This window comes from Cryptomeria japonica, chromosome 5 (assembly GCF_030272615.1).
Source record: "Cryptomeria japonica chromosome 5, Sugi_1.0, whole genome shotgun sequence".
NCBI classification, from domain to species: Eukaryota; Viridiplantae; Streptophyta; class Pinopsida; order Cupressales; family Cupressaceae; genus Cryptomeria; species Cryptomeria japonica.
The window spans coordinates 639,612,533-639,684,621 of NC_081409.1; the positions used below are offsets into that span (position 1 = coordinate 639,612,533).

At 37.7% G+C, this 72,089-nt stretch overlaps 1 protein-coding gene across 2 annotated transcripts; it reads right to left on the reverse strand.

Annotated features, from left to right (window-relative positions):
* Positions 1-31,489: 31,489 nt before the first annotated feature.
* On the reverse strand, positions 31,490-60,357 carry LOC131039017 (nucleotide-sugar uncharacterized transporter 2). 2 transcript variants are annotated; one of them, XR_009104595.2, is made up of 8 exons: positions 59,907-60,357; positions 34,024-34,175; positions 33,633-33,841; positions 33,454-33,547; positions 33,163-33,329; positions 32,835-33,005; positions 32,381-32,741; positions 31,490-32,218 (listed from the first exon to the last, which is right to left on the reverse strand). XR_009104595.2 is itself a non-coding variant. In XM_057971649.2 (8 exons), the coding sequence occupies exons 2-8, from the start codon at positions 60,010-60,012 to the stop codon at positions 32,462-32,464; spliced, it is 1,179 nt and encodes a 392-aa protein (XP_057827632.1). In that variant the 5' UTR covers positions 60,013-60,058; positions 60,151-60,357; the 3' UTR covers positions 31,490-32,461. The 2 variants fall into 2 exon arrangements, 1 of the variants encoding a protein (XP_057827632.1); XM_057971649.2 differs by having other exon boundaries at positions 31,490-32,741; positions 59,907-60,058; positions 60,151-60,357.
* Between the last annotated feature and the right edge of the window lie 11,732 nt (positions 60,358-72,089).

Here is a 72,089-nt window from a genome sequence, read left to right on the forward strand (position 1 = left end):
ATTAGAAGATTCTAGAAGGGATTAGAAAGGGGTTTAGGAAGGCAAGTGGGAGATGCAGGATTTTGCAAGTGGATGGAGGGATAATAGGATTTAATTGAAATAAAGAATTTCATTCAATTTGGTTGCAATTAAATAAATTAGATTTATTCAATTTAGGATAACTATTTAATTAAATTTGAATTTAATTAAAAGTGGATAGGGGGGATTTAATTGAATAAAATGATTTATTCATTAAATGGTAAAAAGAAGTCTAGTGAATTTAATTTAAATAAATTGAGTAATTTACTTAATTAAATAGAGGAATGTGGATAATTTAATTAAACTGGATTTAATTAAATAGAGAAATGAACATAAAATATTCATTTAGGAATATGGTCATTTTTATACGTCTACAACAAGATCAAACAAATTGTCAGCAGTGAAAGGTTTACCTTTATGCACAAGATCAAGCAAATTGTCAGCAGTGAAAGGTTTACCTTTAAAGGTTGAGGAAGACATTTTCTCCAGTTGACACTCTTTGCACAAGGTATTTTCCAGTTTGCTCAGCACTGGCAACCCTCTAACTGCCTTGATCTTACTAGCCTTCACAATGTTATCAAAGTTTACATGCCAGAGTCTCCTATGCCATATCCAACTATCATCAAATTTAGCCATAAGACATGTACTTATATTTGCATTCAGCTGAAATAGGTTACCTTTGGTCTGCATACCGATGGCCACCAATTCACCATTCTTTCCTTTGATTCTACACACTCCATTCTTTAATTCCAAAGTGAGACCACTATCATTCAGTTGGGCAACATTCAAAAGGTTGTGTCTTAGACCATCAACCCAATACACATTGTCAACACTACTCTTTCCATTCAGAGAGATGGACCCTCTACCTTTGAACATACATGGTGCATCATTACCAAAGCGAACCACACCACCATCATACTCTTCCAAGGATAGAAACTTGCTCCGGTCACCAGTCATATGGTGAGAACAGCCACTATCAATAATCCACTCATTGGAATTATCAAAGCGGGAGATAAGAGCCTTCTTGTCTGACACATCTTCCTTGATAGCAACAAACACAATATCTTCATTTTCTTCATCTTCTGACTCCTCATCTGTGACACCTTCATCAACTACCACAAAATAGTTTCTCTGGTTTCCTCCTTTGAATTTCTTGAACCTTTCCGGTTTGTCCTTGTTGTCACCATTAGGACAGTTTATAGCAATATGTCCTATTCGGTTAAAAGAAAATCATTTCAAAGGGAGCTTACCTCTGTATTTACCGGTTCCTTTAGGGAGTTTTCTGGCAAGAAGAGCTTCAAATGCCATCAGAATCTCCTCATCATCCATTTCTCTGCTCTGTCTTGGTTCACCACTAGTGCTAGCTTCTTTTCCTTTTTTGGATGGTATAGCAGAAGCTTTAAAAGTTGATTCAGTCATCAAAACTATTTAGCTCATAGGCTGTCAACTTTGCAATGATGGAGTCTAGGGATACCTTAGTCTTGTCTATTGATCTCAACTCCTGAATAGCAGCAACCCTTATTGCATAGATCGGTAATAAGGATCTCAGGACTTTTCTTACCACGGTGGAATATTCCATTTTACCACCTGCACTCTTGATATCTCCGACAACAATTTTGATTCTAATTCCATACTGTTGAACGGTCTCCTTCAACCATCCGCATGTCTTCAAACTTCCCTCTAAGGCTTTCTTCCTTAGCTTGTTTTACATGCTCAACACCGCCATAGATATTTTCAAGAGTATCCCATACTTCTTTGGGATTTACTTTATCTTGGACATCAATAAACTCAATGTCAGATAAGCTGCTAATTAGGGCTTCCATGACTTGCCCATTCTCCTGCATCTCTCTCTTTTGGTCATCGGTGAGAGTACCGGTAGGGGAAAAATAAGCATTCTCAACATAACTCCAGTGTTGAGCACCCATGCTTCTGATGTATATCTTCATTCTGTCTTTCCATATACTGAAATTATCTCTGTTGAACTTTGGACCTTCCCTCTTCATCATTAGATTGGGATCTTTTCCTCAAGCGATTAAGCTTATAACACAGAGGACCTGGAGGACGCTCTGATACCAATTGATAACTCAATGATGAACGGATAGTACCAAACAAATACTGAGAGGGGGTGGTGAATCAGTACAGACAAAAACACAATCCTAAATCGGTTTGTCAGTAGACACTGTGCTTTGGCAGACAAACAGTAACACCGGTCTTAAACAGAGTACAACCGGCAAAACCCAAAATAACTGAGACAAGCGTAAACCGGTTGACACTTATCTTTTCATACAATCTTATACTTCATTTCCATTTCACTCTAGTGCATGAATAGGTAATCTATCATCAAAGATATATATAAATAGCTAGATCAACATGATTTACCTTCGGACACAAATCACTTAAACCATCACGTGGATAACACCACACATGACACACAAATTTTTCACAAGGAAACCCAACTGGGAAAAACAGCGGTGGGGATGAATACCCACAAGCTATTTTTGAACTCTTTAGAAGTCCACTATGTTAGGAGCCTTGTCCGGTTAAAGACTAATATAGTAGGTTCTGTTAGGAACCGATCCTGATAGGGATCACCCGGTTAAGGGATGGCTAGAATACCCAGTTAAGGGTTAAACCCTATTAAAGGTTACCTTGTTAGAGGATTTCAAGAACTCAATGGTTTTGAGTCACCCGTTTAAAGGATTTACAGTAAGTCGGTTAAAGCTACCCTATTAAGGGATTTCCCAACTGTTGAGGTGGTTAGAGATCAACAGGTATTACAATGATCTGGTAACAGCACTCAATGCCAATGCAGATCCGCTTTAGCTCCTCTTCACCTTCTTCACTTACACTCTACAGGTATCACTTCTCTCTTTTGGTCTGGCAAGAATCACGTATCTCTTCACTTGGATACTCACACACAACTTTTGCCAACAACCTCAGAAAGAAACACAACATCGATCTTATAGGAAACAGATAGGTCAGTAGCATAAACCCTAAACCCTAAACCTATTAGCTTAAGCAATTCAAACGGTTCAATCCTGACCATTGAGCACATTGCATTAAATGCAACAGTCTTGAACCAATCTCAAGACATTCTCCATCGTTCATTTTCCACCGATTTCATGGCGTCTGATAACCCATCATGCATTATCACCATTTACAGACCGCACAATTCCAAGGTAGATAGGGACAATCTCCTTCATGCAAGATCCTTTATGCGCACAAGGCTAACATGGCAACACGATCTATTCTACGTTACAATGCTAACTCATCACACAAAGTCACTGTTTGAGTCACACAGGCTTGAAGTACATCAACCGGAAACCCTGAAGTTGAGACTACCAACTAGTAGTCATACAAAGCTTCTATGTACCAGTTCCCATAACCACATGTCGGTTCACCTTGAACAAACACACCGCTTCACTTTGGCACATATACCAGTTCACAATGTTATACCGGTTCTCACATATACCGGTTCTCACATATATTGGTTCTCACATATACCGGTTCTCTCTTCTTTAGCATATTGACATCAATGACAACATACAATGTCATCATGTCCTCATACTGGTTCACATAATGCCAACATACTCCACAAACTTACCTACCGGTTACAGTTTCCTTTCACTAGCTCTTCCTACTGGTTACAAAACAACATTACAACAACATCATTACTGGTTAATTAACATCAATGACAACATAACATTTCATCAATGCAATCTTTATGCAAATGCCAACACTCCACAATAACACCACGAGTGACATTGAATCTAAACACAACACAGATGCCCAATGCATCTACAACAACAACTCCTACACAAAGTATGGCTCAAAACACACAAATCGCTCCAACTCAGTAAAACACAACACGAGCAGCTATAATTTTTGCACCAATGTCAAGGGTTACTTCAACAAGGTTCCAATCAATGCCCATTTTCAACTCACAAGCCAGTTGTACTCCACAAGTAACTACATCAGTATCAGCTAGATTTGCAACTAGTAGCCAAGGAATACAACATGGACATACCAATCCCTTTGGGTCTACTCGGGCTAACACAGTGCCTCAGTTTACTTACTTCATAGCACCTAGTAGTGGTTTCAGTACAGTGCAAAGTCAAGCATCTTCAACAATGCCGAAATATACCACCACTTCACCATATGTTACAAACATGTATGTATCAAGCATACCCTTGACACAAACAGAATATTTGACTCAAGAAGTCCAAAACTTACAAAAGAAAATGATGAGCATGCAAGCAAGCAAGGACAAGAAAATCTACACAATGGAAGATCTCATACCTTATCCATATGATAGGTCTCTATACATGCCACCCTTTCCTCTTCACTTTGAGACACATAAGTTTGATAAATACAAAGGAAAGGGTGATCCAAGAGATCATATAAGAGAATTTTTCACATCTTGCATAGAAGTGGCACACAAAGACACTTATCTACTAAGACTATTTCCCAAAAGGCTTGGAGAGCCCACATTGGAATGGTTCTCACATCTACCTCCTAGAATTACTTCATGGAGAGAGCTAGCAGAGTTATTTATCTCAAACTTCTCTCATAATATAGATAATACAATAAGCCTGATAGATTTGTGCACCACGAAGTAGAAAGAAACAAATACCTTTGCTACGTTCTTGCAAAAATGAAGGTCATTGTATAGAAGGTATCCAAGCAATATACCAAAGGTAGAACAAGTGGATATATTTAGTGAAAACCTCCTTCCACCAGTCAAATATCCTTTACAAATGCAATGTTTTGATACATTCAAGGATATCACAGAAAAATATCTTAAATGTGAGAAGGGATTGTTGGAGCAAGGTATCATTAAAAATGGTAAAGATTCAAGAGCACCCAATAACGCAAATGCAAATAAACCCAAATTTTGGTCAAGGAACAAGAATGTTACAAATGATGGTGTAGTTGATGAAAGAGTGGTCAATAGAGCTCAACCCTCAACCCTCAATTACAAAATTACAACACACGATACAAAGATCGACCACTAGACCAATATAATGATTTAAGTAGCATAAAATGGTCCTAAAAAAAATTTCCAAACTCTCAACTCCACCAGAAATCACGCCAAGATCAACTGCAACACGCTACACTGCCAGGAAAACCGCATAACATGAAAATTATCACAGGCTCATAGAAACCACCAATAAATCACACAACAATCAATGTGGATTATCAAAATAAATAGGACACAACTAGGAACCACCATCAAACATGTTAGAATCATCAGGAATAGTTGCACCAACACCACTTATCAAATCTTCATCGATCAATGTCTGAAAGCTCAAGAACATAACCAATCATCAACTATCATGAAGAAAGATATCTTGTGGAGCACCAAATCATGATCCATCTAAAATGAATATACACAAGACCATCCCAAGCAATATCCCAAAAACTCAACAGAAGATCTAATCACACTGGAATATACCGAAGGAAATACTAAGCTCTGCAAAACAGTGATTAGCAAACCAAAACAACAAACCGGATCATAAAATCTTCCCAATCTACAATCACCAGAGCAATACATAGGAATATGTTGACATCAATGACAACAACATATCCTAGCATCAACAATGACCAACAATATCCAACAATCTCCCCCTTCGGCATTGATCGCAACATACGAATGTGAAAAATAATCAATGCAAAGCAAGAAGATATCTCCAACAAACTTCCCCTAAGATCGCGACATATAAAGCAGTTCTTCACATGATCTCTCTCCCCCTTTGATGACATTGCCAAAGATCTCAAAATAAGAAACCAAACTTACTCTCCCTCAGAATATGAAACATGAATCTCTCTCCCAAAAACATAGACTACTCCAGCACAGGAGCAACACCAACTCACCAATCCCGATAAAAGGATAAGACTGTGAAGTCCACCGGATTGATGCAACTCAATGCATCTAGTTCTCATCATGAGGGGTGGATACCCCTAACTTATCTCTCAAATAGACAAATGTATCTGCAGGCAAAGGCTTAGTGAAAATATCAGCTATTTGTTCCTTTGTAGATACATACTCCAACTTCACCTTGTCTTCACTTATTTGCTCTCTCAAGTAATGATATTTGATTGACACATGTTTAGTCTTTGAATGTTGCATTAGATGCTTTGACATGTTAATAGCACTAGAATTATCATAGTATATAATAGTAGGCTCATCATAAATAACTCTAATATCCTTTGACATTTGCTTCATCCAGACTACCTGCATGCAATTACTAGCAACAACAATGTACTCAGCTTCAGTAATAGATAATGAGACTGAATCTTGTTTCTTACTAGCCCATGAAACCAACTTCTTACCCAAAAATAATGCTCCACCGGTAGTTCTCTTTTGGTCATCAACATCACCAATCCAATCTGCGTTAGTGTAGGCACATAGCATGAAATCATCATTCCTCGAATACCATAAACCATTATTCATAGTTCCTTTCAAGTATCTGAATATCCTCTTCACAACAGTGACATGACTATCTTTTGGATCATCTTGATATCTACCAGCCATGCACACAACATGCATAATGTCTGGCCTAGGCTGAGTAAAGTATAGCAATCCACCAATCATAGATCTGTAGAAACTCTTATTAGCTTTAGGAGATTCATTATTCTTAGACAATTTACAACCAATCACCGTAGGAGTTCTAATAGGTTTGGAGTCATCTAACCCAAACTTCTTCAACAACCCTTCTTCTAGTCATTACACCTTTATTCTTATCACCAATAATCTGATTTTCAAAATGATTCAGTCTTACATACCTCAGAGTCTTCTGATTGTTCTGATTATCAGGTTCATGCACTTCTTCACCGACAACAACAACATCTGGATTAACTGTCTCTACCAGATCATTTTTCTTAGGCTCTTCAGTCTGAATAGGAGTTAAAACAATATATTGTCCATCGTCATAACCACCTACTCTAATCTCTTTTCCAAGGTTCTCATCTACCTTCACATTTGAACTCTCCACTATCTTTCTCAATCTCTTGTTGTAGTACCGGTAGGTTTTTCTCTTTGTTGAATATCCCAAGAAAATTCCTTCATCACTTCTAGCATCAAATTTTCCTATATCCTCATCTCTCTTGATACAACATTTGCTACCAAATACTCTAAAATATCTCATAGTAGGAACATGACCAAATCAAATCTTATAAAGGGTCTTACCGGTATCACCTTTGATGTGAACTATGTTGAATGTGTAAACAACAGTACTAATGTCTTCTTTCCAATAGATCTTCAAAACATTTCCTTCAATCAGCATAGTCCTTGCAGCATCCAAGACAATTTTGTTCTTCCTCTCAACAACTCCATTCTGCTAAGGGGTTCTGGAAGCAGATAATTGTCTTTTAATCCCATGATTCTCACATAATGAATTGAACTCCCCAAAATAGAATTCTCCACCTCTATCAGATCTTAGACACTTCACCTGTTTATCACCTTCATACAGAATCTCAAGCTTCACCCAAATCTCATGTGCAGTCTGAAGTCCCCTTACATTTGTCATCTCTGAATCAGTCAAGGCACTAAGCAATGCTTCCTTCTCTCTAATATTATGTTCATCTTCCTTGATCTCATTAGGAGTAGATGATCCATTTGGAGGAACAGTATAGGCATTCTTTGTAATCTTCCAATAATCTTCACCAAGACATTTCAAGTGCACTTGTTCACCAATATTTTGACGTGGAAAACCTAGTTAAGGGAAAAACCATGGTGGGAACCTACCCACAGTAAGATGATACTCTGCACTAGTATGTGAAATATTACAATGGGGAATGCACATGCATTCAAGAATACTGCCTAGAGCTCACTTCTCAAAAGATAATGGACCGAAAGGCTACAACCCTTAGGAAAGTCTCACTGACTTACAATAAGATTCAAACTACAATCCGGAAGAAATGAACTAAAGGAATAGAATTTCCAAATACTTGATTATAGTTTTGGTTAAGCACAAATGTCTATTCTGCAGCACCAAAATCTCCTCAATCACAAAACCGAAGGATGAATCACTTGTTTGCACATAAACCTCTCTCTGATAATGCAGACATAACATCGATCACCAAATTGCATGAATATGTTGTTGGCAATATGCAAGAATTGATTATGTGGTGTCTTTGATGTCAAAATTGCTCTAGTTGGACATGATTTTGGCAGAGGTTATCAGAGATTCTGCTCCAATATATTCAGATTGTTGGATTCAATTTTGGAAGGATATTCATGATGATTATATGTATGTCATATTCAGTTGGTTAAGGATTTGGTGCTCCAGAAGCTATTGATTATGTTCTAGACTGTCGGTTGATGTTCTTGGTCTCGGTTGGTGATATTTGATGAAATGGTTAAGTGGTTTCGATGCAGCTTTCAAAAATAGTTCTTAACATGCCAAAGGTGTTCTTGATCATCTCCCAATTGTTTGGTGGCTTTGCATTGGCTAGCGTGAAGATTTGGTGATCCTATTTGGGTCCGATGGGATATTGTGTTATTGATATTGAGGGTTTTTCCTGGTTGGTGTAACATGTTGTGATTGATCCAGAATCCTCTATGGAACTATTTGATGATTTGAGGATGTTACTTGGGTCCTTAGCTGACATGGGTTGTGATCCAATTATTTTTTATGCATTGTAATGATAAATTTATATTAGGGTGGCCGACCTACTTGTTTAGGTCTATGTAACATATAAATATGATTGTAAGATCTCATTGTAGATCACATATGGATAAATGAATGATGGATGGATGGATTGGACACATAGATGAGTGATTAACAAATATATGTAGATGCAAAATAAGGTCTGCAAGGTTGATAGAGGTTGTTGTATGAAGATTTAGTCCTCAGGTTGTTTTGCAGACAATGTGCTTAACCAGAATTGTAACCAAGCATTAGGAGATGCTATTTCCATAGTTCATTTCCTCCAGATTACTGATACACGTATTTTCATTTGTCAAACTAAATATGTGAAAGAATTGCTAAAGAAATTTGGACTTGAAAACTCAAAACAAGTTGGAACCCCTATGATAACTAGTTACAAACTGTCAAAGAAAGATGAATCTCCTACAGTGAACTCAATTAGATAAAAATCAATTATTGGTGGACTAATGTACTTAAATCAGACCAAATCAGATATAATGAATGTTGTCTGCATTGCTTCTAGATTTCAGTCTGATCCAAGAGAAAAATATGAAATTGTTGTTAAAAGGATATTCAGATATTTGAAAGGTACAACAGATTATGGGTTATGGTATCCAAAGGATGATGATTTCAGATTATGTGCCTATACAAACTCAAATTGGGTAGGAGATGTTGATGACCGGAAGAGAACTACAGGTGGTACATTATTTCTTGGGAAGAAATTAGTCTCATGGCTTAGCAAAAAACAATCATGCACTTCATTATCTACTGCTGAAGCTAAATATGTAGTTGCTGCAACAAATTGTATTGAGATCTTATGGATGAAGCTAATGTTGAAGGATATAAGGGTAGTTTATGATTAGTCTATTCTTATTCACTATGATAATACAACTACTATTGATATGTCAAATAATTCGGTATTTCATTCCAAATCAAAACACATATCTATAAGATATAATTTCTTGAAAGAAAAGGAAGTCGGATTGGTATATGTGCCCACTTAGGAACCGATTGTAGATATTATAACAAAACCATTTCCTAAAGATACTTTTGAATATCTCATAAATCAATCTAGGGTCACCACCCCTCTGGAACAGAATTAGAGATGCAGAGATGCATCAATCCAGTGAGCTTATCAGAAATATCTTCTTATCTAAGTTGATGAGATGGTGCTACTACTCAGGACGAGTAGTTAGCTAATTGCTTAAATACCTTGGAATCATCCCTTCAGCTTTGATGTCAAAGGGGGGGAGATGTCCATGTGAAAAATAGAAAAACATATTCCAATATGGGGGAGATATATTAGAAAAATCAGATCAGTTAGAGATCAGTCAATTCTTTTGTTGTTATCTTGGGAGAGAGTTTCTTGGAGATTGTTGGCATTCCTTGGCACTTGGATGTTTTTTACATTCAGTGTTTCCATCAATGCCAAAGGGGGGTATTGTTGGTAATATGCATGAATTAATTATGTGTTGTCATTGATGTGAACACTACTCTGGTTGGTTGTTGACCTGCTCCGGTTGGACATGGTTTTGGCAGAGGTTATTAGAGATTTTGCTCTGGTATGTTCAGATTGTTGAAGGATATTCATGATTTGAATATGTATGTCATATTCAGTTGGTTCATGATCTGGTGCTCCGGAAGCTATTGATTATGTTCTAGACTATCGGTTGATGTTCTTGGTCCCAGTTGGTGATATTTTATGAAATGGTTAAGTGGTTTTGATGTGGCTTATAGAAATGGTTCTTAACATGCTAAAGGTGTTCTTTATCGTGTCCCAATTGTTTGGTGACTTAGCATTGGCTAGCATGAAGATTTGGTGATCTTATTTGGGTCTGGTAGGATATTTTGTGTTATTGACACTGAGGGTTTTTCCCGATTGGTGTAACATGTTGTGGTTGATCCAAAATCCTCTTCGGAAGTGTTTGGTGATTTGAGGATGTTATTTGGGTCCTTGGCCGATATGGGTTGTGATCCAATTGTTGTTTTATGCATTGTAATGATAAATTTATATTAGGATGGCCAACCTAGTTGTTTAGGTCTATGTAACGTATAAATATGATTGTAAGATCGCATTGTAGATCACGGATGGATGAATGAATGAATGAATGATGGATGGATGGATGGATGGATGGATTGGATGCATAGATGTGCAATTAACGAATATATGTAGATGCAAAATAAGGTCTGCAAGGTTGATAGAGGTTGTTGTATGAGGATTTAGTCATCCGATTGGGTTGTAGACAATGTGCTTAACTGGAACTGTAACCAAGCATTAGGAGATGTTATTTCCAGATTTCATTTCCTCTAGATTGTAGTCTGATGATTATGTAAGTCTGTGAGACTTGCCTTTTGTGTTGAGGAGTGTCCTCTCGGTGGTTGGCCTGATTGTAAGTGCAATCCCCATTGTAATATTTTCACATACTGTTGCAGAAGTATTATCTAATTGTGGGTAGGGTTTCCCACAATGGTTTTTCCCTTCACTGGGTTTTCCATGTCAAAATATTGGTGTTTTGTGTTGTGTATTCTTATGCTTTATCTTTCACAATGTTGTTCTTATTTTTCTCTAGTAGAAGGTTTATAATTTGCAATAATTATTTAACTTGTGGAAAACTGATTCACCCCCCCCCCTCTCATTTTTCCTCTCGTTCATTCTAACATATGTCACCTATATATACAAATCATCAACCTTGATAACAAGGTCAACTAAACCCTCAACCCTCAATTACAAAATTACAACACACGATACAAAGATTGACCGCCAGACCAATATAATGATTTACATAGCATAACATGGTCCTAAAACAAATTCCCAAATGCTCAACTCCACCAGAAATCATGCCAAGATCAACCGCAACACGCTACACCACTACGAAAACCGCATAACACGAAAATCATCACCGTTTCATAGAAACCACCAAGAACTCGCACAACAATCAATACAAATCATCAAAATAAATAGGACACAACTAGGAAACACCAACAACCATGTTAGAATCATCAGGAATAGTTGCACCAACACCACTTATCAAATCTTCATCGATCAACGTCTGAAAGCTCAAGACCACAACCAATCGGAAACTGTCACGAAGAAAGATAACTTGCGGAGCACCGAATCATGATCCATCTGAAATAAAGATACACAAGACCATCCCAATCAATATCCCAAAAAATCAGCAAAATATTTGATCACATCGGAATAAACCAGAGGAAATATCGAGCTCTACAAAACAGTGATCAACAAACCAAAACAACAAACTGGATCATAAGATCTTCCCAATCTGCAAGCACCAGAGCAATGCATAGGAATATGTTGATATCAATGACAACAACATATCCTAATAGCAGCAATGACCAATAATATCAAACAAATTCAATAGTATCCAAAGACATGGATGAAAGTGTATTACAAGCAATGGTTGGTACTATAACCGCTTCATCCAAGGTGGCCTTCACAGAAAAAGACATCCCCACAGATAGGATCAGGCACAATGATCCTTTACATCTAGAAGCTTATGTTCATAACAAGAGAATAAGAAAGAGTGCTTGTAGATAGAGGGGCAGCACTAAATATATGTACCCTTAAGTTGATCAAGGAATTAGGTTATTCCCAATTTCACGTAGACTTAACCAAAGAAATCAACATCAAAGCCTATGATGATGAGGAATGTCCTTCTGAAGGATTGGTCACATTACCAATACAAATTGGACTAGTTACCATAGACATCAAATTCCAAGTGTTGGACAAAGACCTAGGATACAACATGCTATTAGGATGCCCATGGATACATGCCATGCAGGTGGTGCCTTCTACATTTCATCAATGCATCAAATTCCCAGTCAATGGAGTAGAAATAAATGTGCATGGGTATCCTAACCCCTTTCAACACTGAAACACTTTAAGACCACCCACAGACAATCAAGTTCCAATAAATCAAGAAGCACCACTTATTACACAAATGGACTCATTAACATAGAGAAGCACAGAAAGATATACCTACAACATCTTCTTTACATATTAAGGATGTTGGTTGTGGGGAATACTCTATCTCCAATACATCAACTGTCAAACAATTATCTCTTTCTCCAAGATATTTTGGGAAACCTCAGAATACTGTGATGAGACAAGATAAAGGAAATGAGATAGTCAAATATTCAGATTCATGCTCATTCATTAGATGGGGAGACTTAGAGGAAGAATCCCTAGAAGAAGATGTCAATCACTGGTTATATAGAGAAGAAGATGACATGACAATAGCCCACTTACCCTTAGATCATTATGGCAATAGTTTTAAAATGCTACAGAAACATGGGTATGATGGTACCACGAGATTGGGACTACAACAACAAGGAAGATTAGAACCTGTATTACCTGAGGAGAACCTAAAGAATCAAGAGTTAGGGTATAAACATGTCACAAAGATAATAGAGGCAAGACAACGAACACTGGACATATTAAATTATCCAAGCCTAGCATTAGAGTATATACCTTAGAATCAGTTATCAACATGGAAACTCCCTCCTTCATCTCATAGAATCAAGCAAGTAGCAACATATCCTAGTACAAAATCAGATGGTCAAGATCTCAGATGTCTTTTGCAAGAAACTAATGAGACACCACCCAATAGTATGATACTTGAAACAACTTCACAAGAAAATATGGTAACAGAAACTGAATCACCACCTGCAAATGTGCCTAATCCTTGGATTATGTCAATACTTCTACCAAGGGAAACAAGCTTAGTTATACCAAATGAGTCATATGAGAAAAGACTACAACGTCTAATACCAGGTTTAAGAAGGGTTTCCACCATACAAAGAAGATCCTCATGTCAGGAACAAATTCTGTTACAAGAGTAAGATGAGATAAGTGACACAGCCTCAGACAGTGGGACATATATGAAAGTGTGACAAATTCTCATGACTATGAGTTTCTATCTATTCAAGACAATAGCCCACGAACAATAGAGACACCATATGACAATCAACCACTCATTGATAATGACACTCTCTATGAAGATGTTCATAATAACCAGATTTGCATGATATCATACACTTCTCTAGCAGATGAAAGAAAAGATTTACCCCTTGTACATTCACATCTAATTGATTGGGTGCAAGAGGGAGCAAGACACTTGACACCATTAGCTCAAACCAGACATGATCATCTATCATTTGTCTTATACAGGATGTATCCTTCCTAAAACCAGACGTTTTGATCATCTTTGTCTTATACAGGATGTGTCCTTCTTGAAATCAAACTTTATCTTTATCAGATCAATCCTATCAATCAAACCAATCTGAACAATTTCATCAATCCTATCAATATTATCATTCGGTCAATTTTCAAAGCATTCCAACTATTTCATCTATCCAATCAAACTCATTTGCATCATCAAGTTTATCATTCTTCTATCTTACATTCTTCTTCTTTCAAGAGATCATTCATGCCTTCAATGCACAAACAATCTCTCAAGGGGGCATTCTACCCTAATATTACCAGGGCATACTGGAGCAGATTTTTTTTGTTTTCTTTGAAACAACGTTGCTTCAACATTGTGTCAAAGAGGGGCAAATGTAGACACCTAAAAAATGTCTCATTAATCGCCCACTAATTATTCATCTTATTCATTAAGTAATTCTTTAATTCTTTAATTAATTTAATAGTATTTCTTCTCAATTGACTCAATCATCATTTTCATCATTTCTAATTATTCAATTTCCACTTCTTAATCAATTAATCATTTAACCCTCTTCCAAATATTAATTATTTTATTAATTGTGATCTATTTCTTTAATTAAATAATCTTTATTACTTAATTAATTCCATTTCTAATGATTAAATTATTTCATTTAAATTATTTAATTAGTTAACTTATTCCTCGAATTCTCCAAATTTGAATTTCAAATAATTCCATCTAATTTCATTTTCCCAAATTCACATTTCACCAAATCTGAATTTCAATGAATTTCAGTAAATCTCATGTGCATTTCAACATTCGAAAGTCCATCCAAATTCAAATCAAAATTAAATGAATTTCAATTCAATCTCCTACAGCACATGTGGAAAATCATGACTGATTGATCAAATCAGTTAACTCAGTTAACTCTTCAATCTACCCTTTTCACTTCAAATCACCTTTTCTGACTAATCAATCAAATCAGTCATCTCCCCAATCTATCCAATCAACTGACTAATCTATTCAGTTAACTATCCAATCAATCTAGTTGACTACTCAATCAATTTAGTTAACAAGTCAATCAATCTAAGTTAACAAATCAATCAACTTTGTTAACTAATCAATCTAAATCAGTTCACTCCCAATCATAATTTGAGTTTAAAATCCCTCCCCATCTCTCATGAAAATCTATATAAACAAGATCATTTTCTCAATTCAATCTAGAATCACAGTCTTCAAAATATTTGTGTTAATCATATTCAGGAATCCCAGTGCAATACTTGAGAGCCACCTACCACATGAATTGGAGAAGAGCAATGGAAGCATTTTCAAATCAATTGAAGGAGTTTTATGTTATTTCTTGTGTATTCAATCGATTTGATATCATTTCTATTGTCATTTAGGAGTAATTTAATTAGATTAGAGTTGGTGATTCGCTTTGATAATCTGATTATATTATTTATGCTTAATTTATCCCTAAATACAGTGAATATTGGGGAGAATAAAGACACTCTTTTAGAAAATGTCGGGTGAATTGGGTTCTCATGCAAATTTAACTATTGATAGCTATTGGCGAATTACGTCGGTGCATTGAGGCACACTTCCGAAAACTCGGGCAAAAATATTAAATAGACCATTGTGATAGCGTAGACTCTATTGGTGAAATCTTTAAATCGTCACAAAAAATTATTAAAAATGAAGGCGAATTGAAATACATTTGACTGAAATTTTATAAAGTTTGGGCGATTCGGCCACCTGAATCGGTCCAACTTATTCACCATTTTTGAAATGTCTGATACAAAATATATACCAATTAGTGATTATTCGCCACTAAAGTTTTCTCTGGATTCAAGTGTTTAGATGATTCAGATGTTGTTTGCAAACTGAGGTTGTATAGATTGAAGCAAGCACCTAGAGCTTGGTATGAAAGATTAGATAAGTATCTATTGAATCAAAGATATCCAAAAGGGTCTGCTGACAACAATCTCTACTTCAAAGTTTAATCAAGTAAGATCTTAATTGTTGTTGTTTATGTGGATGACATAAACTTTGGTGGTAATGATAATATGTGCAAGGAATTTGCTAGTGAAATGCAGAAAGAATTTGAAATTTATATGATTGGTGAGTTGAATTTCTTCATTGGATTGCAAATAAATCATAACAGTAAAGGCACTTTCATTTGAATCAAAATATGTTAGAGAACTATTGAAGAAGTTTGGATTGGAAAATTCCAAACTAGTATGTACTCCCATGACTATGAGATGCAAGTTGACCAATGATGAAAAACCACCTAAAGCGGATGCAAGCAAATACATGTCACTGATTGGAGGATTGTTATACTTGATTGCTACTAGACCAGATATCATGTATGAAAGGAACATAAGATTTTGGACTGTGGTACCCCAAAGGATCATATTTTACTTTGAAAGCTTATACTGATGCAGATTGGGTAGGAAGTGTTGATGACAAAAAAAGTATTGGTGGAGCATTTTTCCTTGGCTCCTAGTTAGTGGCATGGCTAAGTAAGAAGCAAGATTCTGTATCTTTGTCAACAACAGAAGCTAAGTATATTGCAGTTGCTTCATATTGTACTTAAGTGCTTTAGATGAAGCAAACTTTGAAGGACATTGACGTGTTGTTTAATGAACCCATCTCAATCATGTGTAATAATACAATTGTAATCAATATCTCTAAAAAACCGGTTTCACATTCCAAAACAAAGCATATTTCTATTTGGAATCATTTCTTGAGAGAGAATTTTTTGGACAATGAAATGAAACTCAAATATGTTCCTACCAAAGAGCAATTTGTGGATATTTTCATAAAGGTGTTATGCAAGGATACTTTTGAGTATCTTTGGTAGTTGTTAGGGGTTATTCCCCTTCCTAGTTTGAACTAAGTGCATTTGACAGTGCATTAATCTAGGATAATTCATACATATTTTTGTCTTGGCTAATGTTTGGGGCTTCCTCTCAAGGGGAGCAGAGTGGTTTCTAAGTAGTGTTTCTCTCTACCTTAGTCCTTGATATCAAAGGGGGAGAAGTTGGAGAAGTTTGAGGAGAAGTTTGTTCTTGAGAAGTTTGGAAGTACATAGTTTTTTCTTTCAAGGGGGAGAAGTGTTTGAGAAGTACTTTAAACATGTTGAAGAAATTGTTTGTCGTTAATGAATATTGCCACCAATGACAAAGGGGGAGATTGTTAGAATTGCTTGTCTATGTTGTAATTGATGTCAATCTGGTGGTTTGGATTGGTCCGGATTTATGTGGAAGCTAGGTATGTATGATGCAGATGATACAGATTGTTGTATTGGCAGTATGAGAGTTTTGGTGCTCTGGAAGTCTGTGCAATAACCAGAATATTCAAGATTTGCAAAGATTTGGATTTCTCCTCGTTTCATGTTTTCTTGTGTGTTTGGGATTATAATATTCATACATGTGTTTATGTTTTTCTATCTTGACATGTGTTGTTGTGCTCCGAAAATGTGTTTCTTATCATGATGTTTATCGGTTCAAATTGTTCCCAAATGTTTTATCCATTGGTCTAGTAATTGCGGTGTTTGGTAACATGTTGTTACATTGTGGTGTGATCTATTTTTCATTCCTTTCCACCACGCAAATGCTTAGTCGAGACCTATTTTTTGAATTATGTTTTATTATCTCCTTGCCTGACTTGAATGATATATTTTGAAGATCGATATGTATAAAGATCATTTGTAATGAAAAATTATGAAGAAGGTTTTAGAAAAAGGAAGTTGACTATAAAAGGAAGATCTATCTCTGGCAGTGAGAAGTGGTTGAATAGTGTGGTTGTTTGTTGATGTTGTTTGGTGTCAGTGGAAATGAGCCTAAGTTTTCTTCTAGTATTGCAACAAAATGGTAGTTGTGCCTGTTGTGGTGGATTCTTTCTTTCTTCCTTTGGGCAGTGAGCCCTCCTTTTTCAAGCAATTTTAGCCAAGAAATGAGCCTACTTGTAGTGAGCATTTATGGCAATGAACCATCTTGTAAAACTCACCTTAACCGATGTCACCCTAACAGTTGCTTTTATATTGTGAACTAACATTATTCGTGTTTTTTTCTTTCTTGGGTTTTCCACATCATATCCGGTGGTTCTTATGTGTGTTCTTTTCATGACATTATATGTTCATGGTTGTGAAATTTGAAATCTATATTTGTCAGATCTGTTGTTGTGAACTGATTCCCCCCCTCTCAGTTATCTGAAACATTCAACACTATTAACCACTAGATTCACCTTCATGAGACTCATATAAATCTACAACATTAAATGATAGAGAAATATCAATTCCATTTGGAAGCTCAATCTCATATGTATTTGATGAGAACTTTTGCAAAACCTTGCATGAACCAATCTTTTTCCACTTAAACTTGTTGTAGTTTCCTTATCCAAACCTTTCTTTCCACATATGTGTCATTACCAAGTGATTGACCAGGAATTCTCGCACTCTCTATGAATATCATGTTCCTTGTATTTGATGGCACTCTTGTCCAAGTTCTCCTTCACTTCCTTGTGCAAATCATGAATGTACTCTGCAAAATCTTCTTCTATAGCACTCCTACCCAAATCTACACTATCTCTCAACTTATCAACACCTCTTAGGTTGTACCTATACACCACTTGGAATGGACTTTTTCCCATACTTCGATTTGTGAAATTATTATATGCAAACTCGACTTGTGGCAATGTCAAATCCCACCCACTAATTTGGTATACCCAAACAAAAAAATCAACAAATTACCCAAACTTTGATTCATAAATTCAATTTGACCATCAGTTTGAGGATGGTAGGCTAAACTAAAATCCAATTGTGTTCCCATCATCTTCCACAAAGTATGCCAAAAATGACCAACAAATTTGGTGTCTTGGTCTAAAACAATATGTTTGCGAAAACCATATAATGTAGCTTCACTTGTGACGTCGTATAAAATGAGCCATTTTTGAAAAGCTATCCACTACAACAAAAATAAAATCATTGTGTGTGTGTTCAGGGAAACCCCAAAACCAAATCCATGCTAATGCATTGCCATGATCTCTCTGGTATTGGCAGTGATTAGTATAATTTGATGTTTTGCCTCACTCCCTTGCCATGCTAATATATTTGACAATCTTGCACTATTCTTTTTACATATGTACCCATCCTTGGCTAATACTAACTCTCATTCAATTGTGCTAATGTCTTGTCAACTCCAAAATGTCCACTCAAACCCCACTATGTTTCTCTTTCATCAAGTTTTCCCTCATTGATCCTTGAGGCATGCACAATCTCTTCCTTTTGAACAACAAATCCTCTTGAATGAAATACTCCAACCATGGAGTTCTATCAATCCCAATTGGACTCTTACACATGGACCAAGCTTCTTTAAAACATGCATTTTCTTCATACAACTCTCCCATAGAATCAAAACCAACAAAACTTACTCTCAATTCATTCAACAACAATTTCGTACTTAAATCATTAGCAACTCTATTCAATTTGTCACTTCTATGCTTCAAAACAAAAGAATAACTTTGAAGAAACTCTACCCATTTCACATGTTTTTGACTCAATTTACCCTAACTATTGATGAATTGCAATGCATGATGGTCGGTGTACAACACAAACTCCTTCGATAGCCAATAGTGTCTCCACTTCTTGAGTGCTTGCACAATTGCATACAAATCTTGATCATACATGGAGTATTTTATTTTTTTCTCATTTAATTTCTTGTTATAGTAAGCTATTAGTTTTCCCTCTTGACTTAGAACTCCCCCTATCATTGTCCTGACACTTCCATTACAATCAACTTAGAGCACTTTTCCAAAGTTAGGAATTGCTAACACAAACTACTCTATCACCTTTGCCTTCAAAATATTGAAACACCTCTCTATTGCAACTGTCCAAACAAATTCTTTTCTATTATCCTTCATTGTCTCCATATCCAACACACAAATCCCACTAAAATTTCTCTAAAATTTCTTTAGAAGCTTGCTAATCCATGGACCAAATACACCCTTAACTTATATCCTTTCATCCTTCGCAAGATTGCTCTAACATCCTGTAAGTACTCTTCTTTTATTCTATTGAATATTAAAATGACATCTAAATACACAATTACAAACTAACCAAAAATATGGTCTCAAAACTTCATTCATAAACCTCATGAAAGTGTTCGGTGCATTTTCCTATTAGAAGTATGTGCTTGTATGGTTGTCATTGATGTAAAATTTTCTTATTTGAATGGATATTGGTCCGGAGATGCTTTGTTAGACCTTGGTTATTTAGATAGAGTTTGGTTTGATTACTCTTTTGGTGTTGGTTGTGTCATCCTGTATTCAAGGTGGTCCGAAATGTTTTTGGTGCCCTCCATATATGATGCTAATTGTATTGTAGTTTAGTGGATCGTGTTCTTTTGGTCTAGATATGTGTTGGAAGATGTGTTGAGGTGATTACTTGGGTCTCAGTTTGGTTTGTCAAGATCCACATGGAGTATTTTGAATTAAAAGTGATTATATGGCCGACTGACTGATTATAACTACACCTTCCTTTGGAATATGTGCTAGCGTGTGCAGATTGTCGGATTGTTCATGGGGTGATGTATTATGATATGTTTTGATTCTCTTTCTTCTAGTGGACCAATCTAAGTATTTTTGGTCTGAGTCACTTATTTTATGTAATATTGTCTTCGTCGACACTTATTTAGAATTTCAATGTTGTATCTCATATATAAGATGTGTGGAAGGATGAATTGAGTATGGATGAGAAGTGAATTTTGTGAGAAGTGTATGTGAATGAATTGCAAGAAGATTTGAGTTTATGGTGATGTGAAAGTCAGTTTGGGAAGGAACTTTAAAAATGATATATTCTCCTAGATAGAGTGTTGTGATAGTGGAGATTGTCAGAGATGTTTGCCATGTTATTGGTCACTTGATTACTGCTCAAAGATAATTTCATGATTAGGAAAATCCTTCTCAATTTCAGTTCAACTTTTTCATTCGTTGTTGATTGACAGTGAGTCCTTTGGCAACAATTTGTATCTTGTCCTAAAGAAGTGTTCTTCAGCTACACAGTTCCTTTTGTATCTTGCCTAAGGTAGTTAATTTTGCAAGTCCTTCAAATGTTGATACTCCTTGGCTACAATCCTAGAATGTTGTAAACATTGTTATTCATAGTGTGTGTTAGATTATCACTGTAGTTTTTCCATGTTTGGATTTTCCATGTATATCTGGTGTTCATGTGTATCAGTTTAATGTGTTGATGGTTAAGTGCTTATATTGAATAATTTTATTAATAACTGCTTTTGAAGTTATGAATTGATTAAACACCCCCACCCCCTCTCAGTCATGTTGGATGTTCAACAATTGGTATAAGAGAAAGGTTCCTCTGTGAAAAGTTTAACCATTTGACGTAGATCTAAAATGGTGCAGGACCTTCATGTTAAAGCTCTGATGTTTGATGAAACAAAGTACAGCTATTGGAAGGAAATAATGAAATCTTATTTTGAAGCATTACATAATGAAATTTGAGAGATTATCCAGAGTGGTTATCAATGACTCCTAATGGACCATCAACTCCAGATGAGATTAAGACTGATGAGACAAATGTGAAGGCTAGAACAATTCTGATCAGTTGTCTCAATGATGAAGTTTTTGGCAAAGTCAAAGGAATGAAGGAAGCTAGGGGAATCTAGAACAAGTTGAGTTATGCATATGAAGGTGACCCAAAGACACAACAAAAAAAGACTTAAATCTGATGTAAAAGTTCAAAGGTTTCAGAATGGTTGATGATGAAAGTGTTGAAAATTACATACATAAATTAAATGATACAATGAAGGCTATCCGAGTTGTTGGTGGAATTCTTGAAGAAAGTGATTTTATCAGAAAGATCTTGTTTACATTGACAAAACCCTATAAACCAAAAAAGTGTACAATTGAAGAATGTAATGACTTAAACAACTACACAATTGATCAGCTTAATGGTATATTGTCTACCTATGAGATTGGTGAGATGGAAGATATAAAGTCCTATCGAAGAGAAGCTACATTTAATGTTTCAAAGATGTCAGGAGATGAACTGAAAACCAGTGAGAACCTGGATGAGATTGAAACAAACTTTGTAAGAAGACTAAAGTGAAGAACTAGGAAGTGCAAAGGTAAGTTACCCTTGAAATATTTTAATTATGAAAGAATAGGTCATTATGCTTCAAAATATACATATAAAGAATATTACAGAAAATATGAGGATGATGAAAAGAAAAGTAGGTATAGAAGAAATGACTTTGAGAGAAGAATGGATGATAGAGATAAAGGGAAAAAGGTTTTGTATTTAGGAAACACACTCATCTGAAGAAGATGTTAAATACTGGAATGAAAAATTCTTATTTCTAACAATAGAAGAGAAGTATAAAAAATGTATCGGAAGACCAGAAGAGAAGACTGCACTACGTGCTAAAGTTGAACCGAAATCATGGATCATTGATTCTGGATGCTCAAATCACATGAACAGAGACAAAGACAGGTTATTGCCCTAAAGAAGTACAATGGTGGATCTGTAAAATTTGCAAGAGAGGAAGTTGTACCGATCTGTGGAATAGGAAGAATCTATATTGATGGTAAGCATAAAATTGATGGTGTTTATTATGTAGAAGGATTGAGACATAGTCTGTTGAGTGCTAGTCAGATGTGCAATAGAGGTTATGAAGTTGTGTTCACGGAAACTGGATGTATGATTAGAAAAGGTAGAACTAGAAAGTTGGTAGCAAAAGAAATTAGGACAAGTGGGAATGTTTACAACATAAAGGACAGAAGTGGAAACACATGTTATCTGAGCCAGAGCAATGAATGTTGGTTATGGCACAAGATAATGGGACATGTCAACTTTGATAACATGATAAAGATCAATAACTACAAAGCAGTGAGAGATTTACCAAGGATTATCAAACCTATTGACATTATGTGAAGAGAATGTCAGTTAGAAAAGAAAACAAGGAGAAGTTTCAAGAACAAGGAGTATCTACATCACATTTGTTGGAGATAATTCATACAAACTTATACATGGTCCTACAAGGACATGCAGACTCAATGGTGAAATTTATTTTTTGTTATTCATTGATGATTACTCTAAGACATGGGTTACATTTTTTAAGTAAAAATTTGAATCTTTTGAAAGATTTAAAGTTTACAAGTCAATGGTAGAGAATCAGGTTGATGTTAGAATCAAATGTTTGAGATCTAATAGAGGTGGAGAATTTACTTTAAATGAGTTTGAAAATTTCTATGAGAAATATGGTATTAGGAGACATCTTTCTACTCCGAGAACTCATCAGTAGAATGTTGTGGTAGAAAGGAAGAACATAATAGTTATTGAAATGGCTAGAACTATGATAAAAAATGCTAACTTGGCTAATATTTTTTTGAAAAGAAGCCATGCATACTGATGTGCAAGAAAAAGAAGAAGAAGAAAGTTGGTTTAAAGCTATGGAAGAAGAATTGAATCGGATATAGAAGAATTAAACTTGGGAACTAGTACCTAGACTAGTGGACACAAATGTGATAGGAACACAATGGGTGTTCCAGAACAAACTGAATGAACAAGGACAAGTCACAAGGTACAAGCCAAGATTAGTATGTAAAGGCTATTCTCAGGTAGAAGATATTGATTTTGAATAAACTTTTTCCCCTGTTGCTAGGATGGATGTTAAGTCAATGTTTCTTGATGGAGAGATGGAAGAAGTGTACATTGAACAACCAACTAGATTCAAATTGTCAGAAAACCTGAACATGGTTTGCAGATTAAAGAAGGCATTGTATGGACTTAAACAAGCACCTAGAGGTTGGTATGCGAGATTGGACAAATATTTGTTGCAACAAAATTTCAGGAAAGGTATTGTTGATAGCAATCTTTACTTCAAGTTTGAAGGCATTAAGTTGTTGATTGTTGTTGTCTATGTTGATGATATTATCTTTGGTGGAAGTGATAGCTTGTGCAAAGAGTTTGTACAAGAAATGCAGAAAGAATTTGAGATGTCTACGTTTGGAGAAATGTATTTTTTCCTTGGGCTTCAAGTTACTCAGTTGGATAATGAAATTTTTATTTCTCAAGCCAAGTATGTTAAAGAGATGTTGAAACAATTTGATATGGAGAATTGTAAATTTGTTACTACCCCTTTAGCCATTGGATGCAAGTCAGACAAAGATGATGCATCTTCAGATTTTGATCAAAAGAAGCATAAATATATGATTGGATGTCTATTATATCTTACCACTTCTAAACCATATATTATGCAGACTCTATGTTTGGTTGCAAGATTTCAAGTTAATCCAAAGCAGACTCATGATCAAGTAGTGAAAAGGATCTTCGGGTATTTGAAAGGAACTCGGGATTTCGGTCTGCGGTACATAAGAGATGGAGATTTCATGTTGAAGGAATAGTTGATGCTGATTGGGAAAGAAGTATTGATGAAATAAAGAGTACAAGTGATGGAGCATTATTTTTGGGAGATAAATTGGTTGGATGGATGAGTAAGAAACAAGAATCTATATCATTATCTACAGTTGAAGTTGAATATATTGCCGCAACATCTCGTTGTACTCAATTTTTATGGATGAAGTAGACTCTTAAGGATATTAGGGTTGTATATGATGAAGCTATTCCTATTGTGTGTGATAATACCAATGCTATAAACATTTCAAAGAATCTAGTTATGCATCCAAGGACTAAACACATTTCAATCCATTATCATTTCTTGAGAGAGAAAGTTGCTAAAAAAGAAGTCAAACTGAAATACATTTCTACATCAGAGCAAATAGCAAATATTTTTACAAAGGCTTTGGTGAAGGATACTTTTGAGTATCTCAAATAGAAGTTAGGGGTTATTGCCTTTCCTTCTGCTAGCCATTTGGTGGAATTGATTATGTGTTGCATTGATGTTTTGTCATTAATGTCAACACTAACTGTTTGGATGCTTTACCAACACCCTTCTAATCCAAATAGGTTGAGTGGTTTCTGGTTAACTTGGATCCAGCATGATCCGGTAGACTTCGGTATAATCTAGTGATGGAATTGGCTTGTGCATGATGCTTATACTCATACTTGATCAATTGGTTTTGGTCTGGTGATTGGATGCTATCTTGCTTGCTTAGAAGATTGGTTCCTGGTTCCGGTGAGGGATTCATTAGCAAAGCTTTTGGTGGAGATCTTTGATGAATTGCATAATTGGTGTTGGTGCAGCTTCTGATGGAGTTTCAGGATGCTGTTGGTGATCATGTTCGAGACTTGGCATTTGGAGATCATTGTTGAAGCGTGTGGACCTATACTTGGTCCCGGTTGATCTAGGTTATGGACCGACATTAATGTAACGTGTGGATAGGACCTATTGTTGTATTTCCGGGATGTCTTATGTGTTAGATATTATTTGTTTTGGTCTAAGGCCGACATGGTTTGTAATTATGTAATTGGTTTATTGTCTGGTGGCCGACCCGATTGTTTATGGTCGAGGGTTTGTATAAATAAGATGTAAGATCTCATTGTAGATCATCATGGTTAATGTAAGAGGTCATGGTCAAGGAATGTAATGTGCGAATAATGTAATATCATTTAGGTAGAGGAGTTGGTCGATCATTGGAGATCGAATTGGGTTTTTGTAAGAGGATTTAGTCCTTCGGTATTGAGCTTAACCGGAACTGTACTCAAGCATAGGAGATGTTATCTTTTGCAGTTCAACACTTCTCTGGATTGTAGTCTAGATTTATATGTAGTCAGTGAGGCTCCTTTTGTGATGAGCAGTGTGCTCTAGGTTGTTGGTCTTCCTGCAAGTGCAGACCCCTTCATTGTAATTCACATACTTACTGTAGAAGTATTATATGACTGTAGGTAGGCTTCCCACTGTGGTTTTTCCCTTTACCGAGTTTTCTACATACAAATCTTGGTGTTGTGTGAATGACTTTTATTCTGTGATTATTGTTTATGCTTAATTGGATTAACTGTTATTCCGATATTTTTATTTTGGGTTCCGGTATTAAAGTTTAAATTGCTAATGCTTCCGGTAATATGTGACAACTGATTCACCCCCATTTGGTTTATCTTCACTCTCATCTTCTCTATTCTTTAATGGGTTCAAAATGTATTATTTTCCATCCTTCTTGATTGCATACGTATTCAATTGGCCATCATGAACAACTTGCCTATCAAATTGCTGTAGTCTGCACAAAGGAATATGGCATGCATCCATTAGCATTTTGTCACACATAACTTTGCCCTTCTAGTTTCCAATTTGAAAACTCGTCAAGCTTTGTTCATTCAACAAGTGATGCTCTTTTTACAACCACCAAACTCTATATGGATTGGGATGCTTAATTCTTTTCAATTTCAGCTTGCTCACCATTTCCTTGAACATTATTATCAATACTACTATTGTCCGCAATGACTGCGCAACATTTTCCATTCACCTTACACCATGTTCAAAACAAATTTCCTCTTTGGATTGGCTTTGGTTTCTCCTTTTCTAGATTCAACAAAACTCTTCACAACCTCAATGACTCTCCATCATCAAGGTCTTCTCCATGCTTGGTGGTCTCCTTTTCATTTTCAACTTCTGCAACATGCACTCTTGCCTCCTTTCCTCTACCTTCATCATGTTGGATTTGTGGACATTAAATGGTTGAATTATGTGGAGAATTGATTTAGGATTTTCACCATTAGAGGGATGAAAACCACTAAATATTTTCACTTAGGATCATTACATTCAAAAGAGTAAGGGAATCTACTAGATTCAGTCACAAATCTGATAAGGATTGAATACTAAATGGATTGAATTAATTTTGATTTTCTCTTTTGTGAGTTGAAATGTTGAATTAAGGTAAAATGCTGAAAAATTGAAGGTAAAATTGAGAAAACAATAAGCTACAAATGCAGGATTTTCGTATGCACATGGATCTGAGCAATATATGCAGATTCAGACCTGATCTCCGAAAAAGCTCCAAAAATGTTAGGACCTAGGAGGTAGGCGCCTTGGTCCTCCTACTTTTTCGCACACCGAAAAGGGTTGATTCGTGTCTACAAATAATGCTTATTCTGAAGATCGCAACTTCGTACCTATTTCCTACACATAAAAAAAAAGGGGAAATAGGTTGGAAATAGGGGTTTGCCTAAGTCAAACCCCGGTTTAGGAATTAACTTTGAATGAAATATTGCAAATACTTGAAATAAATGATGAAAAGGTATACCTCATATCTGCAATGACTGATAATGATGCTTTGCTTCTTGAATGGTATCACATATGTTGTATGAAATGACATGAACATGACAAAACCCTAACACACATGTTTGCAACTAAATGATGTAAAGTTGCTCCACAATAGATAGATGAAGAATATGCAACCTTGAAGACCTCTAGAAATGCTTGAGATGAATACTTCAATGCTTGAATGCTTGATTGCTTGATTGTAGTGCTCTCAATTTCACCATATATCTCCCTTATATCCAAAATGAGAGGTGAAGACCTCCTTATATACTTGCCCATCTTCAAACATATTAATTTCTGACACAGGCCGACATGAAACAAGGTTTCCCGCTCAAAATTTGGATAGGGCAAAGGGTTTAAATTAGGGCCCAATTAGGGAGGACCAAGACGCTACTCCCTGGTCCTAGTGAGGACCAAGGCACTACTCCTCGATCCTACCCTATTTTGGGTTAGGATTAAAGGTCCTAGTAGGGTGAAATGTGATATAAAGGCCATTATTGCATGATACAAGCATAAATGGGTCCTAGTTAGGCACATGAATGAGAAACACTAAGGTGAGGGCCCCAAATGTGGTCAAAATTGCAAAGGGTGCAATTTTAGGATGCTACAATCTGATGTCATGTTTCCTCATATTAGAAACATGTACCGTTGAAACTTCTTCTACCTCTTCCACAAGAGTACTCTCCTCTTCCTCTAGGGAAGTATCCTCTTCCTTTACCTTCCTACGTGCTTGCAGTTGATGTGTTTGCTTCTTCTTGCGCCTCTACCACTATTTGTCTATCCTCTTCCTCACAAAAATCTACCTCTACCCTGAAAGTTAATTTATTGCTTCCTATTGACTTTCTCTTCCACCTTCAAGGCATATCGGTATGCCTCTTCTACACTATGCATATTGATCACTTATTTCATCTTGGATGAATATGTGCAAACCATTCAAGTATCTCAAAACTTGTTCAGTATCATCTCCGACATGATCAACCCTTAATCGATAAAACTCTTCGGTGTACTCCTCAACAGTGCTCTCCTTTTGCTTCAATTTTTGGGGTTTCCTGAACAAATTGATTTGATAGTTCGCCAACAAAAACTTTGGTTTAATTTGTCACCATTTGATCCCACGATCTAATTTTATCCTTTCCTCTTCGTTTTCTATTTGTTTGTAGGTGATCCCACAATAGGGATGTGTGCCCCTTCAATTTAGTGTGTGTACTTGACCTTATAATCTTCTTCTATGTTTTCATACTAAAAGTATTTATCCATTTTGCTAATCCAATCTAATAACTCCTCTACATTTAAACTACCTTTGAAGCTTGGAGGATCAAATCAAGAGTTTATCTTGGTGATAGTCTTGAGAAATCTCTCTTCTCTTGGATCGAGCCTTGGTTGATTCACTTCTTCACCTCCCTCAACAACCTGCTCTTCCTCATCTTCATTGATGTCTTTTGTGTGGACTCCTCTACTCTAAGTCATCTCCATTGTGTCCAATCATGTTGCAAGATCTCTTATTGCCTCTACATTACTTCTTACTACCTCTATAAGTTCAAGCTCCATGCCTTTGGGCCCTCTTCCTCTCTAGCCCCGTCCTCTATAAGCCATATGGCTACCCTAGGCAATCTACAGGTTCTCTTCACAACACAATCAGACCTACTCTAAGAACAAAAACCCAGTTCCTTACTAGGCTAAGGAAACTGCAACCAACAACTAAATAATTTCAATTCAATCAAATTGATATTCAACACAAATAACACAATTTTAAGAGTCCTTAAAACATTATTATGGTTGCAAGAAATCATTTTACAAAATTGAGAATTGTCAAAGTCCTTTAACATATGAACTTTATATTTCTCTAAAGGGGAAACGTACCAGTGGTGGTTATAGCTAACTTTGTACACCCACGGATCCTAAACAGTACTTCGAATTTCAACCCTTTTTTGTTGTCTCAGTATGCAACTTAACTGCTTATATAGCTAAAGTTCTAGTTTTTGGTTCTTTCTTGCACCTTTTTCCCACGCGGCCTCCAACCAACCCTACACACTATGCTCTATTCTCCAATCACGAGCCAGGTCCTGGCTCCTCAATCGGTCTTTCGACGGCCAAAACTTTCCTTCCTATATGCCATAAGCAGACTTTACTCTTCCTCCATATCTCTGTTAATACACAGCTAGCTACGCACCCCCTCTTTTTCTTCTCTTTCACCACACATTCCTTCCTACTTTCCGCATGCAACCTTTGTCTTCTAGTTTTTTCATTTTTCTCACGCCAAAACAACCTTGCAACTTCCATGACATGGCAAAATGGAACCTCTGACTTGGTTGCCCCTGTCTCTTCCTTGCTCAACTACGCTTCCAGACTTTTAGACAACAATCCCAAATACGTTAATAAAATGGAGTTATTTCGTTTTCTCTTCTACATTAATCGCTCCTTATGAATTTGATTTTGATTGCATAATCTTTTGATCAACGCAGAATTGCAGAGGGAAATACTGAAACTTACTTTAGAAGAACAAATTTGACAAATTCACAATATCCAAGCTATGAAAATTAAAACAACCAAATGAAAAACAAAACAACCCCGACTTAACATTTAAAAGTAAATTGTGTTTTGTGTTGATGCCCAGATGCTCCAGTATCTATTTATGTATCTACATCTACAAAGCCAAAGTTATTTTTGCTTCTATGTAATCAAATTGACATATTTCAGCAATTACAGATTTACCTTTCCAATTCCGTCGAGCTCCTTTACTTTCAGGTGGATTTTATCATTTCTAAAAACACTATGAAGTCCCACTCATAGAAAAACATTTAATGCATACAAGAAAATCAATTAAAACATTTACAACACACTTTACTAGCTCTATTGGAGAAGGGTCATAAATCGCATACAATATAAATTAGGGGTTTCATAGATATTATGTCCTCTCAACCCTCCATGCAAATTCATATTACCTCTTCCCTGTCAGCTACTATTGGTTTACACCTATAATCCTAGGTATATAAGCCTCTCTAGTGCAAATAGTTGAAGAATAGTATAAAGCCAATGAACACAAATATACTCATAAGAGAACACATCTCACAAAAACTTATACCATAAAAATCACATTGCAAAAAAAATTCTCACTCAAATGCATAATCAAAATAATACATAAAAACGTGACATCGTATATAATCATCATTAAATGATAGTACTAAATCGCTGGGATGAAAGTAGCTAACATTTCATAGTCACAAGAGAATTGATGAAATTGGAGGGATCAACATACCTCAATCACATAATTTCTTATGTCTTACACATTCCTATAGCCATGGCCACAGAGAGTGTGATCATAGCGGATTACTAATATCACAAAACATGATAACAAACATGTCATGCAATCTTCATAATCATAACCATGACACTCAAGTGCCTACACTCAAAAAAAACATCACAATAGCCAAGCATGGCCCTTACTACAAACATCAATTCATAGATATAACAATGATCATAAACATCCTAATCCATCTTTGAAAATAGTCCTAAAAATATGCCAAGATATGACCATCATAGAGCCTCAAGGTAAAACAAGAGACATGAAACCTCTATCCTACATAGAATGTTTGGAATGGTTTAATTCCTCTTATTAAGACTATAATTGACGAACTAAGTATGTAATCTTCATCTTATTTATAGATCAAAAGTTCTGGGATTAAAATGCACCTGTCCCACAAATGGAATCACTAAGATCAATTTGTTCATGAAAAGTTCTGGTTAAGACTGTTTTGCACTCCAAGCTCTTCCTTTAGCTAGAGGGCAACATATTACATCACTGATTCCATCATGGAGATCCCATAATAAGGAATTCGCCTACATAATATTCGATGATCCCAAAAAACTGGTTCTCAAAAGTCATTGCTAAGTACTGCATCTTGCAATATATACTTTCATATTATGATAAATATATCCCTCAAATTGCTTAATTTCACAACTTAAAGAATTAGTAGTATCAAGACCTTCATAGACTTGGACAACCTTCTCAGTGTCTATTTATCTAACTTTAGTATTCCCTGTTGAAAAACATACAATAGGCTATGCAGCACGTCTGTGTATAAAACCTGACTATAGAAATTTATAAATAAAAACTATCTAAATTGATATCCATAAATTGATTTTAAGTACCATTTGAATTTATTTTTTCAAGATTAAACTCAAAGCTGAAATTTGATGTGGCAAATTCTTGTGAAACATCAATTTATATAGCAAAGCAGTTAGAAACAAGTGTATAGTATTTTGTGTTTTCAAAATATATGTTGAATATCAAGCCATAACAAAAAATAATGGAGGAGATCTCAGGGCTTTCAAGTACTTGTAAGGATCATGCAACTTATGATAAAATGCACACTCCATCTGATACAATTATGTCTGTAAGAAAAGTACATAGCTTAATTGTGTGACCGTAATAACTGCATTTATTTTCAGAAATCCAATCAAATACAAATCAAAATCATATTTTACAAATTAAATCTTGGTCGTACCTGCACAGCATACAACCTGAAACAGAATGAACTCCAGCTGAACCAGTTCCATGGAAAATAGTAATCTTTTTTCTGTAAGCAATGACATTTTAAAAGAAATTCAATCCAAATGAGTCGAAACAAAAAATTGCTTCCTGAGTATTTTTTCCCTTAAGAATCGTTGTTGCAATGGAATGCTGGCTCAAACATTTTATCCTTGCTGTAATGGAATTCTGCTCCAAGCCTTTAATTGTGCTCATATGAGCATTATAGGTACAAATCTTTGCATTGATCTCCTTACAGGATCAGAAGCTTTGAATTCTCTGTGTAGAATGGGAGCAAAGCCTCGGTAGCACTAGTACAACAATATCCATTTAGTTCATCAACCATTTCTTCTGTACCATAATTGAATGAGGATCCCATATAGCTCCACTGATCTATAAGAAGAATAAATTTCTTTCCCATCTTATTAATTGAAGAATTCTAATTTACAGTTTACTTCAATAAGCAGTTCTTTGATCTGTCCACTACAACATAGTTCGTAATTCTGTTGCTTGCATGAGGAACCGACCAAGCCTGTAAAATAACTGTAGCAGAATGGGCTTTCAATTGTAAAAGTTGGGCTAGGAGAAGACGATTGAATTATTTCCTTGCTGTAATTGGTTTTATTTGCAAATGGAGATGGAATTTTGTTAGATAGAAAGAAAAGGAACCAAATTATACATTTTATAAAGGGAAAATTTACGAACTCTATATAGAGGTTGTGTAACAGATATTAGCTTGGAAAAATCAATGAAAGAGTTCCTTTTGAACACCTGGGAATGGTACGAGCTTCTCAAAGTGTAATCCGAAGCACTGTCAGCTTTGTATAATTTCTGTCTTCAGTTCAGTCACCTTTACACAGATTCTGTACCCCCATTCTCTTTGGGGCCATCTTCATTAACTTTGGGTTTCAGAGAAGAAAACGAGTTTTGCTTGAGAGGAACTTTATTACCTATAGATTCGTGGGTTTCATGGAGGTTAAGGTATGTATAAACGGTCATTGCACCAAGAGCCACCGTTGCACCACAAATGCTTGAAAATCCAGGATTATTATGAAAGAGAAGAAAGCCTCCAAGAAGAATCACACAGGTCTTGAACTGTCCAAGCACAACATGCGTAGTAGCTGAAGTAGCACTGCAAGATGATTTGAAATATAAGAGATTCAGGGCATGCATCTGAGGAATAGACATGATTTCTTCTAAAATCATTTACTATGAAAGTTCTTACCCAAGTGCTAAAGCACCAGACCATTGAAGCAGAAATCCCAGAACTGCAGAGAAAATAATGGCCAATATATTGGGGAGATTCCAATCAAACGATAGTAAACCAGGAGGATCTAACCATGGCATTCCAGCAACCAAGGAAAAGATGGTTATGGGTGTTGTTTTCCACATTAATCTGCTCAGAATTTTACACAATCATATATGCAAAGGCTTAATTTATGCAATCGACTTATTCATTTTCATTAAAAAGCAAGTCTTGTCTGAGAACATTAACTGTGCAATGGCTACTTCTGTCCTAGCATGATTAGTGAGAATTTCAAACAAATACTTACGCAAGTGCTGTCCAATTGTCTTGCTGCTGCAGATTTGACCATAAAATTTTGTTTGCAGCACTTGGCATTATCCATGCTAAGGACACCAAAGCACCAAATAAGTTGAATTGCAAATCTGTTACAGTTGCAACAGCCACTCCCACAGAAACAACTGTCAATGCCAGTACCTGAGAAGTGTGAAACAAAGTTTCTAAATCCTCTATCAATGGAAACGAAATAAACTTGTCAAATAATTTGCAGAAAAGGATCAAAGAAGTGGTTGTATTTGGCAAAAGAATGAATGAAGAAAACCTTCTGCATAGAAACTCTCTTCCCGAAAAGGAGAAACTCTGATAGTACGATAGTGGGAGTGACAGCAATCTTAGCCATCTGATAAAAGCCCACACTATGACCCAAATGATAAGAAGTTAAAGTTTTGTGCAGGGCTGTAATTGACATACCAAATAAAAAAGGTATAAATAATGTAGCACCTGTTGTACTTTAAACTGACATTTGCAAGGCCATTGGAAAATGCCATTATCACCCCCAAAGCAATCAGAGAGGAAAATGGTGTTGCCTTTGCTGGAGGTGATGCAGGAAGCAGAGAGAAGGCTCTAAGAGAGGCCAATAAGAGCCAGCTTAGCGTATAGTGAACCAGTGTGAGAAAGATGGGGTAATTAAATCCCACCTTTCCAAGCAACTGCAATCACAATATAAATAGCTTTAAAATAACATCAGTTTCTTGTGCCAATTTATAGAACCACAAAACCAAGACCATCACACCCACCAGTCAGTTTAGCATAGTTAATTTCCTGCAGCATAATGTAAAATTTTGAAAACCATCTACTGTCAACACAACAAGTGTACAAAAAAAGAGCTTACCAATTTGTTCATCATAATAATGCTAACTGCAACTATAAAGTTGAAAGTTAGGGCTACTGTTGGAGTGCAAACCCTTTGCTGCAGCCGTTTTGCTCCTTCTGCAGTACGGAATTCACTGAATAAAGATGAGCGCAAATCTTCCAATGCCCGTCCTGCCACAGAACATATGGTTACATAATGTTTAAGATGAATCAAACAAGTGTTTATCTGAGTTTATAAAAAAGGGACAGGTTTCAGGGACTGCAATTATTTTTGTGAATTTTGGGGATGGTGAGGAGACAGCAAGGGCACATCTATTAAAATAATACAGAAAATATTTATTTAAATATTCAAAATATAGATGAAATAAAAATACTTAAAAATAACTTATAAAAACTAAAAGAAGATGAAATCTTTAACATGCTAACGTTTACATATATCCCACTAAAAATACAAACACGAGTCCCTACAAAACAGATTCAATTATGATTTCAGTGAATTTAATTTGCCTAGTGTATGTTTGTCTAGTCTCCTAGACACATTGAGACATCACTTAACAAAACAATTAGTTTGAATGTTCAATGTATTTCTTCCAGAACGCATAGGATAAGGTCTCTTCTTGTGGGAAACCTCCCATGCTTTACTAGGTTAACAATAACTCAATCTCCATCTACATATAGGTTGTTAAATAATATTTAGATCACAAGTTTCCTTCAACAGGTCCCTGTCCATCATTAATGTTTGTGTGTTTTATAATTGATTCTCGCTGCTAATCGGCAATGCCATCCTGTCCACATTCTTGTATTTGTATTGCAAAATGATTGCCATAGTTGCCCTTTATCATCTTGTTCATGAATACATTTTGTTTCAAATAGAGTTTGTCAAGGGTACAAATCTTCCCAGCCCCCATGCAAAGAGTCTGGAATCACATTACAAAATTCAGCAGTGAGCACCATCAATTTAACTTCAATAAATATATAAGAACACCTAGATTCCCCATTCTCCACTCTACCCCACCTGAGAAGGCTTGATCTCAGTCACAACAAGCTGACAAGAAGGTTTCCACCCTTTTTTGCTGTTTGGAAGGTGCAGGTGTGGGGGATGTGCCTTGACATCCCTGGGAGACCAAGACATCCCCAGTTCTAGGAAAAATATGGGAAATCCCCTTTCGAGGGGCATCCCAATTTTATTAGAGATGAGCGACTTGGCCCTGGGAATGCACACTTAACCAAATCTAATGTTAAGGCGAGATCTTCAATGAGAAAACTTTTACTAAATTAGCCTTTCCGTATAGCTAAGAGCATTGTAAACTTTAAACATTATAACTAAAATCAGTGAGGATAAAAAGAAACACCAAATTCTTTTCTGATAATCAAATAAAATATCTGCTGAAAATTTCTTTAAATGTATAGCCATTAAGTAATTAACATTAAAGCTCATTTCATAACACAGCATTTTGCAAAATTTAAGTGTCTATTTCAGAACATTAAAACTCATTTCATTAAAAGGTATTTTTTTGAGATATCCAAATTTCAGTGGAAGCCATATTGCATAAAACACATTCGTAAACACACAGGCCACCCATGTTGCATAGTGCACTTGGACTTTTTTTCCATTTTTAGTTCTAGTTCTTGCTTTTAGATCATAAGAACTAACAAAATCTATTATATATTGTTACCTATGTCCCACACCATTTTCAAGATGGGACTAAAATGCATTTCAGGGATGCAAATCCAGGAGGCCATTTTTTGCCTATGGCTGTGTATCTTTGTGTATCTCTCTGTCTGTGTCTTATTGTGTGGATATGTGTGTGTGTGTATGTGCATGTATTTCCATGCAAGTGTGCAAATTCACAAAAGCTTGCACCCTTGTTGAGCTATCAACTCAGCAACCTTGTGAAACATGGAAACAACCCCGAAGTGTGGGACCTTGCGCAAGGGGGTTTAATCTTCGAAGGAAGTCGGCTTCCTTCTCAATCCAGGTGCAAGTGTTGAACGAACTCAACACTTCAAAACTTACTCCTAAGCCTATCCTAACAACTTGCAGAGGAAAAGGGAAGACAGAAATGCTTAAAATAAAAGGAGGTGATGCACCAAGATAAAAGATTGTTTCTCTCCCTACCCGAAATGACACAAAGAATCAACTGAAATACCCAGGAGATGCACAAACTTTAGTTGTATGAGTGACCCCAATGCATGTATGGAAGTTAGAATTCGCTGAATGTCAAGAGGGGAGAAGGTTTCCCACAAGTCACACTCAAAAATAAATTAACACAGCATATATGAGAGAAAAGCTACAAAACATACACCTATGATGAAGGTAAGAAAACATACACAGCATACATAAGTTGAAAGAAGGCAAGAATGGTGATTTCAATTCATTATAAGGCCAATGGCCAAACTTACAATTGCAAAAGTGCAAGATAAATACAAGAGAAGTGAAAGAGCATAGAATAGCTCAAGCCAGCAGGGAGAGAACCCTTTACAATGAGGCTTAACAACCTTTATATAGAAAACTGGTTACAAGAGTCATCGTGACCCTTGCGTGTGCAAGAAAATGTAAGTCTGGGAGTGCAGGGAAGTGCATGCATCAGACTTTTGTACATGCAAGCAACCTAGCCATACCCTGAAAATGCAACCTTGAGAAGGGTGGATTGACTGACATTCCAAAGTCAGAGCATGCAGATATGACATAAGTTACCACAACAAGCATGGCCTTGTACCTCTCTTGATGGAAATCCTGCCAAAATCTTAAATGCACCCCTGTAGCTCCACAAAAGAAGGTGCACAAGTCAAAAAAGTCATTAGAGCATTTAAAGCTTTGAGTGTCGATCATGCCATCCAGAAGTGTTGCAAGTCGGAAGGAAGTCCAAAGACTTCAGAAACTTGGGTTCCCGAAGTGGGGAAGACAAGGAAATAACTTCGGAACCTCGGGTTCCGGAGCTTCGGGGAAGAGGAAAGAGACGCAGCAGGGAACTACGGAACCTCGGGGTTCCGAAGTTCCAAGGAACTAGAGAAAAAAGGAAAGGAGGGAAGGAACTTCGAAACCTCGAGGTTCCAGAGTTCTGTGAAGGGGAAAGGAGACGCTAGGAAAGGAACTTCGGAACCTCGGGGTTCCGGAGTTCCGGGAAAGGAAAAGGCCAAGGAGAGGAACTTCGAAACCTCAGGGTTCCGAAGTTCCAGAGAAAAGAAAGGTAAGGCTAAGGAAGGAACTTCGGAACCTTGGAGTTCCGAAGTTTCGGGGAAGGGAAGAAGACTAAGAGGGAACTTCGAAGCCTCGGGGTTCCGGAGTTCCGAGGAAGGCAAGGGAAAGGAACGGGTTCCGAAGTTTCAGGAAGGAGAAAGGAGAGGCAGCAAAGGGAAGGAACTCCAAAACCTCGGGGTTCCGGAGTGCCAGGAAAGGAAAAAGAAGCTAAGGAAAAGACTTCCTCCAAACAAGACAACACTTCACAATTCCTAATTCCACTGCTCTTCTCCCTGATCAACTGGGGCAGCGCCAGTCCATGGATCGTATCTCTGATTGGTTCTCTCTGATGGACCAAGGGTGTCATAAAATGACATTATTTTTGGCGATTTCTGCGGGATGCTTGCCTGCTAAGAATGAAGTCCAGAAGCCTTGAGCATCCATTGGGCAATGAGTCATTGAAAGACCCAAAACATGTGTGTGCCATCACTTGGAGGAAAACTGGAAACTAGAGCGCACACCCTCTTAAGGAGAATGCGGCAGGTGCACAAGCACTTATTAAAGCAAAACAACTTCTAGTCTAATATTTACATAGTCATCAACACCCTCTTCAGAAGCAGGGTTTGAGATGAATCCCATTCATTGGGATTGGAAGAACTTCGCCATCAAGCCTAGAGAGATGAAATGCATTGGCCTACTTGCAACTAGTGATGACATATGGACCACTTCAGATAGCATCAAATTTGGAGTGTCGCCCAGCTTTGGCTTTGTCTGCATCCCGCTTGAGAACTAGATCTCCCTCTTTGAAGATCCTATTAGTCGCCTTTTTGTCAAAAACTTTCTTGACCTATTGTTGATGAGTCTCAAGTATATGCATAGCCTAGCTTCTAACCTCTTCCATCTCTATCAGCTTAGCTAGCCTTACTGTCATGGCATCATTATCTATCAATTCTAGCTGATGTGCTAGTTCAAGAGAGGGTAACTCTAGGGAAGTTGGGAGTCTTGCTTCTTTCCCATATACCAGCATGAAAGGGGAGTTACTGATTGCCCTCTTGGGTGTGATTCTGTCAGCCCATAAGGCTGTCCTCAACTTAGTATGCCATACCCCCTGATTGTCTTCAATCGTCCTTTTAATTATCCTGATGAGGTTCTTGTTGGAAGATTCAACTAAGCCATTACCCTGAGGGTAATAATTGGATGACGTCTTCAAGTATACACCATGCTTAACTACCCAAGAACTGATTTAGGTTCCAACAAATGCCTTGGCATTGTCTGATATGATGGTGGAGGGGACACTGAATCTTGTCACAATTCCATCAAGGAATTCCAACACTGAGGCCTCAGTGGCATCCCTCAATGCGACTGCCTTTGTCCACCTAGTGAAGTAATCTGTTGTGGCCAAGATCCCCACTTGTGGCCAGCACTAGAAGGTGGATTTATCATGCCAATGAAGTCTAAACCCCATTGGGCGAACGGTTGATCTGCTCGGATGGGGTGCAGAGGTAGGGCAGCTAGTCTTTGCTTTCCAGAGAAGAAAGCACATTTCTTGCAATTCTTCACCCATCTATGTGAGTCATTGAATAAGGATGGCTAGTAATAACCAACCCTCATTATTTTGATTGTAGTCCTTGCAGAGAAGTGGCCCCCTGAAGAGCCATCATGAAATTCTTCTAACAATCTGCTGACTTGATTTTGCTCAATACACCTTAACAAGACTCCATTAGAGTTTCTTCGAAAAAGAGTGTCATTCACTAAGACATAGGGAATGGATTGCAACCTGAAATGCCTTCTTTTGGTCCTGTCCAAACCTTGGGGCTATCTACCTTCCATTAAGAAGGTGGGAATGTCACTTACCCAACTGAATTGAGTGTCGTTGCTAGTTGGTTGATCCTCTTGTAACACAAGAGCGACCTCTGGAGTAGTCTCAGAAGATAAGACAAGTTGTTCACATAGGCCCCTGCCTCTTACAAGCTTGGTGATCTTGATGTTGATGTCGTATTCCATGACCTTGGTTATCCACCCAGCCCTCTTCTCGCTAATGTCCTTGTTTAGAAGGAAATCCTTGACACTTGCATGTGCAACTAAGAGCTGGATCCTGTTGTTAGACAACATGTGTTTGAACTTTTTTAATGCCCTTACAATAGTGAGGACTTGCTTCTCTACATAGCTATACTTAAGTTCATAGTCCTTTAGCCCCTCACTAAAGAAAGCAATAGGTTGCTCCAAATTATCATCGTTCAGTTGTGTTAAGACAGTTGGGATGCTGGATTCTCCTTCGAAGGTATAGAGGATTGACAAGGGTAGAGGCCTGAGCAATTGCTTGTTTGATCTCTTCGAAACCGGCCCTCCCTTCCTTGGTCCAACTGAAAACCAAGTTTTTCTTCAGCATGGAAGTGAGGGGTTTTACCATGGTGGCAAGGTTGGGAATGAACCTCCTCACAAAGTTGATCCTACCAAGGAAACTTTGCAATCCTTTCTTGTGACTGGGGAGTGGGAGAGAAAGAATAGCCTCCACTTGCTCTGAATCAATGGTCAAGCCATCTTTGGATACAATGTGTCCTAGCAATCTTCCTTGATTAGTAGCAAATACACACTTGCTAGGGTTCAAGGACACACCATACTCCCTGCATTTCATGAACACCTGCTCAAGATGACCAAGATGGTCAGCTACATGCTTCGAATAAACAGTAATGTCATCAAGGTATACAAGAACAAACTTTGCTAATACCCCCTTGAAAACCATGTCCATTGCTCTTTGAAACGTGGCACCTGCATTGGTTAGCCCAAAAGGCATTTTACAATAAGCATAGGTACCCCACTTAGTAGTAAATGCAATCTTGTATTGGTCTGATTCTTGGACTAAAATTTGATTGTAGCCTGAATACCCATCCAAGAATAAAAATCTTTCCGAGCCATTGACCTTTGGGAGAATCTGCTCCATAGAGGGAAGGGGATAGTGATCTTTGAGGGAGGCTCTATTGAGGTCCTTAAAGTCTACACATAGTCTGATTTCCCCATTCTTCTTCCTTACAGGGACAAGGTTGGCCACCCAAGAGGAGTGCTTGATAGGGAAGATGATATTGGCTTCTATGAGCTTGGTCAACTCCTTACTCATTAGTGGCTCAATCTTGGGGTTTCTTGGCCTTTGCTTTTGTCTAACTAGCTTCGCATCCGGGTTTAGCTCTATGGTATGTTGGGCTAAGATAGGGTCAAACCCCTTCAAGTCTTCATGGTCCAAGCAACTATGTCATCATATTTTTGACAAAGCTCAACAAAGGCCCTCTTGTTCGGTTGAGGAACACATCTTGCCCAAGTTTAGGGACCTACCCTCGGTGACAACAACTGGCTTGTAATCACCCCTCTTTGCAGCCAAGTTCATCTTCTTCTTCAACTGATCATCCGTGTTGAAAATGCCTTCCAAGGTAACTAGACCTTTAGGCAACTTGTTGGAGTTGAGCTACATGATTTGATCTCCATACTGGTCTTGCAGCTTAGACTGATTTTTAGCAGAAAATTCTGCTTCATTTTGCAAGAAGTTAACAATTTGCTTATCACTTTCGAACACTTGCCAATTTACCTGATTGTCTGGGATAGCAGGCCTCACAACAAGTTTGATGTGTTGTTCGTTCTCACTTGCAACATGCATAGGTATGTCGAATTGAGCACCAACCGCTGCAAGCCTATCAGCATGCTTGTTCTGACCTCTAGGAATGCTCTAGATATTGAAGGCCTCGAATCCTTTAATCAAATCCCAAACCCTGTGTTTGTATGATTTGAGTAGATTGTTCTTTGTTATACTTTGAGCTCGGATGTGGTTAACAACCAACTCACTATCTCCAAATACTTGCAAAGATTTGATCTTTTTGCTTTGTGCAAGTTGGAGACCTTGGATCAAGGCTTCTACTTAGCGACATTGTTGGTGCAACCAAATTGAAGCCTAAAAGAGAAGAAATATTTCTCTTGCTCAGGAGAAACAAGCATCACACCAGCACCTGCACCGTTCTTGTTTCTTGAGCCATCAAAAAACATGCTCCATAAACCCTCTGAATCTCCTTGTGTCTTGATGAGGTTAGGGATAGGAGTATCCTTTTCATGGATACAATAGGTGCCAAGCCCAATCTCTTCAGTCTCATCTAATGGATCAAACTGAAAAGCATTGGCCCATTCGTCCAGCAAGCAATCAGGGACCTCTTGCAAAAGAGTAGCAGGCTCATGGACAACACATTCCTCCCCCTCTTCGTGCAAAGTGCAGTTCATGTTTATAGGGCTGGGGATGTGTTGATGTGTTTTTTGTACACGACCAAACACAAAATAAAATACCTAAAGGTACCTTATCCTCTCTTAAACAAAGTTTCCCGACTACTGAAGATCTCGCCGAAGGATCAGTCGGAGTAACTCCAAGGTTCTGATATATAGGGTCTCTACGTGTGGATAAGTTTCTCGCGGTATGATGTGATTTTGCTGGAATCACAAGGGGACTTACACTCAATGACCTGAGCGTCTGATTTGCTTTGGATATTATTGGAACGTGGAATTTCACCGGCCCTTGATTTTGAAAAAAGGAAAAAAAAGGATAAGGGTTGGAACGGGATCTATTTCTAACACTAAGAACGTAAGAGCAATAAATGACCTTTGATGAAATTCTAACTGTCTTGTTTTGACATCCTAGGATCATCTCCACAAGATTAGTGCGATCTTCTGAGGAAAGCTTTATGATGTTTAGATCACCGCTACAAGCATGGACACCGTCAGGTTGATGCATATCAATGAAGAAGCGATAATTGAAGTTAAGCTTAAGCTGAATGATTCCAATTGACTATGCAAGGCAAGTCTGCAATCAACAAACCGCTAGTAGTATGGATATACGAATTTCACCATTGATCATACAAATTTCTTCCATTCACCTAATAACATGAAATCAAATTTGAGAAGTATAAAGACCATGCAAATTGTTGAATCGAACCATAGAATTCACCATTTCTTCAATGAAGTTTACAAGTCTTTTGCAACAATATCTTGGCAACAATCTTTGCCTTCTCTTTCTACTCTACTCTAAATATTTCCTACTCTCTGACTATTCACTATTAGCTAACTATTAACCTTTACAAACGAGGAGCCAAGGCTTTATATAGAGAGCCCTTTACAGACAGACGGCTCTGATTGATTGAGAATCAATGGCTAGGATTACAAGATAGAAACCCTAATTAGGGTTTGTTATAACAAACTTCCTTAACCAATGAGAAAATTACATTCCAGGAGTGAGGACCAATAGGAAGCATGGGTAGGTACATCGAAGTTTGTGCCACCTCCAATAGATTAGATACATTGAATCTGGTCCTGCTGAGGTGGACCAATCCGATCGAAGGAATGATGACTAGGATGCCACCTTGTCTAATGCTTGTGACTTGGTTGATCCTCCTCTTTTTCTGACGTGATGAATGATGCACTTCCTTGACTCCCCTGTGCTTGATAAGGCTTCCTTATGGTCAAGTCTTCTTCCTCCGGTAGCATATCTCGCCCTGAAGTGCTAGCAAAGCCTTTCTTTGTGATCTTGTGGTAGAATGAGGTCTTGAGGCTAACTTGAACTCCTTGAGCACCCCTAGTCTTCCAACGCTTCAAAGCACCTTGAGTCCTCCCTTTTTGCGTGTGGAACATCCTTGATGATGATGGACTGGAATAGGTCGTCCTTGTCCTGGCTTGGTCTCCTATCTGCAAAATAAATCAAAGGATGATTAAGTACATATGACATATTCATTTCAACATAGCATTTTCCACCTTAAATCAGTAATGAGAAGACATCATAATGGAATTTCGCTCAATATCCTCTCCAAGGATAGGCCCTATAAGATTCGCTCTCTGTGGACCCTTTGGAAGGGTCAAGAGCGAAATTTGCATTTTAGCTCTAATTTCATCATCTCCTTGCCTTGAACTTTTCTTGACCTTTGAATCGCTTTCTCCTGAAGACATCATTGATTTGACCTCCAAAAAGACCAAAAAAGAGGATTTCGCTTTGGACCCTTTGCCAAGCATAGGACCTATAAGGAATTTCGCTTTGGACCCTTTGGAAGGGTCAGGAGCGAAATTCACATTTTAGGACAAATTCTATCATTTCTCTACTCCAAAATGCTATCATTTCTCTACTCCAAAATGCCTTCCAAGGCAAGCATACACTAGTCTTCTCTCCACCAAGGCCTGGGAATCCTTCTCTTAATCTCAATCATGGGCAAATTAGGTGATTTTGGGAATTTCGCTCTGGACCCTTTGGAAGGGTCAAGAGCGAAACTCAAGTTTTAGACTTATTTCTTTACTTCCTTCACTTCAATTCACCTTAAAAGGCAAGAATACCTCACTCCACCTTCAACCATGCCATAGGGATCAAAGTTTTGTCTTCACTCAAGGAGAAAATAGGTGGTTTGAAGAATTTCGCTCTAGACCCTTTGGAAGGGTCAGGAGCGAAATTCATTCCTTGCTTGTTTTCTCTTGCTTAGCTCCATTCTTCTCACTTTGTTCCCCCTTGACTCTCCCTTTGGATCCTTCTCTCATGCTTGCAACACTTTGTTTGACCTCAAAATGGCTAGAAAGGAGAATTTCGCTAAAAATCATGACCAGGGATAGGACCTATCTAGGATTTCACTCTGGACCCTTTGGAAGGGTCAGGAGCGAAATTCATGTCCTAGCCTAAAATATCCATCATTAGTGGCCACAATCCATTCCAAGGCATTCCTAGGGGTCCTTCCAAGCTCAATCTACCTTGATCCACACTTAGCTTGACACAAAAATGAAAGGAAGAGGTGGATTTTAGGAATTTCGCTCTGGACCCTTTGGAAGGGTCAGGAGTGAAATTCCTAAAATCTTGAGCTTATTTCATCATTTTTCCACTTCAATTAACCTCAAAGGTCAATGAAACATTACTCCATTCCTCTCTAGGCCAAAAAAAACCAAAAGTTTGACTTGTTTTGAAGGGGAAATAGGTGATCTTAGGAATTTCGCTCTGGACCCTTTGGAAGGGTCAGGAGCGAAATCCTAGTTTTTGTTCAATTCCTTCAAATTTGTTGATTACTAGCAACTCAAGGTCATGCCTAAGGACATCTCCAATCCTAGTTCAGCTTGACCCACACTTGTCTTGGCATAAATTTGAGAGAAAAGAGAGGTTTTGGGGAATTTCGCTCTGGACCCTTTGGAAGGGTCAGGAGCAAAATTCACACTCTAGGCTTGATATTTCATCTTTTCAACTCCAATCTTCTTTGCAAGGCAAAAATACATCAGTCTACGCCCAAGGAACAAGGTTGGTAGCCCAAGCAAGGAAGTAAATGAGGTTAATGAAGAATTTCACTCTGGACCTTGGAAGGGTCAGTAGCGAAATTCATCCCCTAAGCAAAATCTTCATCTTTTAATGCTTTCAATCACTTCCCAAAGCAAGAACATATGAATCCACCTTCCAACATGCCTTTGAAACTAAGAACTTGGCCAAAACAAGGAAGAAAATGAGGTCTATGGGGATTTTCGCTCTGGACTCTTTGGAAGGGTCAGGAGCGAAATCCACATTCTTGGTTGGTTTTCCACTTCCTTCATCCAATTCTCCTTCAAACTTGATCTAATTCAAACTCCTTTCTCCACATTTAAGTGAATCCACCATCAAACTAGCTCAAGACAAGGTCGTTTTCATCATTTTAGGCAAGATAGGGGGTCAAACTGAGGATTTCGCTCTGGACCTAGGCCAAGGACAGGACCTATAGGGAATTTTGCTCTGGACCCTTTGGAAGGGTCAGGAGCGAAATTCTCCTTTTGGGTTGATTTCTACCACTTCATCGCCTCAAACCTCTTCTCAAAGGCAAATATGCATCAAAGCCTCCTTCAAACTTGATCTAATTCAAGCTCCTTTCTCCACATTTAAGTGAATCCACCATCAAACTAGCTCAAGACAAGGTCGTTTTCATCATTTTAGGCAAGATAGGGGGTCAAACTGAGGATTTCGCTCTGGACCTAGGCCAAGGACGAGACCTATAGGGAATTTTGCTCTGGACCCTTTGGAAGGGTCAGGAGCGAAATTCTCCTTCTGGGTTGATTTCTACCACTTCATCGCCTCAAACCTCTTCTCAAAGGCAAATATGCATCAAAGCCTCCTCAACCATGCCTCAAAAATCCAAAACTTGGCCACATGAAAGAGCAAAATAGAGGAAAAGTGAATTTCGCTCTGGACCCTTTGGAAGGGTCAAGAGCGAAATTCTCATTTTAGGCTCATTTTCACCTTTTTCCTCCCTTCTTTGGCTTGGATATAACTTATTAGGCCTCTCCTGATCATCCTCCAGTCCAAGTTAGCATTCACTTCAAGGTTTTGTGAAGAAAAAAGGGTCTCATATGAATTTCGCTCTAGACCCTTTGGAAGGGTCAGGAGCGAAATGCCTCCTTATGCTCAAATCCTGACTTCATTTTCATATTTCTTCACTCCAAATAAGTGTTTTGCCCTCAATAATGCCTAGGAATGAGTTAGTTCTAAGTTTGGATCAAAGTAGAATGTCCTATAGAGGAATTCGCTCTAGACCCTTTGGAAGGGTCAGGAGCGAAATTGGAATTCGCTTTGGACCCTTTGGAAGGGTCAAGAGTGAAATTTGACATTTTGGTCTCTCCGTCAGGATTCATATATGGAATATAACATTTAAGTATAAGTGACATTTCCTTATATCTTTCTTCTTTCTTATGCTTTAAGTTATATTCCATATATACTGTCAGGATGTTTGAGAGTGGTTTCGGACCTCCAGGAGTTATAATGCAAAATCTAGTTTTTGGAGGATTCTTCAATTTTCCAGACTTAGTCAAATTTCAGGATCAGGATGACATTCCAAACTTAGCCAAATTTCAAGACATTTGAAGATCAGGAGGACATTCCAGACTTCATCACTCACCAACTTGACCTAACTCAGACCTTCAAAGAGAATATTCACTCACCAAGCTTCATTGACCTCCTCAAACTCAAACAAGACACAATTAGCAACAAGAGCAAAACCTGGAGCACCTGCTGACTCCCCCTGGCTCAAGCAGAGTCTGCCATCCTAGTGATCCCCCTGACGACACTCAAAACGCAAAGGCTAACAGACAAAACCCTAAAAAACCCAGAAAGCAAACCCCAAAAAGCAAAAAAAGTAGGGGTCCCCATTTTCAATGGGGCGATGTGTGAATACGTCACAAAAGGATGTAGGGCTCAATGTGGTTTTGCGCAATGGGCTCTGCCCTTATGGTAACCTTGGTACCATACCTTATTCGAAATAGCATGCAGGACCAATCAGAAGACAGGTATCCACCTATCTTGGCGATGAAGTCTCTAGATAGACAAATGGCAAAGAAGGCAGGGAGGTCGATGATTGATACTTCTTGCAAGACAGTGCAACAGGACATGCATGCAAGGTTAACTTCAAATTTTTTACAACCCCTACTGTCTTAATAGAAGTGCCATCTAATTGGACCACCCCTTTAGTCACAGGTTCAAATTCTATGCCAAGAAGATCAGCTACCTTCTTAGGCATAACTGAGCTACTAGCTCTTGAATCTATCATGCAGTTGTGAACTAAGTTATCTCCTATGATTAAGGAGAGATAGAATGGGGGAGGCTTGTTGATCTTACTTGAATCTTCTTCCTCCTTGGGCTGCACCAAACTGGTGGAGACTGCCTTTCCGCTAACTGCTGCCTCATCACCTGACTGGTCGACGTCCTTCAGTGCCTCCTTAAGCAAATCCCTTTGCGATGGGATGGAAAGGGCCTCCCACATAGTGACATTGAGGTTGGCCTTCTTCATTTAATCAACTATGTTGAAAGGAACACCAGCTGATTTTAGAGGCCTCTTTGAGGCTACAAGGTCTACCTTTGCTCTTTGGACGACTTGGGCCTCTTCCCGCCTCTTGGTCCCTTGCATGGTATTTTGGCTTGTATCCTGGACAGCTACATTGGGCATTGGAGCTTGGGCTGATGTTGAAGGTGAGGCAGCCTCCATAGCTCTCTTCTTTGACCTTGTATATTGTAGCATAGACTCACCATTTGTTTGGTTCATACCACAAAACTCTGCCTCCTGCCAACTGACAAAGGTAGAATCCCCTTGCAAATAAGCCTGAGTGCCAACACTAGGCTGATTTGAGTCATATTGCTAGCCAGAAGTGGTCGGCTCATCCTGCACCACTAAGGCTTGGACAAACCCTCCATTTTGGCATGCACCTTGGTTATGTGGCTGATTGCAAGGTTGACACCAATCCTGCTCTTGGGCGAGGTTATTTTGCATTGGAACTAATTCTTTTGAGTTGCTTGCAGCTATGGGGTTCACACTATTCAAAGGCCTGGCATTGCTCCATTGGTTTTGCCCTTGAAAGGGTGGCCTATTCTGTTGATAGTTCTGATTTTGTGCTTGATAAGGTCTTCTATGCTGGGCTTGTTTCCTCTTTAGTGTCACCAACTCATTGCTAAAATTTTGCAATAGAGCTTTGACCTCATGGAGCTCATTGGAGGATGTAGAGGGTGTGGATGGTTGACCTGTGGGAGCCATGGGGATAGGAGGAGCCAAGGTGGGTTGCTGAGTAGGAGCTTCTGGGAAGAGAGGCATTGGAGGCCTTGGAGCTATCTTCCTAGCCTGAATCAAACAATTTTCTACCCTTATGGCTATGTCATATGCACCCGGTAGAGAGGCTCCACCCATTGATTGTACCATGACAGCTATATCGTTGTTGAGAGCTCTAAGATAATACAAGAAGGCATGATTTAGAGATGGCTTCACTAGAGCAGGAATTCTATTCCATATCTTATGGAATCTGAAATTGAAATCTCCCATGAACTCATGAGGTGCCCTCTTGATCATAGTCAACTGCTCCACAAGTGATAGGTGATCACTTTTGTCTTCGAAATGGTTGCACAACCTTTCCCCCAATTCATCCCAATTGTGAATGGAGCTAGATGGCAACCCTCTATACCACTGCAAAGCTTTGCCTTTCAAAGATGTGGCTAAGAGTCTGACAGCAACATCATCCTGAGTGATATTATGGATGGAGCAGATGATCACAATGTCTTGAATGTGGTCAATGGGCATAGTAGTTGTTTCACTAGTGAAGTATGGTATACTTTTTAACGCACTTACTGGTATATCATTCCATTAAGTCAAAATAAGGGGACTCCCCCCATTGAAGGTAACAAAAACCTAATTTTTGGCCATGTGATACCTACTGATATGAGTGGTGGGAGCCCTTGACAGTAATGGTCTTGTAAATGGAGGGGTAGAATGAGACCTGGGAGATGGAGTGTTTACAACCCTGACCTCCCTAACTGGTGATAATGAAAGTCTACCTCTCCGCCTTCTAGAGCCTGAAGATGAGAGTTCTTCGAACTGGAAACTACCTCTAGAAGACGCCCTTGTATGAATTCTGGGTATGAAATCCGGAGCTGCAACAAGTCATGAGCAAGCGGTGGACCTGTGAGCAGAGACTTCGGAACCTCAGGGTTCCGGGGTTCCGAACTTGGGCACTTCGGAACTTGGGGGTTCCAGAGTTGCGATGACTTGGGAACCTGGGGTTCCGAGGTTACAGAGTTAGGAACTAGTCACAAACAAGAAACTAGACTTGTTGAGCAGAGTTGCCAATTGCTTGAGAGATGACTGCCTCTAAAGGCTGAGACACTAAGAACAACACTGAATCCTTAGCATGTATGTCGAAATTAGATCCCACCGGGTGTGCCAAAAACTGTTATCACAAAAGCTTGCACCCTTGTTGAGCTATCAACTCAGCAGCCTTGTGAAACATGGAAACAACCCCGAAGTGTGGGACCTTGCGCAAGGGGGTTTAATCTTCGAAGGAAGTCGGCTTCCTTCTCAATCCAGGTGCAAGTGTTGAACGAACTCAACACTTCAAAACTTACTCCTAAGCCTATCCTAACAACTTGCAGAGGAAAAGGGAAGACAGAAATGCTTAAAATAAAAGGAGGTGATGCACCAAGATAAGAGATTGTTTCTCTCCCTACCCGAAATGACACAAAGAATCAACTGAAATTCCCAGGAGATGCACAAACTTCAGTTGTATGAGTGACCCCAATGCATGTATGGAGGTTAGAATTCGCTGAAATGTCAAGAGGGGAGAAGGTTTCCCACAAGTCACACTCAGAAATAAATTAACGCAGCATATATGAGAGAAGAGCTACAAAACATACACCTATGATGAAGGTAAGGAAACATACACAGCATACATAAGTTGAAGGAAGGCAAGAATGGTGATTGCAATTCATTATAAGGCCAATGGCCAAACTTACAGTTGCAAAAATGCAAGATAAATACAAGAGAAGTGAAAGAGCATAGAATAGCTCAAGCCAGCAAAAAGAGAACCCTATACATTGAGGCTTAACAGCCTTTATATAGAAAACTGGTTACAAGAGTGATCATGACCCTTGTGTGTGCAGGAAAATGTAACTCTGGGAGTGCAGGGAAGTGCCTACACCTAACTTTTGTACATGCAAGAAACCTAGCCATACCCTGAAAATGCAACCCTGAGAAGGGTGGATTGACTAACACTCCAAAGTCAAAGCATGCAGACATGACATAAGTTACCACAACAAGCATCGCCTTGTACCTCTCTTGATGGAAACTCTGCCAAAATCATTAAATGCACCCCTGTAGCTCCACAAAAGAAGGTGCACAAGTCACAAAAGTCATCAGAGCATTTAAAGCTTTGAGTGTTGATCACGCCATTCGGAAGTGTTGCAAGTCGAAGGAAGTCCGAGGACTTCGGAAACTCGGGTTCCCGAAGTGGGGAAGACAAGGAAAAAATTTCAGAACCTCGAGGTTCCGGAACTCCGGGGAAGAGGAAAGAGACGCAACGGGGAACTTCGGAACCTCGGGATTCCGGAGTTTCGGGAAGGGGAAAGGAGACGCTAGGAAAGGAGTTCCGAAGTTCCAGGAAAGGAAGAGGCCAAGGGGAGGAACTTTGGGGTTCCAAAGTTCCAGAGAAAAGAAAGGGAAGGCTAAGGAAGGAACTTCGGAACCCCAAGTTCCGGGGAAGGGAAGAAGACTAAGAGGGAACTTCGGAACCTCAGGGTTCCGGAGTTCGGGGGAAGGCAAGGGAAAGGAACTTCGGAACCTCGGGGTTCTGGAGTTCCGGGAAGGAGAAAGGAGAGGCAGCAAAGGGAAGGAACTTCGGAACCTCGGGGTTCCGGAGTTTCGGGAAAGGAAAAAAGAAGCTAAGGAAAAGACTTCCTCCAGACAAGACAGCACTTCACAATTCCTAATTCCACTGCTCTTCTCCTTGATCAACTAGGGTGGCACCGGTCCATTTGATCGGTTCTCTCTGATGGACCAAGGGTGTCATAAAATGACAACAAAAATCAAGATTCTAGTTTAGCCATTGATATAATTGATCTCATGTATGTGACCTACAAAAGAAACATGCAACAAAGCCCACAAAATATATCAATTGCTTAATAAACAAGTAAATAATGCATAAAACTGATTTCACAATTTGTCAACTGAAAATGTTGATTAAGACACAAAAGTTCCCAAATAATTTAGGTTTAATTTAGCAAGTTCAAACATGTAAGGCCCAATTATTTCTGAGCTATCTGTGGCTATTTTTCTTTCTCTTGATTTAGCCCTATTGTGCATATTTATTATGTCAGATTATACTTGGGGACACCTGTGTTTTGTTATCAGCTTCATCTCCATGATAATTAATTAACTTTATGAAATCTGCAAATGATGATGTGGATCACCTTACACTTGTTTAGATAACTAAAATATGCTTAGATTGCATACCAAGCTTCCACCAAGATCACCGGTTTACTATGTATCATATTATAAGCTGCCAACACTATCATTGTAGGTGATTGAATGACATGTTTATAATTATGCTTTGGCCATTTATACCATTGACGTATTGGAGGGGTGACTTGAGTGTACTGATCACAGGTGATGTCATGCAAGGAAACAAGAGGGGTTTTACCTAGAGCCAGATTCACACAATCTCTTTATTTCATTAATTGAGAGAGAGACCTTGGTTTTGTGTTGAAAACCTGTAAACAATCACACCACTAGAACCCTAACCCCTAACCCACGTAATGGCTAGGTGATGCTATAATTCTGTTAACCATTGTGTGATTGGGTGTTTACTCTTATGTAAATCATGCACATGTATGATTGATTTAATTGTTCTGGTCTTATCCTAACCATATGATTTGGGCATTTCCCTTTGATGCTTTTCTTTTTTGTACCTTAGTATTCTCTATTTTTTGTTTTGATATTTTTGGTTTCTTCCTTCCCTGGGAATTTCAGTGCTTTTGTTTCTCCCATGAGTTTAGTAGATTGTTGGCGATAGACAAAAATCAGATCTTCTGTTGTTAATGTCAGCAGGCTGATGGACCAGTCACCTTGTAAACCTTAATGGGGACGGTCTTGCTCATGTGGATGTAAAACACTTGAAAGGAATTGCACTGATGTGATAGCAGTTTGGTAATGGAACGGTGATGTCGATCATATGAAGATGGCATCGGAAAACTGTAAATAGTATGAAGATGGCACTGGACAATTTGAACACACAAGCAAGAAATTTTAGCATGTTTTGTCTTTTGTCTGCCTCTGGTTCCTAGAAGAGATTGCAGCATCAGTTTGGGAAGAGTCACCTCATCAGCACACAAGATTATGTCAGCAGATTTCAATCTAGGTGGGAATTGCATAGCAGTCTATATGGTAGTCTGCTCATTGAACTTGTGAGAGAACAAACTAGACTCTTAAGGAAGCCTTACAAGTAGGAGTATGTAAGAACCGAGTACACTCTAAGGCCATGCTTCTCATTTCCTTTTTTCTTATCTGAGTAATTTTTTATCTTCTTCCTGATTTTGTAAATTATGATTGTAGTTGGTATATTTGTTCGATATATGCTTTGGGTTTTGTTGCTGATTTTATGCTTGGGCTGTCCATTGTCTTTTTGTAGACCAATTTGTTACCCTTGTGTGCACACCCTATAGATTTTGTAACATGTTCATACCTCTAGGGTAGAAGGAAGGAGTTGGCAATTACGAGGATTCACAAAACTCAAAGGCTGGAAGCATAGAGGCAAGATCTGAAGTCGATGGACCCGACCTCCAGTGATTTGTGGGAGTTAATTGCCTTAATAGGAGTCCCAAGGGACAAGATCTGTCAGCATTGTTAATTTGTGAAACTATTTATTTTTAAGGGGCCCTAAAGGAATCAGTCCTACAACCTTTGTCATCATGGATATTCACATATACTAAAAGACACAAGGTGCAAGCCCTATAACTAATGATATTTAAAGATGATTGTCCTATAAGCTACAAGGGGAATCTTAAACAAACTAACTTACTACTGTTTTGAGATGTTAATATATGGAAGATTTATGAGTGTTTGGACCTTGCCCTCTTTACTTACCTGGGAATAGCTATCATATCTATTTAGTAAAGTTGTGATGAATCTAAGTAACTTGTGGGAAAATATCACTCATCCACCCTATATTATGAGTCAAAGGGAGACTCGTTGTACCCTTTGGTTGTTGATTTCCTAGCATTATTGTGTAAAGTTCTCTTAGATTTCTCTATATATGTCGGTTATATTGTGTGGCATTTAGGCAACTCTCAACTCATCGGTGGTGAGAACCTATAAGGCTTGATGAAACCAACTTCATAGGGAGGTGAGCATTATTCTGTCCTGACCCCTAGAGCTGAACTTGAAAAATGGAAATCTCAAGCTAGAAGTGACCCCTTCGTACTCCTCCCACCTAGGAATAGCTGCCATATCTATTTAGCATTGTTGTGATGAATCTAAGTAGCTTGTGGGAAAATATCACTCAGCCACCCTATATTATGAGTTAAATAGGTAGTCACGGTTGTTGATTTCCTAGCATTAATGTGTAAAGTTCTGTTAGGTTTCTTTTTTATATATGTTGGTTAGGTTTCTCTATATATGTTGGTTATGTTGGGTGGCACTTAGGCAACTCTCAACTCATCCGTGGTGAGAACCTATAAGACTTGATGAAACCAATTTTGTAGGGAGGTGAGCACTATTCTGTCTTCACCCCTAGAGCTGAACTTGAAGAACAGAAAATTCAAGCTAGAAGTGATCCCTTCACACTTCTCCCCTACACCACTGATACAAATTTCTCTATTCAACATCCACGCCACTCTCTTAATAGTTCAAAGCATGCATACATATGAATAATTTTAAAATTTATTTAGCCTAAGTTCATAACAATTGTGTAAAACCATACATGTGTAGGATTTGTTAGACATTGTACTAAAGAGAAATGCAAATGTTGCTTGGTGCTCCAAATGTATTATTCCTAGATTTTTGAATCCCATATTGATGAGAGATAGATGCTAGTGAGACGTGGCATTTTCTACTTGTTTTTGTTCTAAAGGAGTTGAGTTCTTCGATTGATTTAAATGTGTTAATGAGCTAATAGTTTTAAGTACTAGTGAAACCATCATTAGCATAAACAAATTTGTATATGGCATAAACATGGAAGATAATAATTAGTAACGTATGTGAACTTCTATTGCTGGAAATATGTGTGCTATGGACAATTCAATAATTTATGAGATTAGTTTTAATTGGTCAGTCATTAGATAAAGTATACATTGTAACAGGAAGATCCATTCCTGCATAAGTTAAGGAGGTAAATTGTTCTGCATCATGGATGCAATTTTTAGATTTTACTTCTAGTGTTTTGCCTTTTCTGTTCAATAACACAAAAGTTAGGGACATTAGGAATGAATTGACTCAAAGATTTTGTGCCATCTATTTGGTTTCAAACTTATTTTGGTATTCTTGTTAATTTTATATGTCAAGCATGCCATTCATTACCACTTCACCTTGATGTCCTCTCTTCTCTTGACACTTTTACCTATTTCAAGAGGTAGATGTTTTTTAGGTTGTAGCTCACCTTTACATTCTTTGAGCTAACATTTATTTTAAGACCAAAGCAAACCCTTACCTTCACCAATCCCCTATGTTTTTCATAGTTCTATACTTTGTTGGGGACTCTATCTTTCCCTAGACTCGGTTTTGAATCCCTTCCCAACCCATCTCTATTTCTTTCTTAGCCCAAAATCTAGCTCATTAGATTTAAGCACCAATTGGGCCCATTATTTGTTCTACACCTCCTCATCATAAGACCCTACATTGTACATCTTCTGATGTGCCTAATGGTCAAGGTTAATTGTTTGATGAATTCTTAGCTTCTTCTTTTATTTTCCACTTTCAACCTAATTGGTTCAGTGCATGCCTTTGCAAGCCACTGGATGGCAATTAGAGATACAACAATTCCATATTGCAACCCCATGATCACCATAATCCAAATTATTCCTCTAGTTTGAAGTCTATGTAAGCTGAAAGCACTCCACTATGTTGTTTTTCTTCTCTAACTATACTCTTGGCTGAACCCAAGATGTTTCACTTCATTGCTTCTTGCTCTTAGGAGTCAACCACCATTTCAGCCATACATATTCTCATAGGGTCAACAAGTTCATCCATGTATGGAATGAGGATCTAGATCACATTTATTGATGCTCTAATCCTAGTGGTTCTCATGTTCTCACCTTGGGGCATCCAAGAGTAACCTTCTACCTTTAAACTTTAACCATAGTGTCCCTAAGATATGGAGCAACTCTCTCACACATTATCTCAAGTTATCATCAAACTAGTGGTTGACCCCTTTGCTTCAAGCTTAGACTTCCGAATTGGACTCTAGATATTGCTTAGCATGGCTACGCTAATAAAATAGATATTTTCCCTGATGTCTGAGATCAATATCACTTGAAGCCACATTTTGAGAAGTCAGAGGTCTTTTGCTTCCAATTTGTTTATCATACTTGAGGATAACCTCAAAGTTTATTAATGTGTTTATTGCGTTCATGTTTAACCTATGCTCCCCCAAGTTTTCGAGACAAGGATGGCAAGGGACTGTAGAACAATTTTTCAGTATGGGGATTTTTTTTGGCCATTTGTATGAGGATGGTAGGGGATGGCTATTTAAAAAAAAAAAAAAAATTCAAATATTCATATGATAACATTGATAAAGCATTCTACAATAGACAATATAGAACCTTTGTGAGCATGAGTAATTGAGTAAAATTATGATGTTTTCTATATATACATATGAACATTAGTTAATAAAGACATGCTTAATCGATGTGTATATTCAAGTGAGGGATTTATTATTAAATTTTTCTTGAAGCTTTCAAGTCTTCATGTTTTAGACATTATAGAACCTTTGTGAGCATGGTAATTGAATTGGAATTCTGATATTCTTTATATATGCATATGAGCATGAGTCAATAAAGACATGCTTAAATGGTGTGTATATTCAAGTAAGGGATTTATTATTAAAGTTTTCTTGAAGCTTTCAAGACTTTATGTTTTGTTGTCATACTCATTGACAAAGAGGAACGGTTAAGTAAAAAGATAACTGGTCATGTTCCAATTTGAACTTAGCCGGGATAGATGGGATTGTTCTATGAATTGTCTGTGCAAGGTGTGATTGATACATTTTTGCATTATGAAAACAACATTTCCTGCCAACTACTTAACTCGTATTCAACAGTATAATGATCGTATCATGCCAACTTTAACTATGGAAACAAATTGTCCAATGTATTTAACAAGATAATCCTTAATTGTGGCTTTGATTGTAAAGATGCAAAGATTTGCAGTAGTGGATATGTATTTTGTAGATTTTGTGATCATGATTTAGCATTGATATATTACTGGTTAGGCTTATAGTTTGATGGAGGTTTGGGGGCAATGTCCCCAATGGGGTCAAGAGGTAGTGCACCTTGTAAGGGTCTAGAAGCAATGCCCACAATGGGGTAGTGCTCCTTGTAGGGGTCTAGAAGCAATGCCCACGATGGGAACGAGGGGAAACACCCCTTGTGGGGTACTGGGAAAGAATCCTTGGCACGTCCCTAATCAAAATACAGAGCGGGGATGACCCCACCGGTAAGACCAAATGAAGACCTTCAAAACTAAATAGACCTTCATGGTGCACACCATTTTCATATTTTTTTGTAAATCCCAAATAGGCATGCCATAAACTAAACAAGCATTGAAAGGTTGTAGTTTTTTTTAAAGGAACTAAAATGTCACTAATTATGTTAGGGGATGACTACCAATCCTCGACACAAATGGGGGATGACTAGACGTCCCCTAGCTATATCGAGAATAGCTAGTCATTCCCTAATGTACCCTACAATTTTTTGGACATCTTGAGGATGTTTCCTAAATTTTGACAAAAAAGGGATGAGGTGGGGATATTTCCTACTCATCCCTGCATCCTCATAACGTCCCCTATTAGGGACAAGGTATTTTGCGCAAAGGGTGTGTTCCCAAGGAGCACTCCATTTTAACCTTAAGCCTTTCTGATGCAAGAGTACCGGAGTAGTTCAAACCAGCATTTGGATTTGATCCAGGTGAGATCGATCCCGGTATTAGTCCGGTATTGGTATGTTCTTACCGGTTGGTCTTATAGTGTATGGAGCGAGGATGAATCGGGTTGCAATTGGTTCCCGTAACTTGCGGATCATTGAGCGATGTTGTTTTGGGCCTTGTCTGATGTTTCCAGAGGACTGCATGAATTTTTATGCATTTGAAGATGCTCTTGGTGATTTGGGCCGACATGTTATTGTTTACACATTTTATCATGAACCGGTTGGTCTTTGGCTGACTTGATCGAGTTGTTATCGCTTGCGGATGGTATAAAGGGAAAGTTTAGAGATTCATTTTGGAGGACGGAGGTCCGAGAAAAGAAGAGATCGAGCGAAGATGTAGTTTCCGGAGAGATTCTGGTCCAGGGGGACTGAAGTCCGGAAGGATTGAGGTCCGGATCAGTGCAGAATAGTGCAAACTGTTACTGGAGACCTATTTGTCGGGCAAAAGATCTTCGGATCTTAGATTTGTGTTGTATAGATTGTTTTGTAATCTTGGGTTGCAGTCCAACAGGTGTAGCCGCTGACGGCATATGTAATTCATTAAATGGTTGTAATGATTGATTTATCTATTTACCGGTTACATCGTGTATTACTTCTACTGGTTAGGTTTGCTCTTTATTTGTTTACCGGTTATATCTTGTGTTGTGTTACCGGTTGCCGATATCTTGCATGGTGTTTTGTGTTATAGGCTGCAAGGCGGGGATGTCCATTGGATCTCCCTACCTTGACTACGTCACTTTCCATGATCTATGATTCCATGGTTCGTCGCGTAGCGCATCATTGCATTCTACAACCCTAAAGTTTCTTATGTTGTTGAGTTCCTACTCTGCAAATCTATGATGGACTTCACTTTCTCTAACCCACACGGATTTTTGCTTGTTGCCAAAGCACTTTAAAATTCCCTTGTTGCAATTGCTAGGTTTTCATCATCATTGAATAAAATCACAAATGAACCATTCAAAATATTTCCCCTAGGGATTTGTGTTCCCATCATCCTTTTGGCCCTCTTGACAAATTATGTCTTGGATCCTTAGGAACCAAAGTAGCTAAGAAGACAACTATCAACCTCTAAGCAAGTTACCCCCACCCCCCTTGTTGGTTGAAGCCACAATGTTTCTATACTCTTTGTTCCAAGGAAATGACACATGTCATTCCCTCATGGACTTGGCTCCTTGTGCTTAACCCTCTTGCCACAAGATTACCAGAAGCACAAGATTATGACAAGTGTCATAATCCTAGAGTCTTGGCCTTATTACCTCTATGACCCTATGTTGTGTACCATGTTCTTTGTATGGATGTTAGGCAGGCTTTTTTTGTGTTGTGTATTTGAGTTTTCTACCTACACTTTGGTTATCTTATAGTCAGTGGTTTCTTTTATGCATCTCATGCTCAGCCAACACCATGCTGGTTTTTTTCCACGCTCTTAGTTTGCTTGAGTATCAGACTCCACCTCCTCTATTCAATATACATATTACACCATATGGTGCACACCAAATTTTGTGTCAAGCTTCACTCTCAACCACAAGGAGGTGTTGCTAAAATTTATTTCCTAAGTAGTGCTAACATTACCATTCCCTACAAAACTCTCTCAAACATTTCTCTTGCACAGGGTCAGCCAAGCTTTGACGTTGGCCCTTTTGACAGAACTGCATGTTCTTTTGGTGGGACCTTCAGTCCTTCAATCTCCTTGTTGTGAGACATTTGACTTAGGGTATCAGCTCTTTACAGGCCGAGGTTATCTTTCCTCAGCAAGTGTTCAGTCAGATCCCTTGGGAATCAAACAAGACATTTCCCTTTGGTTTTTGTGTTGTCCATCACCGTAAGAGATTAAATTCAAAAAGTAGATTACCAATATAAAATATCTAGTTTAAATAATAAAGCTAAGTTAATATAGAATTTAATTATGGATAAAACTATTCTTAAATTATGTGATAAGTTAAGAAAACATAAAATACATCATCTGCTCAAGAAAATAAAAACTTAAATGATTAATTCTTCAAAATAATTTAATGGCACGATTTAGGGTAGGTTTAGAGTTGTTATAGATTTAGTGGGCAATGTAAGTTAAAACCAGTAATTTAGTTTATTTCCTAAGTTACAAATCATGTTAGGTAAACAATAGAATTATAGACTAATGGCTCTAGTAGTTTAGTTGCATCGCGCAAGAATTTGATGTGCAGATTGAATTAACACAATGATCTTCTGTTCAAAATCACTGCATGGAAACATGAAATATTGATACAATCATAAAAACAACAGTGCACTAACATGATTTGGAAGAAAACAAGATGCACTGGGAGTATCCAAAAATTCATTACAAACTATCTAATGGGGAAGGCTTGTAGACCCCATGCCTTTTTTTTTCATTTTTTCAGATACAAACAGGACAAAAACTGACATTTTTCTAAGTTCAACAGAATGGGTTGCCTGGACATCCCCAGATCATCCTACGGACATTAGCAATGTCTTCAATTGTCTTAGAGACGGTCAACATCCCCAAGTTTCCAGCCTAATAGTTGGTGTTTCAGGAACATGTGCCTAAAACCAATGAGGACAGGGGATGACCAACCCAGCTATCCATGTCATAGGAATGGGGCAGGGGATGAGGATGCGAGGTCAAACGATTCAATACAATGAAGTTATTTCAACTGATGCCTGAATGCTGAGCACAGGCGAAGCAATGTTCATAGATCAGGTTCGACTTAAACCTAGGACATCTGATCCAAACCATAAATAGATTTCAAACTTTTAGAATCAAGACATCAAATCCCAAGAACTCATTTCCTTGGAAGCAATGGATAAGCATCCAATGCAGACCACGAATCATACGTCCTGAATGAATTGGGTTTTCTTAAAAACTAACACAAATCCATTTTCAAACTTTAACCAACAAAATTGACCCACAACAACCTTGAATGAATTGGAATTGCTTAAAAACTAACACGCATCCATTTTCAAGCTTTACCCAACAAAATTGCCCCATGACCAAATGCCCATGTCTGAGACTATCATACAGAGGCTCAGACAGTGTTGTAGTCTAATGACAAAGCTAGTTGTCTATTAATCTTGTAGCAGATCACGTGGGTAACAACTGATTGATCATTTCCATCTCTAATCCATTCAATCTTCTATCATGTCAACGTAAAATTGACCCCATCTAGAACCTTGACAATTAGAACTATGCATTTTAGGCCCCTTAAGCCAACTAGCCCGAGCCCACGAAGAAAAACTGCAGAAGAAAAAACAAGAGATCGGAGAAATCTTTGCCTACCCCTTTCTCCAGCATCGCTGTCTTTCCTCTTGAGCCCCTTGTAAACCTCCTTCCCAATTATGAACTTCATGGTGTCCCCAAGAACAGACCTCATCTTCATCTTCATTGCACGCGCTATTAAACATGATAATTCACCCGCCTTCACAAGCCCCCTATTAACAGAAACTATTTAATCATTATCCTCAACTACAGAGAATGATGGTGTTCCCAAAATAAAAAAAAGGCTCTGCAAGGCCGGCTTAACTGTGAGTGTTCATACTAAACAACCAAATGAACGGTAAAATGTCATCTGATGTGCCCAAATAAAAGGAATATTAACAGCTGAAGTGGACCCAACAAGCGAATAGCAGGCATTCAGCATAATCCATGGCGTGTGTGAATGATTCCAAGTGCCATAAATAAATATATCAGGTGGCGCCGGGCGTGCCTCCATTTTCTGACCGTTCGAATATTAATGCAGAGTTTATTTTGTTACGGTCGATAAATTTGGTTAAAGTATCTTATCTTCATCGTTACTTTCGATGTGTTTACTAATTGAACAGAGACAAAGGTCCCATGGGACTAATCGCTCTTGAGGGACCTACACGATTATTATGGAACAGATATCAACCAGTATCAGAGAATGCCTTTATTTATTTGTTTTTAAGTGAAGAACGTATTTAATTACTGACTGTAGAAGTCAAAGGTTTACTCGTAGCTTTTTTTTTTCATTCAGTTTGAATTCATGTTGATATTATGTTCTTTGTCTATAATATAATAATAATAATTAGGTATAAAGCTGGTATATAATTTAGAATTTATTTCATCATGAGTTCTTACTTACTAGTAGTTTGGACCTAACTTCCTTATTTGTTGTATTTAGTGCTAGCTCAAAATCATGGGTGTGGTGTGGTCTTAAATTTCATTCAAAATTATACATGCAGATTGAATCAAATTGAATCATGAATCCAAACCAACTATCTCCACATAGTCATTGTTTGTAGGCTCGAGCTTAAAGTATTCAAATTTGTATCGTGGGATGTATAAAAAGACAAAGTCTTAATTCATTTTAGGCATTCAAGAATTTGGTAGTATTATATTCACATATAAGTAAAAATCATTTAGAGCATGCATCCATATTTGAGATCATGATGACATATAAAGACATTTGCATTTCTACTTAGCATGTCTTCAAACTTGTTTAAGTCATTGAATCAATCCAAAGCATTTAATAATGTGTAAGGTAAGAAGTTTCTAGATATGAGAGGTGAATAAGATTCTAAAGACAAAAAATGAAAAAATTAAGGTCGCAAAGCAAGTTCGAAACCATAGAAACATGATCAAGGTCATCACTATGAAGACCAAAACTATAGGTGTGTGATTGAATTTGATTAAAGTGTAGGTTGTTTATTAGTATGTTGGAGCTTCACAATTGCAAGTCTAAAAGGAAAACATAAAATATGATCACAAAGCACAAGTTACAATAAAATATTTTATTATCACATCTAAGCTAATCACTTGTGACCGTCTTGTCAATTGTATGACATATTTCAAAACTATTTCTAGACATGACTACTTTATAAAGGTTGATTACATGAATCACTTTTATTAATTAATTAACTTAACTATTAAGTAAAAAAAATTGTTGTATTATCTTCATTTTGATGAACTCATTTGATCTACATCCCATAAGGTTTATCCTTAAGATTTTATTCTTCTACCTTTTCAAATCTGATTTTTGTATTGCTTTCATCTTTTATTTTAGATCTAATTTACAAAAATTTCATTTTGAACCTTCACTATTTATTATTCAATATTCTTTTATAAATACATATGCTTGACACTTATTTAATCATTATATATCAACATATTAATCAAAGAATTATCGCCCAAACCAAGCAAGTGTCAGTACCCTCTAGTTTACATGTGCATTATTAATCACAAATAAACAAAGCACATGAGCATTAATTACTATATGTGCAAAACATGAAATAATTTATTACCAATTTCTTTTTTTTTTATATTGCATATAAGGGAAAAAAGGACTATTACAAAACCATTTACGGATTTTCAACCTAGACAGTAGGTCCTACCTTTACACGTTTAGCAGTGTAATCAAAAAGTATAGACAGGGATATGTAAAACTTTATACATATAATATGTTAATTCTTGATTCAGAAAAAAAAGAGCCACTATACGGAGCATATCAACTATTTTTGCAGTATTTGCTCCTGTGGAGCATCCATCCATGTGGTCCAACCCCTGGGGCCCTCCATCCACATGGCTTGTTTTTCGTCAAGGAGTTTTGTGAGCATCTGAATCTGATCTTGGATAGGATCTCTCGCTCTGATCACCTCTGCTCTCAGGGTCTCCAAGGTCAGGTCCACCTCTTTCTTCCCTTTGAGTATCCTCTTCCATTTGTATCTGTTTTCTAGCTCGTGAAGGAACATCTTTGCATTTCCATCCTTTATGAACTTGAAGAACGTGTTCTTCTCTACATTCATCGTTACTGATACCTGCAAGAGAATTCGATGAAGGGTGAGTCCACGAAAAGACTCAGTAAGGGCCCTACTTGATCCCTGAAATTTATCCTCATTTCTTAATTTCCAAATGTGCCATAAAATCTCAGAGGTAAGAACATACCAGAAAAGGTTAGTATCCTTTTTTAGATCTTTAACATATCCGGTTATAACATCAAGAACAGTAAATTGAACAGGAAATTGAATACCAAAAAATAACCAAATTTCTTTAGCTATGCTACAATCAAAAAAGATATGTTTAATTGAATCAGGAACCTTGCAAACATTACAAATATCACTGTTGTTATGATCTTTTCTAATTGGTAACCTGTTTAAAATCAACAACCATTTGAAACACTTCTCTTTAGGAGCAACAGGGCTACTCCAAAGCCTATTGAACACTTTCTGCCATTGTCTAATTGAAAAAATTTGCAGACCACATCTTGTTAGCATGGGAAATTATTGCTTCATCATAAGTTAAGGTCTTATAAATAACACTAGTGTTAACATTAAGAACTGAGACGACATTATTCCACATGAGTTCCTTGCAAAATTCTATATCATTATTGCATTTCTTGGGCAAGAGTTTTTCACGAGCTTTCTGTAACATACTATAAGTGTGTTTATGTGAACTTAGAAGGTTAAATTTAGTTTTAAGGGTATCCCAGTCCAGTAGTCTATCATCCTTGATAATATCTTTAAAGCAGCATATGCCTTTTGCCGCCCATGCTTTAGCAAAGCACCCCTGAGTAAGGGTCAAGGGTTTGTTTGAATGCAAAAGGTTCCACCAAATGGATCTAGTCCCATGGATAAACTCATTGTTGCTGACTCTAAAATTGCTGATGAATGGCTTAACACTACTCCAAGCCTTCTAGATAGATTTGAAGACATTGGACCCTTGAACTGATACCTCGAAGTCTCCAACCACAAGGTCACAAAAAGGGAGGGATTTCCAAGTTTTGTCCTTCTTTGGTACGACCTTCAAAATATTATTCCTAACCAACACTTTCCACGGTTCATTCCCATCAAGAGCCTGAAAGATCCACTTTGTTGCAAGAGCAATCTCTTGGATTCTCAAATCCTTAAGTCCTATCCCTCTCAAGCTCTTGTCCTTATGACACCATTCCCATTTAACATAGTGGATCTTCTTTTTACCTTTTCCATCAGACCATAGGAAGTTCCTGATGGTTTTTTGTATTTCTAGGATCTGGTAATTAGAAAACATCCATACTGATGAATAATAAATGTTGTAAGAAGATAGAACTTTTTGGCAAACCTGCATTCTCCCGACAAGCGAAAGATATCTATTTTCCCATCTGCTAAGATTCTTTTCTATTTTGGTTTTAATCCATAGCCACATTTCTTTGAGGGATGGGGATATTGCAAATGGAATTCCTAGGTACCTGACTATCTTCTTAGGACCTCCCCATTGAATCCCAAACTGCTGCAACCAATCCGGAGGCTACTCCTCCCAGCCAAGCATGGTAGATTTGCTTTGTGAAACTTTGGCTCCCGAAATTTCCCCTAGAAATTTGATTTTACCTTCCAGGGCTTCCAAGTTGTGTTTTTTGATATCTAAAAGAGTGTTGTGTCATCAGCAAACTGTGCATTGATCAATTCTTCCCCATTTGGAAGTAGGATTCCCTGGACTTTAGGAGAGATAGAAGAGTCTCTAAGAATGTAGAACAAGGCATCAGCTGCAATAACAAAGAGAGAAGGGGCTAAGGGGCAACCTTGTCTAATGGATCTGTCTAGAGAAATGTTTTGAGTCAGGGAACCGTTAACTTCAACCTGAGCTGAAGCATCTTTGAGCAAAACCATAATCCATTTACAGAATTCTGCTGGAAAACCAAAAGCTTCTAACATAGTCAGAATAAAGCCCCATTCTACCCTGTCGTAAGCTTTTTCGAAGTCAAGGAGAAACATGGTTGCGTTTTGTCCTGAAGTCCTCACCCATTCCATGGCCTCCCAACTGGTAATTAAATTTTCCAGAATATATCTTCCTTTGATAAAACCTATTTGAGTGGAGCAAATAAACTTAGGGAGAATGTTTTCCAATCTGATCGCTAGAGTTTTGGCCAAGATTTTGTAGGAAACGTTAACGAGTGTTATCGGCCTCCAATTTTTGATAAGGGACTTGTCCCCATCTTTAGGAAGTAGTTTGATAATCCCACTGTTAATCCTTTCCCCTAGAGAGCCAATGTTAAAGGCCTCAGTGTAAAGCTCATGTAGGTCATGACTCACCCAATCCTCATTGGCTTTATAGAATTCTATCGTCAGCCCATCCGGGCCTGGAGATTTGTCATTATTCAGGTTCTTAATAGCATTTTTCACTTCTTGTAGAGAGATAGGTCCTTTTAATACCCGAGCATCTGCTTCTGAGATTTTAGGAGGAATAATCCTTCTGCACTTTTCTCTTGCTTCCTGGGAATTAGCAAAATCTTCGGATGAAAAAAGACCTTTATAGAACTGAAAGAATGCCTCCTTAATATCTTCCAAATCCTTAAGTTCTATGTTTTCTACCCAAATCCTTCCAATTTGTTCTTTACACTGCTTCTGTTTTAGCATGTTAAAGAAGAATTTGGATCCTTTGTCTCCAAATTGCATCCAATGTGCCTGGGCCCTGATTATGGCCCCTCTAGTCTTTGATTGCTGATGTTTCCTGAGTCTATCTCTGGCCAGGGCTACCTCATGGGTATTTTCAATGCTGCTTGGGTTGTATTGAATCTTAACTTCACACAAGTGGAAGTTTTCAGTTAGATTTTTCTCTTTCCATCTAAAATCCCTTGCTTTCTTTTGTCCTATGGTTTTGAACAACACTTGCCAACTGTCCACATTTTGGTTCCATCTATCCACACAAGATTTCAACAACCTATTACTTATTTTAAACATCCTGACAATCTTAACCGCACTCAACACATCTGCATCTAAGAGAAGGTTGGAGTTCAAAAAGAATTTATCCTTTGGAGTTTCCTAGCTCTCAGGGTAGTCCCTGAGTCTAACCTGACAGATGATAGGATGATGGTCTGACAGAGTAGTGGGAAGAACTGATACATGACTGCCATTATTTCTTAGGTCAAAGGAGAAATGGTCTTTATTAGCATAGAACCTATCAAGCCTACAAAAGATCCTATGTTTCCCACTCTGGAAGTTGCACCATGTATACCAGATTTCAGAGTTATCTTTCTTTTTGTAGAATAGAGGGTCAAACAGTTTTTTTTCGGTTTTTCATTCTCTCCTAGTGAATTTTCTCCATCCCTTTCCATTCTAAAGGCTTACCTCCATTCTTGTCTTCCCAAGATTCAATCATATTAAAATCACCTCCTACCAACCAGGGGATATCTAACTATGTGGCTATCCAATCCCATAACATAGTTCTATCCCTGTAATCATTGGGGGCATAAGTGGAGCAAATTCCAAATCTAAATCCATTATTGTCTAAGGACACCCAGACCACTATGTTACATGGTGAGCATCCTTGGCTTACTATGCTCTCCTTCCATCTGGGGTTAACAAGAATGCCAACACCACCTCTACCTTTGTCATGATTTGATGAGATTTTGACAGAGTCTTTCCAAATGAAGTCTAGGTTGACATCCAGGGTAAATTTTACAGCCTTGAGTTCTTGTAGCATAATGAAGTCTACATTCTTATGCTAATTGACAAACCTTCTGACCAATTGTTTTCTATCTGGAGATTCCAGACCCATAATGTTCCAAGAGATGCCCTTCATCTAAGATCAGGGTATTGATTTAATCTTTGGATGCTTTAAACGTGTTAAAGCACCTTGGGAGGTCTTTCTTCTCCTCATTAGCCCTTATGTTAATGTGGCCCTTATTTTTGGATCCCAGAGGCCTACCCCTTCTTCTCCTAGGGAATTCCTTGGGATTTTCATTATTCGTAGTCCACTCTCCTTCATCTCCTAGACACTTTTCTTCCTGGACTATCTCAACAACTTCAGATTCCTTCTTAATGATCCCCTAACTGGGGGTCTCCGGGGTCTCAGTACAAGACTCTAATGCCTTCAAACTATCTAGGAGGTCTAGGATAGCAAAATCACTAGATATTGGATAAGTACCATCAGCTTTAGGGTCAGCAATAATGACCTCGATCACATAGGACTCTTCAAACTCTACAAACTTCTTGGGGGGAATGACAGAGATTGAATCAGGAGTGGGCTCAGATTGAGAGGGGAGCACAACCTCAGAGGTGAATGGAGGATCCTTTGATGGAATCTCCTCGAATGAGACATCCATGTCTGTTGAACTCATGTGAGAAGTTAAATTCATCACCCCGACCTGACCCCCTCCCAAACTCAGCTCACTAGTCACATCGACTCTATCCTTAGGGTTATGAACACTAGGGCAATCACCACTAGAGTTTAGGCTAGAAAATTTCATTTCTGGGGGGACCTCAAGACCATCATCTTCCATAGGAGATGATAAGTTGTTGTCCAGATTAGTCTTATTAGTTAACACACTAGGACTATTTGCCCTAATGTTTTCTTAAGCTAGTTGTTGTGCATTTTTCCTCCTTTTCTTAGGGTTTTTCCCTACAGTCTGAAATTCCTCCTATGGATTCTCATTTATCTACTTTAAAGCATTTGAGATTGCAGAATGGGGGGTGAGGGGAACACCTAGCTACCAGAATTGAACACTTTTCCATCTTCCAGAGGTTTAGAATTTTCCCCTTTTAACAGGTTATTGATTTTTTTACTAATACCTTTGAGCTTATCCATATTCGGGATCATTTCATTAACAGGTAATGGGTTGTCAGAATGATTGCGAGGTATATCCGAGCCCTTAGTTTTATTAATAATTGGGCAATTCCTGCGGATATGCCCTTCTTTCCTACATGAAAAGAACGCATTCACCCCACCAAGGATTTCAATAGGGCAAACCACAACTTCTTTCTCAAGATTACCATTAACCGATTTGGGGAAATCACACCCAGGATTAAGAGATATCAAAACCCTAGCATCTAAATGAGGAATGAGCGAGGATGAGTTATCAACCCGAATAGCTTTGCCTATTGGTTCCAGGATTTGGGGTATGAATTTCCACAAGAGCGGAGGCACTTCTCGAATTAGAACCCATCTAGGGCATGAGAGTGCAAGAATTTCTTCATTAACCACTTCAAGTGTCCATTCTAGGGCATGAAATGTGCATTTTCCAACAGACCAGTATTGTTTATTAAGAACTTCTTTCTGCATTTTATGATCTTTAAAAAAAAATAACAAACAATCATTTTTGAATGAGTCTACGGAACGAGACTAAATAACCTAATTTAGTATTCCAGACATTCCTAATCCAATCATCAATGAATTTATGAGCAGGGCATTTATCCACATCCACAGTAGCAAAGAAAATAGCATGTATCCCTAAGCCTATCCTTTTCCAAATTGATTTCATTACACATTAGTTCATTAGGAAAGATGGAGATAGATTCCCGGGCCAAGTGAGGGTCCTTACCTTCTCCACAGGGGTTGCCATTAGAGTTCGAGACAAACCTCGTGCCTTCACTGATAGAGGAAGAAGATGAATTAACCGCATCCTTGAATGATTTAGGTTTAAGTGAGGCATTATTGTTAAGTTTTGCATCACCTCTGGAGGAATTCTCCATTAAATTGCATTAATTGTCCACACAAGGGAAGGCAGAGAGAACCGACGGCGAAGAGGAAGCCCTACACACAATACAATAAATGATCTTACCTATGTGGGAGGCCCACGTACACCCCTACGTCAGCATCTATGGCTCTGCATCCGAGGTCCAAACCCTAGGTCTAGGCCGAGTTGCAGAGCATCTTTTTCAACCCATTAGTCGATCTACCAATTTCTTTTGGGAAAGATCACTATATTTATTAAAAAATAATAAATGCCCACACACATACATGTATATGTATACATGTGTGTGTGTGTATATATATATATATATATATATATAGATATATCTACACACATACATACATACATACATACATACATACATACATACATACATACATACATACATATATATATATATATATATATATATATATATATATATATATATATATATATATATATATATATATATATATATAAAACACGAGACTAAGATGACTATTAGACCTAGCCTAATGTCTACACCCTCGTAAAGGGTAAGGCCACTTTCGTAAGAAAGGTGTGCAGGGACTGTCAAGTCCGTGGTTGGAGAAAAAGCACCTTGATGATGCTATCCCTCATAAAGATCAAGCCGAGACTTGTATGAAGATATCAAATTTTAAAGCAATTCTTTGTAGACTCTTGAATTCATTCTCTTTATTTATATTTGATATAATTATTTATTAAGCTAGAATAATGAATATATTTTAATATTCTAGTTTTATGCTTTCCTTCAATAGATCAATCATGTATATAAATGTTCATGCAATGCATAGATAGCCATTACATTTAAAAAAAATTGTACATGTAATTAGTTGAACTTTCTTTTTGCAAATTACTTGAAAGATTATTTTATTACATTGCATTTATTTCAGTTAGACAATATGTAACATATCCAGTATTATATATGCATACATATACATATATAAGATAGATACATATATATATGTATACATAGATGCATATATATTGTACACACATGTGTGTGTACATGTGTGTGTGTATGCGTACATATATACATATATATGTATATATGTATGTATGTATGTGTATATATATGTATATGTATGTATATATATGTATATACATATATATAGGTATATATACGTATGTATATATGTATGTACTCACACACACATATACCTATTGTAAAGCGGAAAAATCGAACCCTAGTTGTTCTCCCCTCCCCAACTCCAAGGAGAGAGAAGGGAGGTCACTAGGGTTGATGGTTTTCACTTAGGAGAGACTTTACATTCAAAAGAGGGGTTGAAACCCACAAGATCCAATCCCACGCAATGCAAGACTGGATTTTAAATGAGTTTCAAGGGTTAAGACATCAAGGATACCCTCTTTTGTAAAGAATGTAGATAGAATGATTGAACTAGGAATGCATGTAAAGTAGGAAAGATTCGCTTATAAACAGAGATAGGGATACGGGATGAAGCTACGGACCTGGAATTAGCAGTAAAATGTCGAGACAATGCTATTCTGCAAATTTGAGCGAAAGTTGACGGGACGATGGCACCCGGAGTGCACACGGTCCTCCGAAAAATCCGCGAAACGAAGGTGGATCTGTTCGTCTCTGCACAAGGATTCCAAATCTTCAATTACAGCCGCGTACCTGCAACCTACACACAGAAAAGAGAGGACGATTGGGGGGTTAGGGATTAGGGGTTTGCCTTTAGGTCAAACCCCGGTTTTGGAATTAACCAAGAAATGAGAATGCTGTAAATGTAAATGTTTGTAATGTAAACAAGTATTGATATCTTGTTGTAAGAATGTTTGTATTCTTACATGCGAAGGTGTAATGTATGTTGTATGTTGTATGTTGTATGCGATCTCCTCTCCAATGGTTGAATCCTTGTCTTGAATGCAACACTTAGCCTTGAATGGAGACTTAGAATGCTCAATTGCTTGAAGGAATGCTTGAATGCTTGAATGTTTGAATGTTTGAATATCGCTTCCGCCTTTTGCACACATATGTCTTCCTCCCTTTTTGGAAGAGGAAATGTAGTTTATATACTTGTCAATTAGGGTTGAGAGACTGATTTTCTCGACCTTAGGCCGACCTAGAAACAATATTTTCCAATTTGCAAACTTAAAGACCCGATGCCCAACAAGAGACCGGGCCCAAAATAGGGCCAGGGACCAGGGCGCTGGGTGCCATGGTCCCACCTCCCAGGACAACAGGGTGCAAGGAGGGATCAGGCCAAGGTGCAGAAAATGCAGTTTTTGGTGTCACAAGCAGGTTTCAGGGTCTCCATTCAGGTTCAACGTTGCACCGCCATCGTGAAGACCCAAATGCAGTCGAAACTGCAAGTGTCACAATTTTAAGATGCTACACCTATGTACATACAAACATATATATAGATACACATGCCTTCATAAATGAATCTTCTTCTAATTTCAAAATGAAATTTTAATTTTATATATTAAGTGAATATATCTATGCTACTTGTTGCCCTTGATAGTTATGCAATTAGTAGATGTCCTTAAATTTTAATGTTATCATATTTCAATTACTAAGAATTATATGCAATGGTAAATTTAGGAAATATCACTAGTATACTTTTTTTTTTTTTTTTCTCTTTTAAACTTATTTGAGTCATGCTTAGACTCCCATATCTTATTTTTCACCCTACTTTCACAATCCAACAAACTAATTTTAAACCTTCTTAAACTATACATATTGTCATTATCACTCTAACAAAAATATCTTATATATCACTACTTACATATTTCTTTTCAATGTGTTAATTCATCCCAATCTTTATGATTAGATATTTTATGTAATTCAACCTATTCAATTTTTTTAGAAATATTTCACTGTCCTATCTTAATACTCAATAATTTTCTTAGATGTAACACCTTCCACATAACCACAAATTTTATCGCGAACAAATATCCAACCAACTAAATCGCAATCCATACTTTTCCCTTCACATTATTTTACACATCTTGAAAAATACTTCTCCTACAATCCTTTTTGAAATGACCAAGATTATCATTATCACTCTAACAAAACTATCTTATATATCAATACTTACATATTTCTTTTCAATACATTAATTCATCCCAATCTTTATGATTAGATATTTTATGTAATTCAACCTCATTCAATTACTTAAAAATCTTTCACTGTCCTATCTTAATACTCAATAATTTTCTTAGATGTAACACCTTCCACATAACCACAAATTTTATCGCGAACAAATATCCAACCAACTAAATCGCAATCCATATTTTTCCCTTCACATTATTTTACATATCTTGAAAAATACTTCTCCTACAATCATTTTTGAAACGTGCAAAAGAAAAAATCTGCAGACTGTCTCGAGTACCTCAAGATATGCTGACATCCTCAATAAACTTCACTTTCTCTTTTTCCCCTTGATTCTTCTTATAATTAAAGCAAATAATTGTGTGGGCCTGCAGCAGTAAATGGAATAAGATCTGGGACACCTCATGATCTTAAAGGAATTGCAGCCTCATTTTATATTCATAAAATTGCTTTCAAATCTGAAACAAGGTTGAAACTGCAAGGTAAGCAAGGTCCCACATTTTCTCAAGTCAACTTCATTTGTTTTCATGTCTTTTTCTGTAGTGCTTGCAAGCCATGCAGAGTGTCGGTAGATTTTATATGTTATGAAATTATAGCTATCATTTCCCATCAACGCCATTAATGGCGACGTGCTACTGGTATAATTCACCATCAAGAACAAGAAAAATTAATAGTCTTTGGTGGAGCAAATTACTGCATGATTTGAGGATGTGCATGTTACTCATCTTGTATTCTAAATCAAAGACAAACCTTTGATTTTAATTTAATAATATTTAATTGTATTAAAAAATAAATAGTTATGAAGGATAGGAAGAATCAAAGACTTTAAGCTGTTCAAAAGCTTTTTCAAATTTGTTTTTATATTGATAATATAATGTGAAATGCATTCTTCTTATAAAAGTAAAGGGTAATGTGTAATCACTTATTAGATGTTTTATTTTTTAAATATATTTAAATTCTTTAAGTTTTGAATATTTAT

Excerpts from the sequence above, each read along its gene's own strand:
- LOC131039017 (XM_057971649.2), bottom strand. The coding sequence starts at position 60,012 with ATGAAGATGAAGATGAGGTCTGTTCTTGGGGACACCATGAAGTTCATA. Across the intron at positions 33,842-34,023 it reads TTATTATGATGAACAAATTG|TTGCTTGGAAAGGTGGGATT; the intron begins GTAAGCTCTTTT and ends TTGTGATTGCAG. Across the intron at positions 33,548-33,632 it reads GTCAGTTTAAAGTACAACAG|TGTGGGCTTTTATCAGATGG; the intron begins GTGCTACATTAT and ends TTTGGGTCATAG.